The sequence below is a fragment of the Phasianus colchicus genome, chromosome 6, assembly GCF_987193195.1.
Source record: "Phasianus colchicus chromosome 6, bPhaCol1.hap1.1, whole genome shotgun sequence".
Taxonomy (NCBI): domain Eukaryota; kingdom Metazoa; phylum Chordata; class Aves; order Galliformes; family Phasianidae; genus Phasianus; species Phasianus colchicus.
This window is the reverse complement of record NC_143441.1, coordinates 1779091-1850570: the sequence shown is the minus strand read 5'-3', so window position 1 is coordinate 1850570 and position 71480 is coordinate 1779091. Positions and strand designations below refer to the sequence as shown.

Here is a 71480-nt window from a genome sequence, read left to right as displayed (position 1 = left end):
ATAAAAATGGTGTATCTGTGATAAAATGCCACATTTCTGAAAGAAACTGTCCTCTTGCGGAGTGTAATGCTGTATGTTCCGGAGGAAATGGGAAATATTCAGCAGAGTCCTGGTATTTCTGGGAGAAGAGGTCTGATGTGGGGGGGGGGAAGGTGATGTATGTGTGAGAAAGCTGGTGTTTCTGGGAGAAAATGCCAGGTATTGGTGAGGAAACAGATGCTAGAGAGGGAAAAGGCCATCCCTTTGGGAGAGAAGTGGTATTTCTGGGAGAAAATGCCCCAAATCGGGGAGTAAGTGTCATCCTGAGGCGTGTCATGGAGTAGATTTGGGAGGAAATGGAGGTGTTTCACAGAGCAGCGGCACTTCTGGGAGAAAATGTCCTCAGTGGGAAAGACAATGTCCTCTTGAGGGAAGAAAACAGGTCTTTCTTACAGCAAATGTCATCCAATTGGGAGAAAATCTCCTCTCTTGGGGAGAAAAGTGGTCTTTCTGAGAGAAGGTGTCCTCTTCTTGGCTGCAAGTGTCCCATTTGGCATTGTCATGGAGGCTTTTTGGGGAGAAAGCGTGTGGCAGTTGTAAGAGAAGGGGTATTTCTGGGAGCAAATCTCCTCTTTTTGGAAGAGAAGGTGAAATTTCCAAGGGAAAAGTGGCATTTCTGGGAGGAAATGACATAGCTGGGGGAGAAAAGTGGGAACCGGTGGGAAAGAAGATCTTGTACTGGAGAGCAACGGTGGTCTTTTTGGTGTGCCAAGTGGTCTCTTGGGGAGACAACGTGGTAAATAGGGGAGACAATGTCCTCTGGAGGAGTGTCAAGTAGTATTTGGGAGAGCAAACGTCAGGTATTTCTCGGAAACCGGCTGTTTCTGGGAGATAGTAGCAGACTTGGTTGGAAAATGACAGGTGTTTGTGAGAAAGCTGGTATTTTGGGAAAAAAAAGGCTGTTTTTTAAAGAATAAGCTGGCATTTCTGGGAGAATATGTCCCATCTTTGGGAGAAAACGGGTGTATGTGGGAGAAAATGTCGTGTATTTGGGAGAAAGCTGGTGTATGTGGGAGAAAAGGCCATTGTGATGGGAGTCAGTGTGATCTTGAGGAGTGGAAAGCAGTATTCTTGAGATGAAACGTGAGGTATTTCTAAGAGTCCTGGTATTTCTGGGAGAAAATGTCTTGTTTTGGAGAGCCAAAGTCCCATTTTGGGGGCAGAAGCTGGTATTTCTGTGACACTGCCATCTTGATGGGGGTAAGTGTGATCTTGAGGAGTGTAAAGCAGCATTTTGGTTAGAAAATGGGAGCTCTTCCTAAGAGCAGTGCTATTTCTGGGAGAAAAGGAGCTCTACTGGGCATAAAAATGGTGTATCTGTGATAAAATGCCACATTTCTGAAAGAAACTGTCCTCTTGCGGAGTGTAATGCTGTATGTTCCGGAGGAAATGGGAAATATTCAGCAGAGTCCTGGTATTTCTGGGAGAAGAGGTCTGATGTGGGGGGGGGAAGGTGATGTATGTGTGAGAAAGCTGGTGTTTCTGGGAGAAAATGCCAGGTATTGGTGAGGAAACAGATGCTAGAGAGGGAAAAGGCCATCCCTTTGGGAGAGAAGTGGTATTTCTGGGAGAAAATGCCCCAAATCGGGGAGTAAGTGTCATCCTGAGGCGTGTCATGGAGTAGATTTGGGAGGAAATGGAGGTGTTTCACAGAGCAGCGGCACTTCTGGGAGAAAATGTCCTCAGTGGGAAAGACAATGTCCTCTTGAGGGAAGAAAACAGGTCTTTCTTACAGCAAATGTCATCCAACTGGGAGAAAATCTCCTCTCTTGGGGAGAAAAGTGGTCTTTCTGAGAGAAGGTGTCCTCTTCTTGGCTGCAAGTGTCCCATTTGGCATTGTCATGGAGGCTTTTTGGGGAGAAAGCGTGTGGCAGTTGTAAGAGAAGGGGTATTTCTGGGAGCAAATCTCCTCTTTTTGGAAGAGAAGGTGAAATTTCCAAGGGAAAAGTGGCATTTCTGGGAGGAAATGACATAGCTGGGGGAGAAAAGTGGGAACCGGTGGGAAAGAAGATCTTGTACTGGAGAGCAACGGTGGTCTTTTTGGTGTGCCAAGTGGTCTCTTGGGGAGACAACGTGGTAAATAGGGGAGACAATGTCCTCTGGAGGAGTGTCAAGTAGTATTTGGGAGAGCAAACGTCAGGTATTTCTCGGAAACCGGCTGTTTCTGGGAGATAGTAGCAGACTTGGTTGGAAAATGACAGGTGTTTGTGAGAAAGCTGGTATTTTGGGAAAAAAAAGGCCGTTTTTTAAAGAATAAGCTGGCATTTCTGGGAGAATATGTCCCATCTTTGGGAGAAAACGGGTGTATGTGGGAGAAAATGTCGTGTATTTGGGAGAAAGCTGGTGTATGTGGGAGAAAAGGCCATTGTGATGGGAGTCAGTGTGATCTTGAGGAGTGGAAAGCAGTATTCTTGAGATGAAACGTGAGGTATTTCTAAGAGTCCTGGTATTTCTGGGAGAAAATGTCTTGTTTTGGAGAGCCAAAGTCCCATTTTGGGGGCAGAAGCTGGTATTTCTGTGACACTGCCATCTTGATGGGGGTAAGTGTGATCTTGAGGAGTGTAAAGCAGCATTTTGGTTAGAAAATGGGAGCTCTTCCTAAGAGCAGTGCTATTTCTGGGAGAAAAGGAGCTCTACTGGGCATAAAAATGGTGTATCTGTGATAAAATGCCACATTTCTGAAAGAAACTGTCCTCTTGCGGAGTGTAATGCTGTATGTTCCGGAGGAAATGGGAAATATTCAGCAGAGTCCTGGTATTTCTGGGAGAAGAGGTCTGATGTAGGGGGGGGAAGGTGATGTATGTGTGAGAAAGCTGGTGTTTCTGGGAGAAAATGCCAGGTATTGGTGAGGAAACAGATGCTAGAGAGGGAAAAGGCCATCCCTTTGGGAGAGAAGTGGTATTTCTGGGAGAAAATGCCCCAAATCAGGGAGTAAGTGTCATCCTGAGGCGTGTCATGGAGTAGATTTGGGAGGAAATGGAGGTGTTTCACAGAGCAGCGGCACTTCTGGGAGAAAATGTCCTCAGTGGGAAAGACAATGTCCTCTTGAGGGAAGAAAACAGGTCTTTCTTACAGCAAATGTCATCCAACTGGGAGAAAATCTCCTCTCTTGGGGAGAAAAGTGGTCTTTCTGAGAGAAGGTGTCCTCTTCTTGGCTGCAAGTGTCCCATTTGGCATTGTCATGGAGGCTTTTTGGGGAGAAAGCGTGTGGCAGTTGTAAGAGAAGGGGTATTTCTGGGAGCAAATCTCCTCTTTTTGGAAGAGAAGGTGAAATTTCCAAGGGAAAAGTGGCATTTCTGGGAGGAAATGACATAGCTGGGGGAGAAAAGTGGGAACCGGTGGGAAAGAAGATCTTGTACTGGAGAGCAACGGTGGTCTTTTTGGTGTGCCAAGTGGTCTCTTGGGGAGACAACGTGGTAAATAGGGGAGACAATGTCCTCTGGAGGAGTGTCAAGTAGTATTTGGGAGAGCAAACGTCAGGTATTTCTCGGAAACCGGCTGTTTCTGGGAGATAGTAGCAGACTTGGTTGGAAAATGACAGGTGTTTGTGAGAAAGCTGGTATTTTGGGAAAAAAAAGGCTGTTTTTTAAAGAATAAGCTGGCATTTCTGGGAGAATATGTCCCATCTTTGGGAGAAAACGGGTGTATGTGGGAGAAAATGTCGTGTATTTGGGAGAAAGCTGGTGTATGTGGGAGAAAAGGCCATTGTGATGGGAGTCAGTGTGATCTTGAGGAGTGGAAAGCAGTATTCTTGAGATGAAACGTGAGGTATTTCTAAGAGTCCTGGTATTTCTGGGAGAAAATGTCTTGTTTTGGAGAGCCAAAGTCCCATTTTGGGGGCAGAAGCTGGTATTTCTGTGGCACTGCCATCTTGATGGGGGTAAGTGTGATCTTGAGGAGTGTAAAGCAGCATTTTGGTTAGAAAATGGGAGCTCTTCCTAAGAGCAGTGCTATTTCTGGGAGAAAAGGAGCTCTACTGGGCATAAAAATGGTGTATCTGTGATAAAATGCCACATTTCTGAAAGAAACTGTCCTCTTGCGGAGTGTAATGCTGTATGTTCCGGAGGAAATGGGAAATATTCAGCAGAGTCCTGGTATTTCTGGGAGAAGAGGTCTGATGTGGGGGGGGGAAGGTGATGTATGTGTGAGAAAGCTGGTGTTTCTGGGAGAAAATGCCAGGTATTGGTGAGGAAACAGATGCTAGAGAGGGAAAAGGCCATCCCTTTGGGAGAGAAGTGGTATTTCTGGGAGAAAATGCCCCAAATCGGGGAGTAAGTGTCATCCTGAGGCGTGTCATGGAGTAGATTTGGGAGGAAATGGAGGTGTTTCACAGAGCAGCGGCACTTCTGGGAGAAAATGTCCTCAGTGGGAAAGACAATGTCCTCTTGAGGGAAGAAAACAGGTCTTTCTTACAGCAAATGTCATCCAACTGGGAGAAAATCTCCTCTCTTGGGGAGAAAAGTGGTCTTTCTGAGAGAAGGTGTCCTCTTCTTGGCTGCAAGTGTCCCATTTGGCATTGTCATGGAGGCTTTTTGGGGAGAAAGCGTGTGGCAGTTGTAAGAGAAGGGGTATTTCTGGGAGCAAATCTCCTCTTTTTGGAAGAGAAGGTGAAATTTCCAAGGGAAAAGTGGCATTTCTGGGAGGAAATGACATAGCTGGGGGAGAAAAGTGGGAACCGGTGGGAAAGAAGATCTTGTACTGGAGAGCAACGGTGGTCTTTTTGGTGTGCCAAGTGGTCTCTTGGGGAGACAACGTGGTAAATAGGGGAGACAATGTCCTCTGGAGGAGTGTCAAGTAGTATTTGGGAGAGCAAACGTCAGGTATTTCTCGGAAACCGGCTGTTTCTGGGAGATAGTAGCAGACTTGGTTGGAAAATGACAGGTGTTTGTGAGAAAGCTGGTATTTTGGGAAAAAAAAGGCTGTTTTTTAAAGAATAAGCTGGCATTTCTGGGAGAATATGTCCCATCTTTGGGAGAAAACGGGTGTATGTGGGAGAAAATGTCGTGTATTTGGGAGAAAGCTGGTGTATGTGGGAGAAAAGGCCATTGTGATGGGAGTCAGTGTGATCTTGAGGAGTGGAAAGCAGTATTCTTGAGATGAAACGTGAGGTATTTCTAAGAGTCCTGGTATCTCTGAGAGAAAATGTCTTGTTTTGGAGAGCCAAAGTCCCATTTTGGGGGCAGAAGCTGGTATTTCTGTGACACTGCCATCTTGATGGGGGTAAGTGTGATCTTGAGGAGTGTAAAGCAGCATTTTGGTTAGAAAATGGGAGCTCTTCCTAAGAGCAGTGCTATTTCTGGGAGAAAAGGAGCTCTACTGGGCATAAAAATGGTGTATCTGTGATAAAATGCCACATTTCTGAAAGAAACTGTCCTCTTGCGGAGTGTAATGCTGTATGTTCCGGAGGAAATGGGAAATATTCAGCAGAGTCCTGGTATTTCTGGGAGAAGAGGTCTGATGTGGGGGGGGGAAGGTGATGTATCTGTGAGAAAGCTGGTGTTTCTGGGAGAAAATGCCAGGTATTGGTGAGGAAACAGATGCTAGAGAGGGAAAAGGCCATCCCTTTGGGAGAGAAGTGGTATTTCTGGGAGAAAATGCCCCAAATCGGGGAGTAAGTGTCATCCTGAGGCGTGTCATGGAGTAGATTTGGGAGGAAATGGAGGTGTTTCACAGAGTAGCGGCACTTCTGGGAGAAAATGTCCTCAGTGGGAAAGACAATGTCCTCTTGAGGGAAGAAAACAGGTCTTTCTTACAGCAAATGTCATCCAACTGGGAGAAAATCTCCTCTCTTGGGGAGAAAAGTGGTCTTTCTGAGAGAAGGTGTCCTCTTCTTGGCTGCAAGTGTCCCATTTGGCATTGTCATGGAGGCTTTTTGGGGAGAAAGCGTGTGGCAGTTGTAAGAGAAGGGGTATTTCTGGGAGCAAATCTCCTCTTTTTGGAAGAGAAGGTGAAATTTCCAAGGGAAAAGTGGCATTTCTGGGAGGAAATGACATAGCTGGGGGAGAAAAGTGGGAACCGGTGGGAAAGAAGATCTTGTACTGGAGAGCAACGGTGGTCTTTTTGGTGTGCCAAGTGGTCTCTTGGGGAGACAACGTGGTAAATAGGGGAGACAATGTCCTCTGGAGGAGTGTCAAGTAGTATTTGGGAGAGCAAACGTCAGGTATTTCTCGGAAACCGGCTGTTTCTGGGAGATAGTAGCAGACTTGGTTGGAAAATGACAGGTGTTTGTGAGAAAGCTGGTATTTTGGGAAAAAAAAGGCTGTTTTTTAAAGAATAAGCTGGCATTTCTGGGAGAATATGTCCCATCTTTGGGAGAAAACGGGTGTATGTGGGAGAAAATGTCGTGTATTTGGGAGAAAGCTGGTGTATGTGGGAGAAAAGGCCATTGTGATGGGAGTCAGTGTGATCTTGAGGAGTGGAAAGCAGTATTCTTGAGATGAAACGTGAGGTATTTCTAAGAGTCCTGGTATCTCTGAGAGAAAATGTCTTGTTTTGGAGAGCCAAAGTCCCATTTTGGGGGCAGAAGCTGGTATTTCTGTGACACTGCCATCTTGATGGGGGTAAGTGTGATCTTGAGGAGTGTAAAGCAGCATTTTGGTTAGAAAATGGGAGCTCTTCCTAAGAGCAGTGCTATTTCTGGGAGAAAAGGAGCTCTACTGGGCATAAAAATGGTGTATCTGTGATAAAATGCCACATTTCTGAAAGAAACTGTCCTCTTGCGGAGTGTAATGCTGTATGTTCCGGAGGAAATGGGAAATATTCAGCAGAGTCCTGGTATTTCTGGGAGAAGAGGTCTGATGTGGGGGGGGGGAAGGTGATGTATGTGTGAGAAAGCTGGTGTTTCTGGGAGAAAATGCCAGGTATTGGTGAGGAAACAGATGCTAGAGAGGGAAAAGGCCATCCCTTTGGGAGAGAAGTGGTATTTCTGGGAGAAAATGCCCCAAATCGGGGAGTAAGTGTCATCCTGAGGCGTGTCATGGAGTAGATTTGGGAGGAAATGGAGGTGTTTCACAGAGTAGCGGCACTTCTGGGAGAAAATGTCCTCAGTGGGAAAGACAATGTCCTCTTGAGGGAAGAAAACAGGTCTTTCTTACAGCAAATGTCATCCAACTGGGAGAAAATCTCCTCTCTTGGGGAGAAAAGTGGTCTTTCTGAGAGAAGGTGTCCTCTTCTTGGCTGCAAGTGTCCCATTTGGCATTGTCATGGAGGCTTTTTGGGGAGAAAGCGTGTGGCAGTTGTAAGAGAAGGGGTATTTCTGGGAGCAAATCTCCTCTTTTTGGAAGAGAAGGTGAAATTTCCAAGGGAAAAGTGGCATTTCTGGGAGGAAATGACATAGCTGGGGGAGAAAAGTGGGAACCGGTGGGAAAGAAGATCTTGTACTGGAGAGCAACGGTGGTCTTTTTGGTGTGCCAAGTGGTCTCTTGGGGAGACAACGTGGTAAATAGGGGAGACAATGTCCTCTGGAGGAGTGTCAAGTAGTATTTGGGAGAGCAAACGTCAGGTATTTCTCGGAAACCGGCTGTTTCTGGGAGATAGTAGCAGACTTGGTTGGAAAAAGACAGGTGTTTGTGAGAAAGCTGGTATTTTGGGAAAAAAAGGCCTTTTTTTAAAGAATAAGCTGGCATTTCTGGGAGAATATGTCCCATCTTTGGGAGAAAACGGGTGTATGTGGGAGAAAATGTCGTGTATTTGGGAGAAAGCTGGTGTATGTGGGAGAAAAGGCCATTGTGATGGGAGTCAGTGTGATCTTGAGGAGTGGAAAGCAGTATTCTTGAGATGAAACGTGAGGTATTTCTAAGAGTCCTGGTATTTCTGGGAGAAAATGTCTTGTTTTGGAGAGCCAAAGTCCCATTTTGGGGGCAGAAGCTGGTATTTCTGTGACACTGCCATCTTGATGGGGGTAAGTGTGATCTTGAGGAGTGTAAAGCAGCATTTTGGTTAGAAAATGGGAGCTCTTCCTAAGAGCAGTGCTATTTCTGGGAGAAAAGGAGCTCTACTGGGCATAAAAATGGTGTATCTGTGATAAAATGCCACATTTCTGAAAGAAACTGTCCTCTTGCGGAGTGTAATGCTGTATGTTCCGGAGGAAATGGGAAATATTCAGCAGAGTCCTGGTATTTCTGGGAGAAGAGGTCTGATGTGGGGGGGGGAAGGTGATGTATGTGTGAGAAAGCTGGTGTTTCTGGGAGAAAATGCCAGGTATTGGTGAGGAAACAGATGCTAGAGAGGGAAAAGGCCATCCCTTTGGGAGAGAAGTGGTATTTCTGGGAGAAAATGCCCCAAATCGGGGAGTAAGTGTCATCCTGAGGCGTGTCATGGAGTAGATTTGGGAGGAAATGGAGGTGTTTCACAGAGTAGCGGCACTTCTGGGAGAAAATGTCCTCAGTGGGAAAGACAATGTCCTCTTGAGGGAAGAAAACAGGTCTTTCTTACAGCAAATGTCATCCAATTGGGAGAAAATCTCCTCTCTTGGGGAGAAAAGTGGTCTTTCTGAGAGTAGGTGTCCTCTTCTTGGCTGCAAGTGTCCCATTTGGCATTGTCATGGAGGCTTTTTGGGGAGAAAGCGTGTGGCAGTTGTAAGAGAAGGGGTATTTCTGGGAGCAAATCTCCTCTTTTTGGAAGAGAAGGTGAAATTTCCAAGGGAAAAGTGGCATTTCTGGGAGGAAATGACATAGCTGGGGGAGAAAAGTGGGAACCGGTGGGAAAGAAGATCTTGTACTGGAGAGCAACGGTGGTCTTTTTGGTGTGCCAAGTGGTCTCTTGGGGAGACAACGTGGTAAATAGGGGAGACAATGTCCTCTGGAGGAGTGTCAAGTAGTATTTGGGAGAGCAAACGTCAGGTATTTCTCGGAAACCGGCTGTTTCTGGGAGATAGTAGCAGACTTGGTTGGAAAATGACAGGTGTTTGTGAGAAAGCTGGTATTTTGGGAAAAAAAAGGCTGTTTTTTAAAGAATAAGCTGGCATTTCTGGGAGAATATGTCCCATCTTTGGGAGAAAACGGGTGTATGTGGGAGAAAATGTCGTGTATTTGGGAGAAAGCTGGTGTATGTGGGAGAAAAGGCCATTGTGATGGGAGTCAGTGTGATCTTGAGGAGTGGAAAGCAGTATTCTTGAGATGAAACGTGAGGTATTTCTAAGAGTCCTGGTATTTCTGGGAGAAAATGTCTTGTTTTGGAGAGCCAAAGTCCCATTTTGGGGGCAGAAGCTGGTATTTCTGTGACACTGCCATCTTGATGGGGGTAAGTGTGATCTTGAGGAGTGTAAAGCAGCATTTTGGTTAGAAAATGGGAGCTCTTCCTAAGAGCAGTGCTATTTCTGGGAGAAAAGGAGCTCTACTGGGCATAAAAATGGTGTATCTGTGATAAAATGCCACATTTCTGAAAGAAACTGTCCTCTTGCGGAGTGTAATGCTGTATGTTCCGGAGGAAATGGGAAATATTCAGCAGAGTCCTGGTATTTCTGGGAGAAGAGGTCTGATGTGGGGGGGGGAAGGTGATGTATGTGTGAGAAAGCTGGTGTTTCTGGGAGAAAATGCCAGGTATTGGTGAGGAAACAGATGCTAGAGAGGGAAAAGGCCATCCCTTTGGGAGAGAAGTGGTATTTCTGGGAGAAAATGCCCCAAATCGGGGAGTAAGTGTCATCCTGAGGCGTGTCATGGAGTAGATTTGGGAGGAAATGGAGGTGTTTCACAGAGTAGCGGCACTTCTGGGAGAAAATGTCCTCAGTGGGAAAGACAATGTCCTCTTGAGGGAAGAAAACAGGTCTTTCTTACAGCAAATGTCATCCAACTGGGAGAAAATCTCCTCTCTTGGGGAGAAAAGTGGTCTTTCTGAGAGAAGGTGTCCTCTTCTTGGCTGCAAGTGTCCCATTTGGCATTGTCATGGAGGCTTTTTGGGGAGAAAGCGTGTGGCAGTTGTAAGAGAAGGGGTATTTCTGGGAGCAAATCTCCTCTTTTTGGAAGAGAAGGTGAAATTTCCAAGGGAAAAGTGGCATTTCTGGGAGGAAATGACATAGCTGGGGGAGAAAAGTGGGAACCGGTGGGAAAGAAGATCTTGTACTGGAGAGCAACGGTGGTCTTTTTGGTGTGCCAAGTGGTCTCTTGGGGAGACAACGTGGTAAATAGGGGAGACAATGTCCTCTGGAGGAGTGTCAAGTAGTATTTGGGAGAGCAAACGTCAGGTATTTCTCGGAAACCGGCTGTTTCTGGGAGATAGTAGCAGACTTGGTTGGAAAATGACAGGTGTTTGTGAGAAAGCTGGTATTTTGGGGAAAAAAGGCCGTTTTTTAAAGAATAAGCTGGCATTTCTGGGAGAATATGTCCCATCTTTGGGAGAAAACGGGTGTATGTGGGAGAAAATGTCGTGTATTTGGGAGAAAGCTGGTGTATGTGGGAGAAAAGGCCATTGTGATGGGAGTCAGTGTGATCTTGAGGAGTGGAAAGCAGTATTCTTGAGATGAAACGTGAGGTATTTCTAAGAGTCCTGGTATTTCTGGGAGAAAATGTCTTGTTTTGGAGAGCCAAAGTCCCATTTTGGGGGCAGAAGCTGGTATTTCTGTGACACTGCCATCTTGATGGGGGTAAGTGTGATCTTGAGGAGTGTAAAGCAGCATTTTGGTTAGAAAATGGGAGCTCTTCCTAAGAGCAGTGCTATTTCTGGGAGAAAAGGAGCTCTACTGGGCATAAAAATGGTGTATCTGTGATAAAATGCCACATTTCTGAAAGAAACTGTCCTCTTGCGGAGTGTAATGCTGTATGTTCCGGAGGAAATGGGAAATATTCAGCAGAGTCCTGGTATTTCTGGGAGAAGAGGTCTGATGTGGGGGGGGGAAGGTGATGTATGTGTGAGAAAGCTGGTGTTTCTGGGAGAAAATGCCAGGTATTGGTGAGGAAACAGATGCTAGAGAGGGAAAAGGCCATCCCTTTGGGAGAGAAGTGGTATTTCTGGGAGAAAATGCCCCAAATCGGGGAGTAAGTGTCATCCTGAGGCGTGTCATGGAGTAGATTTGGGAGGAAATGGAGGTGTTTCACAGAGTAGCGGCACTTCTGGGAGAAAATGTCCTCAGTGGGAAAGACAATGTCCTCTTGAGGGAAGAAAACAGGTCTTTCTTACAGCAAATGTCATCCAACTGGGAGAAAATCTCCTCTCTTGGGGAGAAAAGTGGTCTTTCTGAGAGAAGGTGTCCTCTTCTTGGCTGCAAGTGTCCCATTTGGCACTGTCATGGAGGCTTTTTGGGGAGAAAGCGTGTGGCAGTTGTAAGAGAAGGGGTATTTCTGGGAGCAAATCTCCTCTTTTTGGAAGAGAAGGTGAAATTTCCAAGGGAAAAGTGGCATTTCTGGGAGGAAATGACATAGCTGGGGGAGAAAAGTGGGAACCGGTGGGAAAGAAGATCTTGTACTGGAGAGCAACGGTGGTCTTTTTGGTGTGCCAAGTGGTCTCTTGGGGAGACAACGTGGTAAATAGGGGAGACAATGTCCTCTGGAGGAGTGTCAAGTAGTATTTGGGAGAGCAAACGTCAGGTATTTCTCGGAAACCGGCTGTTTCTGGGAGATAGTAGCAGACTTGGTTGGAAAATGACAGGTGTTTGTGAGAAAGCTGGTATTTTGGGAAAAAAAAGGCTGTTTTTTAAAGAATAAGCTGGCATTTCTGGGAGAATATGTCCCATCTTTGGGAGAAAACGGGTGTATGTGGGAGAAAATGTCGTGTATTTGGGAGAAAGCTGGTGTATGTGGGAGAAAAGGCCATTGTGATGGGAGTCAGTGTGATCTTGAGGAGTGGAAAGCAGTATTCTTGAGATGAAACGTGAGGTATTTCTAAGAGTCCTGGTATTTCTGGGAGAAAATGTCTTGTTTTGGAGAGCCAAAGTCCCATTTTGGGGGCAGAAGCTGGTATTTCTGTGACACTGCCATCTTGATGGGGGTAAGTGTGATCTTGAGGAGTGTAAAGCAGCATTTTGGTTAGAAAATGGGAGCTCTTCCTAAGAGCAGTGCTATTTCTGGGAGAAAAGGAGCTCTACTGGGCATAAAAATGGTGTATCTGTGATAAAATGCCACATTTCTGAAAGAAACTGTCCTCTTGCGGAGTGTAATGCTGTATGTTCCGGAGGAAATGGGAAATATTCAGCAGAGTCCTGGTATTTCTGGGAGAAGAGGTCTGAGTTGGGGGGGGGATGGTGATGTATCTGTGAGAAAGCTGGTGTTTCTGGGAGAAAATGCCAGGTATTGGTGAGGAAACAGATGCTAGAGAGGGAAAAGGCCATCCCTTTGGGAGAGAAGTGGTATTTCTGGGAGAAAATGCCCCAAATCGGGGAGTAAGTGTCATCCTGAGGCGTGTCATGGAGTAGATTTGGGAGGAAATGGAGGTGTTTCACAGAGTAGCGGCACTTCTGGGAGAAAATGTCCTCAGTGGGAAAGACAATGTCCTCTTGAGGGAAGAAAACAGGTCTTTCTTACAGCAAATGTCATCCAACTGGGAGAAAATCTCCTCTCTTGGGGAGAAAAGTGGTCTTTCTGAGAGAAGGTGTCCTCTTCTTGGCTGCAAGTGTCCCATTTGGCATTGTCATGGAGGCTTTTTGGGGAGAAAGCGTGTGGCAGTTGTAAGAGAAGGGGTATTTCTGGGAGCAAATCTCCTCTTTTTGGAAGAGAAGGTGAAATTTCCAAGGGAAAAGTGGCATTTCTGGGAGGAAATGACATAGCTGGGGGAGAAAAGTGGGAACCGGTGGGAAAGAAGATCTTGTACTGGAGAGCAACGGTGGTCTTTTTGGTGTGCCAAGTGGTCTCTTGGGGAGACAACGTGGTAAATAGGGGAGACAATGTCCTCTGGAGGAGTGTCAAGTAGTATTTGGGAGAGCAAACGTCAGGTATTTCTCGGAAACCGGCTGTTTCTGGGAGATAGTAGCAGACTTGGTTGGAAAATGACAGGTGTTTGTGAGAAAGCTGGTATTTTGGGGAAAAAAGGCCGTTTTTTAAAGAATAAGCTGGCATTTCTGGGAGAATATGTCCCATCTTTGGGAGAAAACGGGTGTATGTGGGAGAAAATGTCGTGTATTTGGGAGAAAGCTGGTGTATGTGGGAGAAAAGGCCATTGTGATGGGAGTCAGTGTGATCTTGAGGAGTGGAAAGCAGTATTCTTGAGATGAAACGTGAGGTATTTCTAAGAGTCCTGGTATTTCTGGGAGAAAATGTCTTGTTTTGGAGAGCCAAAGTCCCATTTTGGGGGCAGAAGCTGGTATTTCTGTGGCACTGCCATCTTGATGGGGGTAAGTGTGATCTTGAGGAGTGTAAAGCAGCATTTTGGTTAGAAAATGGGAGCTCTTCCTAAGAGCAGTGCTATTTCTGGGAGAAAAGGAGCTCTACTGGGCATAAAAATGGTGTATCTGTGATAAAATGCCACATTTCTGAAAGAAACTGTCCTCTTGCGGAGTGTAATGCTGTATGTTCCGGAGGAAATGGGAAATATTCAGCAGAGTCCTGGTATTTCTGGGAGAAGAGGTCTGATGTGGGGGGGGGAAGGTGATGTATCTGTGAGAAAGCTGGTGTTTCTGGGAGAAAATGCCAGGTATTGGTGAGGAAACAGATGCTAGAGAGGGAAAAGGCCATCCCTTTGGGAGAGAAGTGGTATTTCTGGGAGAAAATGCCCCAAATCGGGGAGTAAGTGTCATCCTGAGGCGTGTCATGGAGTAGATTTGGGAGGAAATGGAGGTGTTTCACAGAGTAGCGGCACTTCTGGGAGAAAATGTCCTCAGTGGGAAAGACAATGTCCTCTTGAGGGAAGAAAACAGGTCTTTCTTACAGCAAATGTCATCCAATTGGGAGAAAATCTCCTCTCTTGGGGAGAAAAGTGGCCTTTCTGAGAGAAGGTGTCCTCTTCTTGGCTGCAAGTGTCCCATTTGGCATTGTCATGGAGGCTTTTTGGGGAGAAAGCGTGTGGCAGTTGTAAGAGAAGGGGTATTTCTGGGAGCAAATCTCCTCTTTTTGGAAGAGAAGGTGAAATTTCCAAGGGAAAAGTGGCATTTCTGGGAGGAAATGACATAGCTGGGGGAGAAAAGTGGGAACCGGTGGGAAAGAAGATCTTGTACTGGAGAGCAACGGTGGTCTTTTTGGTGTGCCAAGTGGTCTCTTGGGGAGACAACGTGGTAAACAGGGGAGACAATGTCCTCTGGAGGAGTGTCAAGTAGTATTTGGGAGAGCAAACGTCAGGTATTTCTCGGAAACCGGCTGTTTCTGGGAGATAGTAGCAGACTTGGTTGGAAAATGACAGGTGTTTGTGAGAAAGCTGGTATTTTGGGGAAAAAAGGCCGTTTTTTAAAGAATAAGCTGGCATTTCTGGGAGAATATGTCCCATCTTTGGGAGAAAACGGGTGTATGTGGGAGAAAATGTCGTGTATTTGGGAGAAAGCTGGTGTATGTGGGAGAAAAGGCCATTGTGATGGGAGTCAGTGTGATCTTGAGGAGTGGAAAGCAGTATTCTTGAGATGAAACGTGAGGTATTTCTAAGAGTCCTGGTATTTCTGGGAGAAAATGTCTTGTTTTGGAGAGCCAAAGTCCCATTTTGGGGGCAGAAGCTGGTATTTCTGTGACACTGCCATCTTGATGGGGGTAAGTGTGATCTTGAGGAGTGTAAAGCAGCATTTTGGTTAGAAAATGGGAGCTCTTCCTAAGAGCAGTGCTATTTCTGGGAGAAAAGGAGCTCTACTGGGCATAAAAATGGTGTATCTGTGATAAAATGCCACATTTCTGAAAGAAACTGTCCTCTTGCGGAGTGTAATGCTGTATGTTCCGGAGGAAATGGGAAATATTCAGCAGAGTCCTGGTATTTCTGGGAGAAGAGGTCTGATGTGGGGGGGGGAAGGTGATGTATGTGTGAGAAAGCTGGTGTTTCTGGGAGAAAATGCCAGGTATTGGTGAGGAAACAGATGCTAGAGAGGGAAAAGGCCATCCCTTTGGGAGAGAAGTGGTATTTCTGGGAGAAAATGCCCCAAATCGGGGAGTAAGTGTCATCCTGAGGTGTGTCATGGAGTAGATTTGGGAGGAAATGGAGGTGTTTCACAGAGTAGCGGCACTTCTGGGAGAAAATGTCCTCAGTGGGAAAGACAATGTCCTCTTGAGGGAAGAAAACAGGTCTTTCTTACAGCAAATGTCATCCAATTGGGAGAAAATCTCCTCTCTTGGGGAGAAAAGTGGTCTTTCTGAGAGAAGGTGTCCTCTTCTTGGCTGCAAGTGTCCCATTTGGCATTGTCATGGAGGCTTTTTGGGGAGAAAGCGTGTGGCAGTTGTAAGAGAAGGGGTATTTCTGGGAGCAAATCTCCTCTTTTTGGAAGAGAAGGTGAAATTTCCAAGGGAAAAGTGGCATTTCTGGGAGGAAATGACATAGCTGGGGGAGAAAAGTGGGAACCGGTGGGAAAGAAGATCTTGTACTGGAGAGCAACGGTGGTCTTTTTGGTGTGCCAAGTGGTCTCTTGGGGAGACAACGTGGTAAACAGGGGAGACAATGTCCTCTGGAGGAGTGTCAAGTAGTATTTGGGAGAGCAAACGTCAGGTATTTCTCGGAAACCGGCTGTTTCTGGGAGATAGTAGCAGACTTGGTTGGAAAATGACAGGTGTTTGTGAGAAAGCTGGTATTTTGGGGAAAAAAGGCCGTTTTTTAAAGAATAAGCTGGCATTTCTGGGAGAATATGTCCCATCTTTGGGAGAAAACGGGTGTATGTGGGAGAAAATGTCGTGTATTTGGGAGAAAGCTGGTGTATGTGGGAGAAAAGGCCATTGTGATGGGAGTCAGTGTGATCTTGAGGAGTGGAAAGCAGTATTCTTGAGATGAAACGTGAGGTATTTCTAAGAGTCCTGGTATCTCTGAGAGAAAATGTCTTGTTTTGGAGAGCCAAAGTCCCATTTTGGGGGCAGAAGCTGGTATTTCTGTGACACTGCCATCTTGATGGGGGTAAGTGTGTTCTTGAGGAGTGTAAAGCAGCATTTTGGTTAGAAAATGGGAGCTCTTCCTAAGAGCAGTGCTATTTCTGGGAGAAAAGGAGCTCTACTGGGCATAAAAATGGTGTATCTGTGATAAAATGCCACATTTCTGAAAGAAACTGTCCTCTTGCGGAGTGTAATGCTGTATGTTCCGGAGGAAATGGGAAATATTCAGCAGAGTCCTGGTATTTCTGGGAGAAGAGGTCTGATGTGGGGGGGGGAAGGTGATGTATGTGTGAGAAAGCTGGTGTTTCTGGGAGAAAATGCCAGGTATTGGTGAGGAAACAGATGCTAGAGAGGGAAAAGGCCATCCCTTTGGGAGAGAAGTGGTATTTCTGGGAGAAAATGCCCCAAATCGGGGAGTAAGTGTCATCCTGAGGCGTGTCATGGAGTAGATTTGGGAGGAAATGGAGGTGTTTCACAGAGTAGCGGCACTTCTGGGAGAAAATGTCCTCAGTGGGAAAGACAATGTCCTCTTGAGGGAAGAAAACAGGTCTTTCTTACAGCAAATGTCATCCAACTGGGAGAAAATCTCCTCTCTTGGGGAGAAAAGTGGTCTTTCTGAGAGAAGGTGTCCTCTTCTTGGCTGCAAGTGTCCCATTTGGCATTGTCATGGAGGCTTTTTGGGGAGAAAGCGTGTGGCAGTTGTAAGAGAAGGGGTATTTCTGGGAGCAAATCTCCTCTTTTTGGAAGAGAAGGTGAAATTTCCAAGGGAAAAGTGGCATTTCTGGGAGGAAATGACATAGCTGGGGGAGAAAAGTGGGAACCGGTGGGAAAGAAGATCTTGTACTGGAGAGCAACGGCGGTCTTTTTGGTGTGCCAAGTGGTCTCTTGGGGAGACAACGTGGTAAACAGGGGAGACAATGTCCTCTGGAGGAGTGTCAAGTAGTATTTGGGAGAGCAAACGTCAGGTATTTCTCGGAAACCGGCTGTTTCTGGGAGATAGTAGCAGACTTGGTTGGAAAATGACAGGTGTTTGTGAGAAAGCTGGTATTTTGGGGAAAAAAGGCCGTTTTTTAAAGAATAAGCTGGCATTTCTGGGAGAATATGTCCCATCTTTGGGAGAAAACGGGTGTATGTGGGAGAAAATGTCGTGTATTTGGGAGAAAGCTGGTGTATGTGGGAGAAAAGGCCATTGTGATGGGAGTCAGTGTGATCTTGAGGAGTGGAAAGCAGTATTCTTGAGATGAAACGTGAGGTATTTCTAAGAGTCCTGGTATTTCTGGGAGAAAATGTCTTGTTTTGGAGAGCCAAAGTCCCATTTTGGGGGCAGAAGCTGGTATTTCTGTGACACTGCCATCTTGATGGGGGTAAGTGTGATCTTGAGGAGTGTAAAGCAGCATTTTGGTTAGAAAATGGGAGCTCTTCCTAAGAGCAGTGCTATTTCTGGGAGAAAAGGAGCTCTACTGGGCATAAAAATGGTGTATCTGTGATAAAATGCCACATTTCTGAAAGAAACTGTCCTCTTGCGGAGTGTAATGCTGTATGTTCCGGAGGAAATGGGAAATATTCAGCAGAGTCCTGGTATTTCTGGGAGAAGAGGTCTGATGTGGGGGGGGGAAGGTGATGTATCTGTGAGAAAGCTGGTGTTTCTGGGAGAAAATGCCAGGTATTGGTGAGGAAACAGATGCTAGAGAGGGAAAAGGCCATCCCTTTGGGAGAGAAGTGGTATTTCTGGGAGAAAATGCCCCAAATCGGGGAGTAAGTGTCATCCTGAGGCGTGTCATGGAGTAGATTTGGGAGGAAATGGAGGTGTTTCACAGAGTAGCGGCACTTCTGGGAGAAAATGTCCTCAGTGGGAAAGACAATGTCCTCTTGAGGGAAGAAAACAGGTCTTTCTTACAGCAAATGTCATCCAATTGGGAGAAAATCTCCTCTCTTGGGGAGAAAAGTGGCCTTTCTGAGAGAAGGTGTCCTCTTCTTGGCTGCAAGTGTCCCATTTGGCATTGTCATGGAGGCTTTTTGGGGAGAAAGCGTGTGGCAGTTGTAAGAGAAGGGGTATTTCTGGGAGCAAATCTCCTCTTTTTGGAAGAGAAGGTGAAATTTCCAAGGGAAAAGTGGCATTTCTGGGAGGAAATGACATAGCTGGGGGAGAAAAGTGGGAACCGGTGGGAAAGAAGATCTTGTACTGGAGAGCAACGGTGGTCTTTTTGGTGTGCCAAGTGGTCTCTTGGGGAGACAACGTGGTAAACAGGGGAGACAATGTCCTCTGGAGGAGTGTCAAGTAGTATTTGGGAGAGCAAACGTCAGGTATTTCTCGGAAACCGGCTGTTTCTGGGAGATAGTAGCAGACTTGGTTGGAAAATGACAGGTGTTTGTGAGAAAGCTGGTATTTTGGGGAAAAAAGGCCGTTTTTTAAAGAATAAGCTGGCATTTCTGGGAGAATATGTCCCATCTTTGGGAGAAAACGGGTGTATGTGGGAGAAAATGTCGTGTATTTGGGAGAAAGCTGGTGTATGTGGGAGAAAAGGCCATTGTGATGGGAGTCAGTGTGATCTTGAGGAGTGGAAAGCAGTATTCTTGAGATGAAACGTGAGGTATTTCTAAGAGTCCTGGTATTTCTGGGAGAAAATGTCTTGTTTTGGAGAGCCAAAGTCCCATTTTGGGGGCAGAAGCTGGTATTTCTGTGACACTGCCATCTTGATGGGGGTAAGTGTGATCTTGAGGAGTGTAAAGCAGCATTTTGGTTAGAAAATGGGAGCTCTTCCTAAGAGCAGTGCTATTTCTGGGAGAAAAGGAGCTCTACTGGGCATAAAAATGGTGTATCTGTGATAAAATGCCACATTTCTGAAAGAAACTGTCCTCTTGCGGAGTGTAATGCTGTATGTTCCGGAGGAAATGGGAAATATTCAGCAGAGTCCTGGTATTTCTGGGAGAAGAGGTCTGATGTGGGGGGGGGAAGGTGATGTATGTGTGAGAAAGCTGGTGTTTCTGGGAGAAAATGCCAGGTATTGGTGAGGAAACAGATGCTAGAGAGGGAAAAGGCCATCCCTTTGGGAGAGAAGTGGTATTTCTGGGAGAAAATGCCCCAAATCGGGGAGTAAGTGTCATCCTGAGGTGTGTCATGGAGTAGATTTGGGAGGAAATGGAGGTGTTTCACAGAGTAGCGGCACTTCTGGGAGAAAATGTCCTCAGTGGGAAAGACAATGTCCTCTTGAGGGAAGAAAACAGGTCTTTCTTACAGCAAATGTCATCCAATTGGGAGAAAATCTCCTCTCTTGGGGAGAAAAGTGGTCTTTCTGAGAGAAGGTGTCCTCTTCTTGGCTGCAAGTGTCCCATTTGGCATTGTCATGGAGGCTTTTTGGGGAGAAAGCGTGTGGCAGTTGTAAGAGAAGGGGTATTTCTGGGAGCAAATCTCCTCTTTTTGGAAGAGAAGGTGAAATTTCCAAGGGAAAAGTGGCATTTCTGGGAGGAAATGACATAGCTGGGGGAGAAAAGTGGGAACCGGTGGGAAAGAAGATCTTGTACTGGAGAGCAACGGTGGTCTTTTTGGTGTGCCAAGTGGTCTCTTGGGGAGACAACGTGGTAAACAGGGGAGACAATGTCCTCTGGAGGAGTGTCAAGTAGTATTTGGGAGAGCAAACGTCAGGTATTTCTCGGAAACCGGCTGTTTCTGGGAGATAGTAGCAGACTTGGTTGGAAAATGACAGGTGTTTGTGAGAAAGCTGGTATTTTGGGGAAAAAAGGCCGTTTTTTAAAGAATAAGCTGGCATTTCTGGGAGAATATGTCCCATCTTTGGGAGAAAACGGGTGTATGTGGGAGAAAATGTCGTGTATTTGGGAGAAAGCTGGTGTATGTGGGAGAAAAGGCCATTGTGATGGGAGTCAGTGTGATCTTGAGGAGTGGAAAGCAGTATTCTTGAGATGAAACGTGAGGTATTTCTAAGAGTCCTGGTATCTCTGAGAGAAAATGTCTTGTTTTGGAGAGCCAAAGTCCCATTTTGGGGGCAGAAGCTGGTATTTCTGTGACACTGCCATCTTGATGGGGGTAAGTGTGTTCTTGAGGAGTGTAAAGCAGCATTTTGGTTAGAAAATGGGAGCTCTTCCTAAGAGCAGTGCTATTTCTGGGAGAAAAGGAGCTCTACTGGGCATAAAAATGGTGTATCTGTGATAAAATGCCACATTTCTGAAAGAAACTGTCCTCTTGCGGAGTGTAATGCTGTATGTTCCGGAGGAAATGGGAAATATTCAGCAGAGTCCTGGTATTTCTGGGAGAAGAGGTCTGATGTGGGGGGGGGAAGGTGATGTATGTGTGAGAAAGCTGGTGTTTCTGGGAGAAAATGCCAGGTATTGGTGAGGAAACAGATGCTAGAGAGGGAAAAGGCCATCCCTTTGGGAGAGAAGTGGTATTTCTGGGAGAAAATGCCCCAAATCGGGGAGTAAGTGTCATCCTGAGGCGTGTCATGGAGTAGATTTGGGAGGAAATGGAGGTGTTTCACAGAGTAGCGGCACTTCTGGGAGAAAATGTCCTCAGTGGGAAAGACAATGTCCTCTTGAGGGAAGAAAACAGGTCTTTCTTACAGCAAATGTCATCCAACTGGGAGAAAATCTCCTCTCTTGGGGAGAAAAGTGGTCTTTCTGAGAGAAGGTGTCCTCTTCTTGGCTGCAAGTGTCCCATTTGGCATTGTCATGGAGGCTTTTTGGGGAGAAAGCGTGTGGCAGTTGTAAGAGAAGGGGTATTTCTGGGAGCAAATCTCCTCTTTTTGGAAGAGAAGGTGAAATTTCCAAGGGAAAAGTGGCATTTCTGGGAGGAAATGACATAGCTGGGGGAGAAAAGTGGGAACCGGTGGGAAAGAAGATCTTGTACTGGAGAGCAACGGCGGTCTTTTTGGTGTGCCAAGTGGTCTCTTGGGGAGACAACGTGGTAAACAGGGGAGACAATGTCCTCTGGAGGAGTGTCAAGTAGTATTTGGGAGAGCAAACGTCAGGTATTTCTCGGAAACCGGCTGTTTCTGGGAGATAGTAGCAGACTTGGTTGGAAAATGACAGGTGTTTGTGAGAAAGCTGGTATTTTGGGGAAAAAAGGCCGTTTTTTAAAGAATAAGCTGGCATTTCTGGGAGAATATGTCCCATCTTTGGGAGAAAACGGGTGTATGTGGGAGAAAATGTCGTGTATTTGGGAGAAAGCTGGTGTATGTGGGAGAAAAGGCCATTGTGATGGGAGTCAGTGTGATCTTGAGGAGTGGAAAGCAGTATTCTTGAGATGAAACGTGAGGTATTTCTAAGAGTCCTGGTATTTCTGGGAGAAAATGTCTTGTTTTGGAGAGCCAAAGTCCCATTTTGGGGGCAGAAGCTGGTATTTCTGTGACACTGCCATCTTGATGGGGGTAAGTGTGATCTTGAGGAGTGTAAAGCAGCATTTTGGTTAGAAAATGGGAGCTCTTCCTAAGAGCAGTGCTATTTCTGGGAGAAAAGGAGCTCTACTGGGCATAAAAATGGTGTATCTGTGATAAAATGCCACATTTCTGAAAGAAACTGTCCTCTTGCGGAGTGTAATGCTGTATGTTCCGGAGGAAATGGGAAATATTCAGCAGAGTCCTGGTATTTCTGGGAGAAGAGGTCTGATGTGGGGGGGGGAAGGTGATGTATGTGTGAGAAAGCTGGTGTTTCTGGGAGAAAATGCCAGGTATTGGTGAGGAAACAGATGCTAGAGAGGGAAAAGGCCATCCCTTTGGGAGAGAAGTGGTATTTCTGGGAGAAAATGCCCCAAATCGGGGAGTAAGTGTCATCCTGAGGTGTGTCATGGAGTAGATTTGGGAGGAAATGGAGGTGTTTCACAGAGTAGCGGCACTTCTGGGAGAAAATGTCCTCAGTGGGAAAGACAATGTCCTCTTGAGGGAAGAAAACAGGTCTTTCTTACAGCAAATGTCATCCAATTGGGAGAAAATCTCCTCTCTTGGGGAGAAAAGTGGTCTTTCTGAGAGAAGGTGTCCTCTTCTTGGCTGCAAGTGTCCCATTTGGCACTGTCATGGAGGCTTTTTGGGGAGAAAGCGTGTGGCAGTTGTAAGAGAAGGGGTATTTCTGGGAGCAAATCTCCTCTTTTTGGAAGAGAAGGTGAAATTTCCAAGGGAAAAGTGGCATTTCTGGGAGGAAATGACATAGCTGGGGGAGAAAAGTGGGAACCGGTGGGAAAGAAGATCTTGTACTGGAGAGCAACGGTGGTCTTTTTGGTGTGCCAAGTGGTCTCTTGGGGAGACAACGTGGTAAATAGGGGAGACAATGTCCTCTGGAGGAGTGTCAAGTAGTATTTGGGAGAGCAAACGTCAGGTATTTCTCGGAAACCGGCTGTTTCTGGGAGATAGTAGCAGACTTGGTTGGAAAATGACAGGTGTTTGTGAGAAAGCTGGTATTTTGGGAAAAAAAAGGCCGTTTTTTAAAGAATAAGCTGGCATTTCTGGGAGAATATGTCCCATCTTTGGGAGAAAACGGGTGTATGTGGGAGAAAATGTCGTGTATTTGGGAGAAAGCTGGTGTATGTGGGAGAAAAGGCCATTGTGATGGGAGTCAGTGTGATCTTGAGGAGTGGAAAGCAGTATTCTTGAGATGAAACGTGAGGTATTTCTAAGAGTCCTGGTATTTCTGGGAGAAAATGTCTTGTTTTGGAGAGCCAAAGTCCCATTTTGGGGGCAGAAGCTGGTATTTCTGTGACACTGCCATCTTGATGGGGGTAAGTGTGTTCTTGAGGAGTGTAAAGCAGCATTTTGGTTAGAAAATGGGAGCTCTTCCTAAGAGCAGTGCTATTTCTGGGAGAAAAGGAGCTCTACTGGGCATAAAAATGGTGTATCTGTGATAAAATGCCACATTTCTGAAAGAAACTGTCCTCTTGCGGAGTGTAATGCTGTATGTTCCGGAGGAAATGGGAAATATTCAGCAGAGTCCTGGTATTTCTGGGAGAAGAGGTCTGATGTGGGGGGGGGAAGGTGATGTATGTGTGAGAAAGCTGGTGTTTCTGGGAGAAAATGCCAGGTATTGGTGAGGAAACAGATGCTAGAGAGGGAAAAGGCCATCCCTTTGGGAGAGAAGTGGTATTTCTGGGAGAAAATGCCCCAAATCGGGGAGTAAGTGTCATCCTGAGGCGTGTCATGGAGTAGATTTGGGAGGAAATGGAGGTGTTTCACAGAGTAGCGGCACTTCTGGGAGAAAATGTCCTCAGTGGGAAAGACAATGTCCTCTTGAGGGAAGAAAACAGGTCTTTCTTACAGCAAGTGTCATCCTGAGGCATGTCATGGAGTAGATTTGGGAGGAAATGGAGGTGTTTCACAGAGTAGCGGCACTTCTGGGAGAAAATGTCCTCAGTGGGAAAGACAATGTCCTCTTGAGGGAAGAAAACAGGTCTTTCTTACAGCAAATGTCATCCAACTGGGAGAAAATCTCCTCTCTTGGGGAGAAAAGTGGTCTTTCTGAGAGAAGGTGTCCTCTTCTTGGCTGCAAGTGTCCCATTTGGCATTGTCATGGAGGCTTTTTGGGGAGAAAGCGTGTGGCAGTTGTAAGAGAAGGGGTATTTCTGGGAGCAAATCTCCTCTTTTTGGAAGAGAAGGTGAAATTTCCAAGGGAAAAGTGGCATTTCTGGGAGGAAATGACATAGCTGGGGGAGAAAAGTGGGAACCGGTGGGAAAGAAGATCTTGTACTGGAGAGCAACGGCGGTCTTTTTGGTGTGCCAAGTGGTCTCTTGGGGAGACAACGTGGTAAACAGGGGAGACAATGTCCTCTGGAGGAGTGTCAAGTAGTATTTGGGAGAGCAAACGTCAGGTATTTCTCGGAAACCGGCTGTTTCTGGGAGATAGTAGCAGACTTGGTTGGAAAATGACAGGTGTTTGTGAGAAAGCTGGTATTTTGGGGAAAAAAGGCCGTTTTTTAAAGAATAAGCTGGCATTTCTGGGAGAATATGTCCCATCTTTGGGAGAAAACGGGTGTATGTGGGAGAAAATGTCGTGTATTTGGGAGAAAGCTGGTGTATGTGGGAGAAAAGGCCATTGTGATGGGAGTCAGTGTGATCTTGAGGAGTGGAAAGCAGTATTCTTGAGATGAAACGTGAGGTATTTCTAAGAGTCCTGGTATTTCTGGGAGAAAATGTCTTGTTTTGTTTTATTGTTTTTAATATTTATATATTTTTTATGTTGCAATTTCAAGGAAACACTTCGATAGAAATTGCTTTTAATTCTTTTGGCATACATAGAAGATGCGAAAATGCACATCATATTTTCACATGAATGTAGTAACAGAAAAAAAGTTCAAAGCAGTAACTGATACACTCAATTATAAAAGCTGCCCTTCCTGTGCAAGAAATGTAACTCAGCCCTTGGGCTAGATGCCATTCTGTGTCATTGATGTAAACCTGGCGGACGGTACAAATACTCTGCATTTAAAATGGCATGACTAAAAATGGAGTCTTTCCTCTAGCTTTTAAGTTTTAAGAAACATAAAATATGTACGTATGCTTGGCAACTTTTCCTTTCATTATATACAAAAGTGACTCTCTCTAAAATAACTGTCAAACTAAGAGGGACTGTCAGAAACCTATCACAGGAGGTAATCTATTTGCTCAGGTTGCTGAAGAGCAATGAAAAAGTAGATATTGAGTTTCAGTTTTCAGCACATACATTAAAGTCCCATGCCTGTAATTAGGTCTCCTACCTTCCAAATAGAATTTTAAAAAAGTTTGATACATGATTATTTTAAATTATTTTTCTATAATTGGTTAGTGGTATTGTGGAACACATATTTAAGGATTAATGATGAGAAAGATTAGAAATCCAAAAAGTGTAAAATTCCATGCAAACTCAATTAAGTTTCAAGGACATTTCCATCAGAAAGAATGGAAATGAAGAAAGAACGGAGCCCCCAGGCTGGTTGTTGAGTGAGAATTACTGCTTACCCAGCATCCGTTTGCTTCATCAAATGTCCCCCATCTGCTCACAGAAACCTCTCTAAGATGCTTTTCTGAAGAATATTTGGCAGCATGTTTCCCAGGGCTGATGCCTAGAGGAGAGGGTTACATGGAGACTTGCTGTCTATCTTGATGGCAAACCCCTCCTAAGTAGGAATCCAGAGCTGGTGACTCACTTTGTAGTCTTGTATAGGTCTGGGGCAAGACAACATTATGGCAGTGGGGAGATATTCATGGTCAGGCTGGACAGGCCTCTGAGGTCTCTGACCTCTGTGGGTGTCCCTGTTCATTACTGGGGAACTGGACTCAATGGTCTGTAAGAGTCCCTTCCAACTCAAAAAAAAATTCTATGATTCTATGATTCTATGAATATTCCTGGTTTTATTACAAGTACAAATACTGATAAAGCCTACATTCAAATTGTTTATTCCTTGCTTTTGGAGAAGCTAAAACACTAGCACTAAGAGTTTTAATCAACGTAGATAATAGCTTGTCAGTTGTTATGCACAGTGGTACGTGCACCCAGTTTGAAATTTCAGTGCCATTAATGTTTTTAATTTTTTAAGTGATATGACACAGTACATGCAATCAACAATAATGAACATACCATGGTTCAGGACCCCTGATCTCTCAGCTAGTAATTTAAAATATTTTCATGTGTAGAGACAAGACAAGTATTATGTCCTAAATGGAGTCTAGGTCCCCAGCACTATTTCTCTCTCTATTTGATCCCTAAAAACAACTGTTTTCTTGCCAAAGATTTTGCATCGTTAAGTCTCCTTTCTGAAACAATGAATATTGTGTAGTTGCAGGCCACTTTTTCAAACCTGTGGACATTCCCTTTGCTTCTACTTCTTTAAGCAACCTGCAGTTGCAATACACTTTTGCAGTACAGTCTTGAACCTCTTTATTCCTTGTTTTTCAGTCACCATGGGCTGTGTCTGTGCTGTCTTTGTAACCAGGACCAGGGAATGACCTCTTTTCTCCCAGTCAGTTTTCTCAACACATCTACTGGTGTGGATGAAGCAAGCAAAGGCAACAAGAAAAGCAAATACGATTATACTAGCAAGCAGGAGTATCATTTATTATAGATGATAATCACATGTTGGTTTGTCACTAGGTGTGTTTAATCAACAACTTTCTTTTTGAAATAAGAGTGAAGATAAAAGAAAAGTTCAAATAGGATTCCTACATGTCTCGTTTTCATTAAAGATTAGATCTGCTACAACACGATGAACTGAGGATAATATAATGTAACGTCCAAACACTTTTTTTCAAGTAATGTTAACACTGAATGAAAGGTATACAGGCTTCAATGAAATTAGGAAGTTGAGGCCTAGTTGAATGCTATTTGTTGTTGAATGGTATTTGTGACAGTGTTGAAAGAAATGGCTGATGTTATTGTAAAGTTACTGTCTGTCACCTATGAAAAACGGTGTTCTGCACAGGTCTGTGAGTGTTAGAAATGGGCTTTCTTGAAGAGCTGTCTTTATGGAAAAGGAGGCATTGCTTGCAAACTGGTAAATTGGGAAAAAAAAAAAAAAAAAGTAACATTTCTGATCTCCAATTTAGTTATTAGAAAATCCCCATCATCTCTCTTTATATTATATGAATACTCCATGGTGTCCTTGGGATGACAAGATGCCTGTACTGCTATTTAGATATGCACAAATACAACAAATCCATGGGCAGATCTTTCCCCTACTGCATTTTTTTAATGTATTTCCTTATTGCTAAACTAAAAGGAAAATAATAGTAGAAAAAATTCAATCACCTTAATCAGCACATGCAAGTCTTAAAAATCTTTCTCTTGCTCTGTAATACTGAAAAGACCTGATGGGAAATGTTACCTTCCAAATTTTGCTCTGTGTATATGCATTTCCTATTTAAACCCTCACTCAGCAAGAGAAGGAAAAACACTTCTCAGTTTCAGTGTAAGTGCCCCATGGAATTTTCTACAGGAAAAATATCACTTTAGATCTGTCAGACAATAACATTTTATTACCTCAAGGATGTTATCTGAACCTGAGGTCTAATATCTAAATGAACTGCAGTTCAGATTATTTGAGATTTAGCAGAAAGACAGAGGGATGGAAAGTTTCATAGAAAGATTCTATGGGGAGAAGTCTCATTCATTTATTGTGGATAAATATGATGAAAAGGTATTCATATACCAAGTTTTAATAACTGTATGGTTAACAGGAGGAACAGTAGACAGCTTTGAGCAGTAGCTGACATACAGAACAGGAGAGTTGGAAGAGTAATATTTCCAAGAAGATTAATTTAATTTAAAGGCAGAATGTTTTTTGGCTATTGGAAAGTTCTCTGTTGTGTTGAGCAAAAGGATAGATATACTGGCTGAAAATAAACCTGTAAAAGTGAGGTAATGCATTTACTAAAACAACAATAATTGCTATATCAGGATGGATCATATATTAAAGGCAATAAAACTCTGATTAATAGCTGTCAGGTTATTTCTTTATTTTCTCAAATATTTATTTGAGCGCAACATACTATAAATACTTTAAAGAAAATGTTTATCTTATATTTGTACATGATTGCACTCAGTAATACATGGAAGAGCAGCCACTGAAGTGGGAGGATCATAAGCCCAATGTATGTGAAGAGAGAGAGCAATAAATTTGATTCTTCTCAGCATTTTTCTGTTACAGGTTTTGAGAAACTTGTTAGATTTTAGTACCTGCAAATGTAAATGAAACCAACATAAAATACCATACATAACCTTATTACTTTAAATAACATAGAAAATATGGATTGGAAGACTCGTGTGCATGTTCTTTTTTTCTGTCTTAGACCTGAATAAAGCTGTAAAGAAGAAATTAATGCTCTAGTAAGTCACTGTCAACTCTTGCAAGTCCATTTGGGAGAAAATTTGACACTCCATTTTTTTTTTCTTGTTGTCCTTCTATCTCCTACTCTCCTTTCTGTGTATGTTTATTATTTGCCTCATTTCTGTGAAAACAAATCAGGCTCCATTAATAAAAGCAAAAACTGTTTAAGGCCATCCATCTTACTCTTTCTCCTCAAAGGTTTGCTGCCACTTGTTCTATCACAGAGGACTGCAAAACTTTTTTGCTCCACATTGTTACCCTCTAAAGATAAAATGAATAAATTGCTTAAGAAGATGTTGAAAGACTCTTAATGGTGCATTTATGATCATAACATACGTATTTGTGAGACCTAAGGATTTTTATTCATTCTATTTTTGTTCAATGTAAAATCAAGATTAACTTCTTAGATTTTCTGGACATCCTCGTTGTATAAATTTAATTTTTTACTCCTTTTCCTTGTACAACTTCTGAAATCTGACAGTAAGAACATTTTTATTTTTGTCTCAAACCTCTTTTTTATTCTTTGTCCATCTATTTTTTTTTCCCCCTATGATGCTTCTTATAACTTTACCAATTACTTTGTGTTCCATTTCATTACGTTATTTATTTTTGCTTTTTCTTTAGGGCAGGATATGTCTACTGCTATGCATCTGCACAGTTCCTACAATGGAGCTTTGATCCTGGTTGGATTGCTTAAGTGCCATTAACATAAACGTGGTTAACAAAAATAGTAGTTTCAGCTTAGTATTTTTCATGCTAAATCAGGTTCAAAACTAGAAGAATAAAAGTTTTTTTGTAAGAAACATAAACATCCATGTTGATTTCATAAGTGAAACTGATTCTGTTTTTGAAGAGCGGAAGAAATTTAAATAATTCATCTGAAAGCAAAGTTCACTTCTGTTTTTATATTCTCAGAAGTGAATCATCAGATTAAACTAGCATGCCACAGTTTAGTGGTAAACCTCTAACACTACCAAATCTACATATGTAGATTTTGCTTTAATGTCACAGGCAACAGAATGTAATCAACTAACAAACAAAACAAGCAAACAGAAAATTCACATCCAAATAAACCAGAAAGAGGAGTTTATAGACACTCTACAGAACTGTTAGCTGTGCTATGCTTTTCAAAAGCTGGAATTTGTCCTACAGACATCTCAGAAGTTGCACATCTGTCCAAGAAGAATCATTGCACTTTATTTCTACTGTACATGTTTATCTTATATCTTATTCTTCATTACTGTTATGTACTATGCAAAATACATAAAGAAAAAAAGCAGTAATCAAACTATACATACTGTGAGCAGGGCTTTGTGAAGGCTGCAGTACTGTACAGAAGAAAGCCTTGAACAGATCTATCTCAAATTCAGGGTAATAATACATTTATTTCCTACCCACATTGCTCATGTAATCCACCAACTATTTTAGGAACGCCTAGATTCTTAAAAATACAGAAATTAAAGTGATTTCCTGATCAACCCTTACAGAAAGACACAAGTTTAAACATGAAAGCAACTATGAATGCTTTGGAGAGAAAAAAATAGAATGTAATGTTAATAATCCCTGTAATGTTAATAAGCTAAATAACAGTTTCAAAGTTTAGTATCTTGATGCTTTACGGAGCTCCCATAAAATGGCTCTGAGCCTTCCCTTTCTAATGATTTTGCACACCCACGCAACTTGCTCTGTGGGGATGGAAGATAACAGGATTTAGATCCTTGACACACTGCAATTGATTTAACAATAAATATTGTCCATCCTAGTTTTGGGTTACTATAAGATGAAAGCAAAAATGTATATACTGATCTACTGGTTTTCTTTTAAAAAACATTCATCTGATGCTGAAGGCTAATTCTGTAAAGCTGAAACTTAAATCCCAGCAGAAACAGGTCCCCAGATATTAAAAACAAACAAACAAACAAACAAAAAAAAATCATAAAAGTATGTATAATGAAATCTTTAGGCATGTGACAAACTTTGTTTTATATATTATATGATTTCAGAACATCTGTCACACACACTCACAAACTTTCCTTAGAAGGAGAAGCAGAAGTTTAGATGATGATAAAGTTATGTTCTTACCACATTAGACGGTTCCAATTTCTTCCTTCTAGCAAGGTCAGTGATATTATTGCCATTGTAGTTGATGCTCTCCATACAGCCTTTGAAATTTTTTTCTGCTGTTAGAACTTGGCTTCCCAGAAAAAGGCATGCCTCCAAAGGTTATCTTTGAATGTATCAGAAAATGGAAGACAGTTACTGGAGGACAAGGGCTTAGAATTTTTGCTTACTAGAAAAAGAAAGTATCAAACAAGTACTGGAAAAGTAGGAAAAAGTTAAGTTTCAAGGACATTTCCATCAGAAAGAATGGAAATGAAGAAAGAACGGAGCCCCCAGGCTGGTTGTTGAGTGAGAATTACTGCTTACCCAGCATCCGTTTGCTTCATCAAATGTCCCCCATCTGCTCACAGAAACCTCTCTAAGATGCTTTTCTGAAGAATATTTGGCAGCATGTTTCCCAGGGCTGATGCCTAGAGGAGAGGGTTACATGGAGACTTGCTGTCTATCTTGATGGCAAACCCCTCCTAAGTAGGAATCCAGAGCTGGTGACTCACTTTGTAGTCTTGTATAGGTCTGGGGCAAGACAACATTATGGCAGTGGGGAGATATTCATGGTCAGGCTGGACAGGCCTCTGAGGTCTCTGACCTCTGTGGGTGTCCCTGTTCATTACTGGGGAACTGGACTCAATGGTCTGTAAGAGTCCCTTCCAACTCAAAAAAAAATTCTATGATTCTATGATTCTATGAATATTCCTGGTTTTATTACAAGTACAAATACTGATAAAGCCTACATTCAAATTGTTTATTCCTTGCTTTTGGAGAAGCTAAAACACTAGCACTAAGAGTTTTAATCAACGTAGATAATAGCTTGTCAGTTGTTATGCACAGTGGTACGTGCACCCAGTTTGAAATTTCAGTGCCATTAATGTTTTTAATTTTTTAAGTGATATGACACAGTACATGCAATCAACAATAATGAACATACCATGGTTCAGGACCCCTGATCTCTCAGCTAGTAATTTAAAATATTTTCATGTGCAGAGACAAGACAAGTATTATGTCCTAAATGGAGTATTTGGGGAGAAAGCGTGTGGCAGTTGTAAGAGAAGGGGTATTTCTGGGAGCAAATCTCCTCTTTTTGGAAGAGAAGGTGAAATTTCCAAGGGAAAAGTGGCATTTCTGGGAGGAAATGACATAGCTGGGGGAGAAAAGTGGGAACCGGTGGGAAAGAAGATCTTGTACTGGAGAGCAACGGTGGTCTTTTTGGTGTGCCAAGTGGTCTCTTGGGGAGACAACGTGGTAAATAGGGGAGACAATGTCCTCTGGAGGAGTGTCAAGTAGTATTTGGGAGAGCAAACGTCAGGTATTTCTCGGAAACCGGCTGTTTCTGGGAGATAGTAGCAGACTTGGTTGGAAAAAGACAGGTGTTTGTGAGAAAGCTGGTATTTTGGGAAAAAAAGGCCTTTTTTTAAAGAATAAGCTGGCATTTCTGGGAGAATATGTCCCATCTTTGGGAGAAAACGGGTGTATGTGGGAGAAAATGTCGTGTATTTGGGAGAAAGCTGGTGTATGTGGGAGAAAAGGCCATTGTGATGGGAGTCAGTGTGATCTTGAGGAGTGGAAAGCAGTATTCTTGAGATGAAACGTGAGGTATTTCTAAGAGTCCTGGTATCTCTGAGAGAAAATGTCTTGTTTTGGAGAGCCAAAGTCCCATTTTGGGGGCAGAAGCTGGTATTTCTGTGACACTGCCATCTTGATGGGGGTAAGTGTGTTCTTGAGGAGTGTAAAGCAGCATTTTGGTTAGAAAATGGGAGCTCTTCCTAAGAGCAGTGCTATTTCTGGGAGAAAAGGAGCTCTACTGGGCATAAAAATGGTGTATCTGTGATAAAATGCCACATTTCTGAAAGAAACTGTCCTCTTGCGGAGTGTAATGCTGTATGTTCCGGAGGAAATGGGAAATATTCAGCAGAGTCCTGGTATTTCTGGGAGAAGAGGTCTGATGTGGGGGGGGGAAGGTGATGTATGTGTGAGAAAGCTGGTGTTTCTGGGAGAAAATGCCAGGTATTGGTGAGGAAACAGATGCTAGAGAGGGAAAAGGCCATCCCTTTGGGAGAGAAGTGGTATTTCTGGGAGAAAATGCCCCAAATCGGGGAGTAAGTGTCATCCTGAGGCGTGTCATGGAGTAGATTTGGGAGGAAATGGAGGTGTTTCACAGAGTAGCGGCACTTCTGGGAGAAAATGTCCTCAGTGGGAAAGACAATGTCCTCTTGAGGGAAGAAAACAGGTCTTTCTTACAGCAAATGTCATCCAATTGGGAGAAAATCTCCTCTCTTGGGGAGAAAAGTGGTCTTTCTGAGAGAAGGTGTCCTCTTCTTGGCTGCAAGTGTCCCATTTGGCATTGTCATGGAGGCTTTTTGGGGAGAAAGCGTGTGGCAGTTGTAAGAGAAGGGGTATTTCTGGGAGCAAATCTCCTCTTTTTGGAAGAGAAGGTGAAATTTCCAAGGGAAAAGTGGCATTTCTGGGAGGAAATGACATAGCTGGGGGAGAAAAGTGGGAACCGGTGGGAAAGAAGATCTTGTACTGGAGAGCAACGGTGGTCTTTTTGGTGTGCCAAGTGGTCTCTTGGGGAGACAACGTGGTAAACAGGGGAGACAATGTCCTCTGGAGGAGTGTCAAGTAGTATTTGGGAGAGCAAACGTCAGGTATTTCTCGGAAACCGGCTGTTTCTGGGAGATAGTAGCAGACTTGGTTGGAAAATGACAGGTGTTTGTGAGAAAGCTGGTATTTTGGGGAAAAAAGGCCGTTTTTTAAAGAATAAGCTGGCATTTCTGGGAGAATATGTCCCATCTTTGGGAGAAAACGGGTGTATGTGGGAGAAAATGTCGTGTATTTGGGAGAAAGCTGGTGTATGTGGGAGAAAAGGCCATTGTGATGGGAGTCAGTGTGATCTTGAGGAGTGGAAAGCAGTATTCTTGAGATGAAACGTGAGGTATTTCTAAGAGTCCTGGTATCTCTGAGAGAAAATGTCTTGTTTTGGAGAGCCAAAGTCCCATTTTGGGGGCAGAAGCTGGTATTTCTGTGACACTGCCATCTTGATGGGGGTAAGTGTGTTCTTGAGGAGTGTAAAGCAGCATTTTGGTTAGAAAATGGGAGCTCTTCCTAAGAGCAGTGCTATTTCTGGGAGAAAAGGAGCTCTACTGGGCATAAAAATGGTGTATCTGTGATAAAATGCCACATTTCTGAAAGAAACTGTCCTCTTGCGGAGTGTAATGCTGTATGTTCCGGAGGAAATGGGAAATATTCAGCAGAGTCCTGGTATTTCTGGGAGAAGAGGTCTGATGTGGGGGGGGGAAGGTGATGTATGTGTGAGAAAGCTGGTGTTTCTGGGAGAAAATGCCAGGTATTGGTGAGGAAACAGATGCTAGAGAGGGAAAAGGCCATCCCTTTGGGAGAGAAGTGGTATTTCTGGGAGAAAATGCCCCAAATCGGGGAGTAAGTGTCATCCTGAGGCGTGTCATGGAGTAGATTTGGGAGGAAATGGAGGTGTTTCACAGAGTAGCGGCACTTCTGGGAGAAAATGTCCTCAGTGGGAAAGACAATGTCCTCTTGAGGGAAGAAAACAGGTCTTTCTTACAGCAAATGTCATCCAACTGGGAGAAAATCTCCTCTCTTGGGGAGAAAAGTGGTCTTTCTGAGAGAAGGTGTCCTCTTCTTGGCTGCAAGTGTCCCATTTGGCATTGTCATGGAGGCTTTTTGGGGAGAAAGCGTGTGGCAGTTGTAAGAGAAGGGGTATTTCTGGGAGCAAATCTCCTCTTTTTGGAAGAGAAGGTGAAATTTCCAAGGGAAAAGTGGCATTTCTGGGAGGAAATGACATAGCTGGGGGAGAAAAGTGGGAACCGGTGGGAAAGAAGATCTTGTACTGGAGAGCAACGGTGGTCTTTTTGGTGTGCCAAGTGGTCTCTTGGGGAGACAACGTGGTAAACAGGGGAGACAATGTCCTCTGGAGGAGTGTCAAGTAGTATTTGGGAGAGCAAACGTCAGGTATTTCTCGGAAACCGGCTGTTTCTGGGAGATAGTAGCAGACTTGGTTGGAAAATGACAGGTGTTTGTGAGAAAGCTGGTATTTTGGGGAAAAAAGGCCGTTTTTTAAAGAATAAGCTGGCATTTCTGGGAGAATATGTCCCATCTTTGGGAGAAAACGGGTGTATGTGGGAGAAAATGTCGTGTATTTGGGAGAAAGCTGGTGTATGTGGGAGAAAAGGCCATTGTGATGGGAGTCAGTGTGATCTTGAGGAGTGGAAAGCAGTATTCTTGAGATGAAACGTGAGGTATTTCTAAGAGTCCTGGTATTTCTGGGAGAAAATGTCTTGTTTTGTTTTATTGTTTTTAATATTTATATATTTTTTATGTTGCAATTTCAAGGAAACACTTCGATAGAAATTGCTTTTAATTCTTTTGGCATACATAGAAGATGCGAAAATGCACATCATATTTTCACATGAATGTAGTAACAGAAAAAAAGTTCAAAGCAGTAACTGATACACTCAATTATAAAAGCTGCCCTTCCTGTGCAAGAAATGTAACTCAGCCCTTGGGCTAGATGCCATTCTGTGTCATTGATGTAAACCTGGCGGACAGTACAAATACTCTGCATTTAAAATGGCATGACTAAAAATGGAGTCTTTCCTCTAGCTTTTAAGTTTTAAGAAACATAAAATATGTACGTATGCTTGGCAACTTTTCCTTTCATTATATACAAAAGTGACTCTCTCTAAAATAACTGTCAAACTAAGAGGGACTGTCAGAAACCTATCACAGGAGGTAATCTATTTGCTCAGGTTGCTGAAGAGCAATGAAAAAGTAGATATTGAGTTTCAGTTTTCAGCACATACATTAAAGTCCCATGCCTGTAATTAGGTCTCCTACCTTCCAAATAGAATTTTAAAAAAGTTTGATACATGATTATTTTAAATTATTTTTCTATAATTGGTTAGTGGTATTGTGGAACACATATTTAAGGATTAATGATGAGAAAGATTAGAAATCCAAAAAGTGTAAAATTCCATGCAAACTCAATTAAGTTTCAAGGACATTTCCATCAGAAAGAATGGAAATGAAGAAAGAACGGAGCCCCCAGGCTGGTTGTTGAGTGAGAATTACTGCTTACCCAGCATCCGTTTGCTTCATCAAATGTCCCCCATCTGCTCACAGAAACCTCTCTAAGATGCTTTTCTGAAGAATATTTGGCAGCATGTTTCCCAGGGCTGATGCCTAGAGGAGAGGGTTACATGGAGACTTGCTGTCTATCTTGATGGCAAACCCCTCCTAAGTAGGAATCCAGAGCTGGTGACTCACTTTGTAGTCTTGTATAGGTCTGGGGCAAGACAACATTATGGCAGTGGGGAGATATTCATGGTCAGGCTGGACAGGCCTCTGAGGTCTCTGACCTCTGTGGGTGTCCCTGTTCATTACTGGGGAACTGGACTCAATGGTCTGTAAGAGTCCCTTCCAACTCAAAAAAAAATTCTATGATTCTATGATTCTATGAATATTCCTGGTTTTATTACAAGTACAAATACTGATAAAGCCTACATTCAAATTGTTTATTCCTTGCTTTTGGAGAAGCTAAAACACTAGCACTAAGAGTTTTAATCAACGTAGATAATAGCTTGTCAGTTGTTATGCACAGTGGTACGTGCACCCAGTTTGAAATTTCAGTGCCATTAATGTTTTTAATTTTTTAAGTGATATGACACAGTACATGCAATCAACAATAATGAACATACCATGGTTCAGGACCCCTGATCTCTCAGCTAGTAATTTAAAATATTTTCATGTGTAGAGACAAGACAAGTATTATGTCCTAAATGGAGTCTAGGTCCCCAGCACTATTTCTCTCTCTATTTGATCCCTAAAAACAACTGTTTTCTTGCCAAAGATTTTGCATCGTTAAGTCTCCTTTCTGAAACAATGAATATTGTGTAGTTGCAGGCCACTTTTTCAAACCTGTGGACATTCCCTTTGCTTCTACTTCTTTAAGCAACCTGCAGTTGCAATACACTTTTGCAGTACAGTCTTGAACCTCTTTATTCCTTGTTTTTCAGTCACCATGGGCTGTGTCTGTGCTGTCTTTGTAACCAGGACCAGGGAATGACCTCTTTTCTCCCAGTCAGTTTTCTCAACACATCTACTGGTGTGGATGAAGCAAGCAAAGGCAACAAGAAAAGCAAATACAATTATACTAGCAAGCAGGAGTATCATTTATTATAGATGATAATCACATGTTGGTTTGTCACTAGGTGTGTTTAATCAACAACTTTCTTTTTGAAATAAGAGTGAAGATAAAAGAAAAGTTCAAATAGGATTCCTACATGTCTCGTTTTCATTAAAGATTAGATCTGCTACAACACGATGAACTGAGGATAATATAATGTAACGTCCAAACACTTTTTTTCAAGTAATGTTAACACTGAATGAAAGGTATACAGGCTTCAATGAAATTAGGAAGTTGAGGCCTAGTTGAATGCTATTTGTTGTTGAATGGTATTTGTGACAGTGTTGAAAGAAATGGCTGATGTTATTGTAAAGTTACTGTCTGTCATCTATGAAAAACGGTGTTCTGCACAGGTCTGTGAGTGTTAGAAATGGGCTTTCTTGAAGAGCTGTCTTTATGGAAAAGGAGGCATTGCTTGCAAACTGGTAAATTGGGAAAAAAAAAAAAAAAAAAAGTAACATTTCTGATCTCCAATTTAGTTATTAGAAAATCCCCATCATCTCTCTTTATATTATATGAATACTCCATGGTGTCCTTGGGATGACAAGATGCCTGTACTGCTATTTAGATATGCACAAATACAACAAATCCATGGGCAGATCTTTCCCCTACTGCATTTTTTTAATGTATTTCCTTATTGCTAAACTAAAAGGAAAATAATAGTAGAAAAAATTCAATCACCTTAATCAGCACATGCAAGTCTTAAAAATCTTTTTCTTGCTCTGTAATACTGAAAAGACCTGATGGGAAATGTTACCTTCCAAATTTTGCTCTGTGTATATGCATTTCCTATTTAAACCCTCACTCAGCAAGAGAAGGAAAAACACTTCTCAGTTTCAGTGCAAGTGCCCCATGGAATTTTCTACAGGAAAAATATCACTTTAGATCTGTCAGACAATAACATTTTATTACCTCAAGGATGTTATCTGAACCTGAGGTCTAATATCTAAATGAACTGCAGTTCAGATTATTTGAGATTTAGCAGAAAGACAGAGGGATGGAAAGTTTCATAGAAAGATTCTATGGGGAGAAGTCTCATTCATTTATTGTGGATAAATATGATGAAAAGGTATTCATATACCAAGTTTTAATAACTGTATGGTTAACAGGAGGAACAGTAGACAGCTTTGAGCAGTAGCTGACATACAGAACAGGAGAGTTGGAAGAGTAATATTTCCAAGAAGATTAATTTAATTTAAAGGCAGAATGTTTTTTGGCTATTGGAAAGTTCTCTGTTGTGTTGAGCAAAAGGATAGATATACTGGCTGAAAATAAACCTGTAAAAGTGAGGTAATGCATTTACTAAAACAACAATAATTGCTATATCAGGATGGATCATATATTAAAGGCAATAAAACTCTGATTAATAGCTGTCAGGTTATTTCTTTATTTTCTCAAATATTTATTTGAGCGCAACATACTATAAATACTTTAAAGAAAATGTTTATCTTATATTTGTACATGATTGCACTCAGTAATACATGGAAGAGCAGCCACTGAAGTGGGAGGATCATAAGCCCAATGTATGTGAAGAGAGAGAGCAATAAATTTGATTCTTCTCAGCATTTTTCTGTTACAGGTTTTGAGAAACTTGTTAGATTTTAGTACCTGCAAATGTAAATGAAACCAACATAAAATACCATACATAACCTTATTACTTTAAATAACATAGAAAATATGGATTGGAAGACTCGTGTGCATGTTCTTTTTTTCTGTCTTAGACCTGAATAAAGCTGTAAAGAAGAAATTAATGCTCTAGTAAGTCACTGTCAACTCTTGCAAGTCCATTTGGGAGAAAATTTGACACTCCATTTTTTTTTTCTTGTTGTCCTTCTATCTCCTACTCTCCTTTCTGTGTATGTTTATTATTTGCCTCATTTCTGTGAAAACAAATCAGGCTCCATTAATAAAAGCAAAAACTGTTTAAGGCCATCCATCTTACTCTTTCTCCTCAAAGGTTTGCTGCCACTTGTTCTACCACAGAGGACTGCAAAACTTTTTTGCTCCACATTGTTACCCTCTAAAGATAAAATGAATAAATTGCTTAAGAAGATGTTGAAAGACTCTTAATGGTGCATTTATGATCATAACATACGTATTTGTGAGACCTAAGGATTTTTATTCATTCTATTTTTGTTCAATGTAAAATCAAGATTAACTTCTTAGATTTTCTGGACATCCTCGTTGTATAAATTTAATTTTTTACTCCTTTTCCTTGTACAACTTCTGAAATCTGACAGTAAGAACATTTTTATTTTTGTCTCAAACCTCTTTTTTATTCTTTGTCCATCTATTTTTTTTTCCCCCTATGATGCTTCTTATAACTTTACCAATTACTTTGTGTTCCATTTCATTACGTTATTTATTTTTGCTTTTTCTTTAGGGCAGGATATGTCTACTGCTATGCATCTGCACAGTTCCTACAATGGAGCTTTGATCCTGGTTGGATTGCTTAAGTGCCATTAACATAAACGTGGTTAACAAAAATAGTAGTTTCAGCTTAGTATTTTTCATGCTAAATCAGGTTCAAAACTAGAAGAATAAAAGTTTTTTTGTAAGAAACATAAACATCCATGTTGATTTCATAAGTGAAACTGATTCTGTTTTTGAAGAGCGGAAGAAATTTAAATAATTCATCTGAAAGCAAAGTTCACTTCTGTTTTTATATTCTCAGAAGTGAATCATCAGATTAAACTAGCATGCCACAGTTTAGTGGTAAACCTCTAACACTACCAAATCTACATATGTAGATTTTGCTTTAATGTCACAGGCAACAGAATGTAATCAACTAACAAACAAAACAAGCAAACAGAAAATTCACATCCAAATAAACCAGAAAGAGGAGTTTATAGACACTCTACAGAACTGTTAGCTGTGCTATGCTTTTCAAAAGCTGGAATTTGTCCTACAGACATCTCAGAAGTTGCACATCTGTCCAAGAAGAATCATTGCACTTTATTTCTACTGTACATGTTTATCTTATATCTTATTCTTCATTACTGTTATGTACTATGCAAAATACATAAAGAAAAAAAGCAGTAATCAAACTATACATACTGTGAGCAGGGCTTTGTGAAGGCTGCAGTACTGTACAGAAGAAAGCCTTGAACAGATCTATCTCAAATTCAGGGTAATAATACATTTATTTCCTACCCACATTGCTCATGTAATCCACCAACTATTTTAGGAACGCCTAGATTCTTAAAAATACAGAAATTAAAGTGATTTCCTGATCAACCCTTACAGAAAGACACAAGTTTAAACATGAAAGCAACTATGAATGCTTTGGAGAGAAAAAAATAGAATGTAATGTTAATAATCCCTGTAATGTTAATAAGCTAAATAACAGTTTCAAAGTTTAGTATCTTGATGCTTTACGGAGCTCCCATAAAATGGCTCTGAGCCTTCCCTTTCTAATGATTTTGCACACCCACGCAACTTGCTCTGTGGGGATGGAAGATAACAGGATTTAGATCCTTGACACACTGCAATTGATTTAACAATAAATATTGTCCATCCTAGTTTTGGGTTACTATAAGATGAAAGCAAAAATGTATATACTGATCTACTGGTTTTCTTTTAAAAAACATTCATCTGATGCTGAAGGCTAATTCTGTAAAGCTGAAACTTAAATCCCAGCAGAAACAGGTCCCCAGATATTAAAAACAAACAAACAAACAAACAAAAAAAAATCATAAAAGTATGTATAATGAAATCTTTAGGCATGTGACAAACTTTGTTTTATATATTATATGATTTCAGAACATCTGTCACACACACTCACAAACTTTCCTTAGAAGGAGAAGCAGAAGTTTAGATGATGATAAAGTTATGTTCTTACCACATTAGACGGTTCCAATTTCTTCCTTCTAGCAAGGTCAGTGATATTATTGCCATTGTAGTTGATGCTCTCCATACAGCCTTTGAAATTTTTTTCTGCTGTTAGAACTTGGCTTCCCAGAAAAAGGCATGCCTCCAAAGGTTATCTTTGAATGTATCAGAAAATGGAAGACAGTTACTGGAGGACAAGGGCTTAGAATTTTTGCTTACTAGAAAAAGAAAGTATCAAACAAGTACTGGAAAAGTAGGAAAAAGTTAAGTTTCAAGGACATTTCCATCAGAAAGAATGGAAATGAAGAAAGAACGGAGCCCCCAGGCTGGTTGTTGAGTGAGAATTACTGCTTACCCAGCATCCGTTTGCTTCATCAAATGTCCCCCATCTGCTCACAGAAACCTCTCTAAGATGCTTTTCTGAAGAATATTTGGCAGCATGTTTCCCAGGGCTGATGCCTAGAGGAGAGGGTTACATGGAGACTTGCTGTCTATCTTGATGGCAAACCCCTCCTAAGTAGGAATCCAGAGCTGGTGACTCACTTTGTAGTCTTGTATAGGTCTGGGGCAAGACAACATTATGGCAGTGGGGAGATATTCATGGTCAGGCTGGACAGGCCTCTGAGGTCTCTGACCTCTGTGGGTGTCCCTGTTCATTACTGGGGAACTGGACTCAATGGTCTGTAAGAGTCCCTTCCAACTCAAAAAAAAATTCTATGATTCTATGATTCTATGAATATTCCTGGTTTTATTACAAGTACAAATACTGATAAAGCCTACATTCAAATTGTTTATTCCTTGCTTTTGGAGAAGCTAAAACACTAGCACTAAGAGTTTTAATCAACGTAGATAATAGCTTGTCAGTTGTTATGCACAGTGGTACGTGCACCCAGTTTGAAATTTCAGTGCCATTAATGTTTTTAATTTTTTAAGTGATATGACACAGTACATGCAATCAACAATAATGAACATACCATGGTTCAGGACCCCTGATCTCTCAGCTAGTAATTTAAAATATTTTCATGTGCAGAGACAAGACAAGTATTATGTCCTAAATGGAGTATTTGGGGAGAAAGCGTGTGGCAGTTGTAAGAGAAGGGGTATTTCTGGGAGCAAATCTCCTCTTTTTGGAAGAGAAGGTGAAATTTCCAAGGGAAAAGTGGCATTTCTGGGAGGAAATGACATAGCTGGGGGAGAAAAGTGGGAACCGGTGGGAAAGAAGATCTTGTACTGGAGAGCAACGGCGGTCTTTTTGGTGTGCCAAGTGGTCTCTTGGGGAGACAACGTGGTAAACAGGGGAGACAATGTCCTCTGGAGGAGTGTCAAGTAGTATTTGGGAGAGCAAACGTCAGGTATTTCTCGGAAACCGGCTGTTTCTGGGAGATAGTAGCAGACTTGGTTGGAAAATGACAGGTGTTTGTGAGAAAGCTGGTATTTTGGGGAAAAAAGGCCGTTTTTTAAAGAATAAGCTGGCATTTCTGGGAGAATATGTCCCATCTTTGGGAGAAAACGGGTGTATGTGGGAGAAAATGTCGTGTATTTGGGAGAAAGCTGGTGTATGTGGGAGAAAAGGCCATTGTGATGGGAGTCAGTGTGATCTTGAGGAGTGGAAAGCAGTATTCTTGAGATGAAACGTGAGGTATTTCTAAGAGTCCTGGTATTTCTGGGAGAAAATGTCTTGTTTTGTTTTATTGTTTTTAATATTTATATATTTTTTATGTTGCAATTTCAAGGAAACACTTCGATAGAAATTGCTTTTAATTCTTTTGGCATACATAGAAGATGCGAAAATGCACATCATATTTTCACATGAATGTAGTAACAGAAAAAAAGTTCAAAGCAGTAACTGATACACTCAATTATAAAAGCTGCCCTTCCTGTGCAAGAAATGTAACTCAGCCCTTGGGCTAGATGCCATTCTGTGTCATTGATGTAAACCTGGCGGACGGTACAAATACTCTGCATTTAAAATGGCATGACTAAAAATGGAGTCTTTCCTCTAGCTTTTAAGTTTTAAGAAACATAAAATATGTACGTATGCTTGGCAACTTTTCCTTTCATTATATACAAAAGTGACTCTCTCTAAAATAACTGTCAAACTAAGAGGGACTGTCAGAAACCTATCACAGGAGGTAATCTATTTGCTCAGGTTGCTGAAGAGCAATGAAAAAGTAGATATTGAGTTTCAGTTTTCAGCACATACATTAAAGTCCCATGCCTGTAATTAGGTCTCCTACCTTCCAAATAGAATTTTAAAAAAGTTTGATACATGATTATTTTAAATTATTTTTCTATAATTGGTTAGTGGTATTGTGGAACACATATTTAAGGATTAATGATGAGAAAGATTAGAAATCCAAAAAGTGTAAAATTCCATGCAAACTCAATTAAGTTTCAAGGACATTTCCATCAGAAAGAATGGAAATGAAGAAAGAACGGAGCCCCCAGGCTGGTTGTTGAGTGAGAATTACTGCTTACCCAGCATCCGTTTGCTTCATCAAATGTCCCCCATCTGCTCACAGAAACCTCTCTAAGATGCTTTTCTGAAGAATATTTGGCAGCATGTTTCCCAGGGCTGATGCCTAGAGGAGAGGGTTACATGGAGACTTGCTGTCTATCTTGATGGCAAACCCCTCCTAAGTAGGAATCCAGAGCTGGTGACTCACTTTGTAGTCTTGTATAGGTCTGGGGCAAGACAACATTATGGCAGTGGGGAGATATTCATGGTCAGGCTGGACAGGCCTCTGAGGTCTCTGACCTCTGTGGGTGTCCCTGTTCATTACTGGGGAACTGGACTCAATGGTCTGTAAGAGTCCCTTCCAACTCAAAAAAAAATTCTATGATTCTATGATTCTATGAATATTCCTGGTTTTATTACAAGTACAAATACTGATAAAGCCTACATTCAAATTGTTTATTCCTTGCTTTTGGAGAAGCTAAAACACTAGCACTAAGAGTTTTAATCAACGTAGATAATAGCTTGTCAGTTGTTATGCACAGTGGTACGTGCACCCAGTTTGAAATTTCAGTGCCATTAATGTTTTTAATTTTTTAAGTGATATGACACAGTACATGCAATCAACAATAATGAACATACCATGGTTCAGGACCCCTGATCTCTCAGCTAGTAATTTAAAATATTTTCATGTGCAGAGACAAGACAAGTATTATGTCCTAAATGGAGTATTTGGGGAGAAAGCGTGTGGCAGTTGTAAGAGAAGGGGTATTTCTGGGAGCAAATCTCCTCTTTTTGGAAGAGAAGGTGAAATTTCCAAGGGAAAAGTGGCATTTCTGGGAGGAAATGACATAGCTGGGGGAGAAAAGTGGGAACCGGTGGGAAAGAAGATCTTGTACTGGAGAGCAACGGCGGTCTTTTTGGTGTGCCAAGTGGTCTCTTGGGGAGACAACGTGGTAAACAGGGGAGACAATGTCCTCTGGAGGAGTGTCAAGTAGTATTTGGGAGAGCAAACGTCAGGTATTTCTCGGAAACCGGCTGTTTCTGGGAGATAGTAGCAGACTTGGTTGGAAAATGACAGGTGTTTGTGAGAAAGCTGGTATTTTGGGGAAAAAAGGCCGTTTTTTAAAGAATAAGCTGGCATTTCTGGGAGAATATGTCCCATCTTTGGGAGAAAACGGGTGTATGTGGGAGAAAATGTCGTGTATTTGGGAGAAAGCTGGTGTATGTGGGAGAAAAGGCCATTGTGATGGGAGTCAGTGTGATCTTGAGGAGTGGAAAGCAGTATTCTTGAGATGAAACGTGAGGTATTTCTAAGAGTCCTGGTATTTCTGGGAGAAAATGTCTTGTTTTGTTTTATTGTTTTTAATATTTATATATTTTTTATGTTGCAATTTCAAGGAAACACTTCGATAGAAATTGCTTTTAATTCTTTTGGCATACATAGAAGATGCGAAAATGCACATCATATTTTCACATGAATGTAGTAACAGAAAAAAAGTTCAAAGCAGTAACTGATACACTCAATTATAAAAGCTGCCCTTCCTGTGCAAGAAATGTAACTCAGCCCTTGGGCTAGATGCCATTCTGTGTCATTGATGTAAACCTGGCGGACGGTACAAATACTCTGCATTTAAAATGGCATGACTAAAAATGGAGTCTTTCCTCTAGCTTTTAAGTTTTAAGAAACATAAAATATGTACGTATGCTTGGCAACTTTTCCTTTCATTATATACAAAAGTGACTCTCTCTAAAATAACTGTCAAACTAAGAGGGACTGTCAGAAACCTATCACAGGAGGTAATCTATTTGCTCAGGTTGCTGAAGAGCAATGAAAAAGTAGATATTGAGTTTCAGTTTTCAGCACATACATTAAAGTCCCATGCCTGTAATTAGGTCTCCTACCTTCCAAATAGAATTTTAAAAAAGTTTGATACATGATTATTTTAAATTATTTTTCTATAATTGGTTAGTGGTATTGTGGAACACATATTTAAGGATTAATGATGAGAAAGATTAGAAATCCAAAAAGTGTAAAATTCCATGCAAACTCAATTAAGTTTCAAGGACATTTCCATCAGAAAGAATGGAAATGAAGAAAGAACGGAGCCCCCAGGCTGGTTGTTGAGTGAGAATTACTGCTTACCCAGCATCCGTTTGCTTCATCAAATGTCCCCCATCTGCTCACAGAAACCTCTCTAAGATGCTTTTCTGAAGAATATTTGGCAGCATGTTTCCCAGGGCTGATGCCTAGAGGAGAGGGTTACATGGAGACTTGCTGTCTATCTTGATGGCAAACCCCTCCTAAGTAGGAATCCAGAGCTGGTGACTCACTTTGTAGTCTTGTATAGGTCTGGGGCAAGACAACATTATGGCAGTGGGGAGATATTCATGGTCAGGCTGGACAGGCCTCTGAGGTCTCTGACCTCTGTGGGTGTCCCTGTTCATTACTGGGGAACTGGACTCAATGGTCTGTAAGAGTCCCTTCCAACTCAAAAAAAAATTCTATGATTCTATGATTCTATGAATATTCCTGGTTTTATTACAAGTACAAATACTGATAAAGCCTACATTCAAATTGTTTATTCCTTGCTTTTGGAGAAGCTAAAACACTAGCACTAAGAGTTTTAATCAACGTAGATAATAGCTTGTCAGTTGTTATGCACAGTGGTACGTGCACCCAGTTTGAAATTTCAGTGCCATTAATGTTTTTAATTTTTTAAGTGATATGACACAGTACATGCAATCAACAATAATGAACATACCATGGTTCAGGACCCCTGATCTCTCAGCTAGTAATTTAAAATATTTTCATGTGTAGAGACAAGACAAGTATTATGTCCTAAATGGAGTCTAGGTCCCCAGCACTATTTCTCTCTCTATTTGATCCCTAAAAACAACTGTTTTCTTGCCAAAGATTTTGCATCGTTAAGTCTCCTTTCTGAAACAATGAATATTGTGTAGTTGCAGGCCACTTTTTCAAACCTGTGGACATTCCCTTTGCTTCTACTTCTTTAAGCAACCTGCAGTTGCAATACACTTTTGCAGTACAGTCTTGTACCTCTTTATTCCTTGTTTTTCAGTCACCATGGGCTGTGTCTGTGCTGTCTTTGTAACCAGGACCAGGGAATGACCTCTTTTCTCCCAGTCAGTTTTCTCAACACATCTACTGGTGTGGATGAAGCAAGCAAAGGCAACAAGAAAAGCAAATACGATTATACTAGCAAGCAGGAGTATCATTTATTATAGATGATAATCACATGTTGGTTTGTCACTAGGTGTGTTTAATCAACAACTTTCTTTTTGAAATAAGAGTGAAGATAAAAGAAAAGTTCAAATAGGATTCCTACATGTCTCGTTTTCATTAAAGATTAGATCTGCTACAACACGATGAACTGAGGATAATATAATGTAACGTCCAAACACTTTTTTTCAAGTAATGTTAACACTGAATGAAAGGTATACAGGCTTCAATGAAATTAGGCAGTTGAGGCCTAGTTGAATGCTATTTGTTGTTGAATGGTATTTGTGACAGTGTTGAAAGAAATGGCTGATGTTATTGTAAAGTTACTGTCTGTCATCTATGAAAAACGGTGTTCTGCACAGGTCTGTGAGTGTTAGAAATGGGCTTTCTTGAAGAGCTGTCTTTATGGAAAAGGAGGCATTGCTTGCAAACTGGTAAATTGGGAAAAAAAAAAAAAAAAAAGTAACATTTCTGATCTCCAATTTAGTTATTAGAAAATCCCCATCATCTCTCTTTATATTATATGAATACTCCATGGTGTCCTTGGGATGACAAGATGCCTGTACTGCTATTTAGATATGCACAAATACAACAAATCCATGGGCAGATCTTTCCCCTACTGCATTTTTTTAATGTATTTCTTTATTGCTAAACTAAAAGGAAAATAATAGTAGAAAAAATTCAATCACCTTAATCAGCACATGCAAGTCTTAAAAATCTTTTTCTTGCTCTGTAATACTGAAAAGACCTGATGGGAAATGTTACCTTCCAAATTTTGCTCTGTGTATATGCATTTCCTATTTAAACCCTCACTCAGCAAGAGAAGGAAAAACACTTCTCAGTTTCAGTGCAAGTGCCCCATGGAATTTTCTACAGGAAAAATATCACTTTAGATCTGTCAGACAATAACATTTTATTACCTCAAGGATGTTATCTGAACCTGAGGTCTAATATCTAAATGAACTGCAGTTCAGATTATTTGAGATTTAGCAGAAAGACAGAATCTTTCTATGAAACTTTCCATCCCTCTATGGGGAGAAGTCTCATTCATTTATTGTGGATAAATATGATGAAAAGGTATTCATATACCAAGTTTTAATAACTGTATGGTTAACAGGAGGAACAGTAGACAGCTTTGAGCAGTAGCTGACATACAGAACAGGAGAGTTGGAAGAGTAATATTTCCAAGAAGATTAATTTAATTTAAAGGCAGAATGTTTTTTGGCTATTGGAAAGTTCTCTGTTGTGTTGAGCAAAAGGATAGATATACTGGCTGAAAATAAACCTGTAAAAGTGAGGTAATGCATTTACTAAAACAACAATAATTGCTATATCAGGATGGATCATATATTAAAGGCAATAAAACTCTGATTAATAGCTGTCAGGTTATTTCTTTATTTTCTCAAATATTTATTTGAGTGCAACATACTATAAATACTTTAAAGAAAATGTTTATCTTATATTTGTACATGATTGCACTCAGTAATACATGGAAGAGCAGCCACTGAAGTGGGAGGATCATAAGCCCAATGTATGTGAAGCGAGAGAGCAATAAATTTGATTCTTCTCAGCATTTTTCTGTTACAGGTTTTGAGAAACTTGTTAGATTTCAGTACCTGCAAATGTAAATGAAACCAACATAAAATACCATACATAACCTTGTTACTTTAAATAACATAGAAAATATGGATTGGAAGACTCGTGTGCATGTTCTTTTTTTCTGTCTTAGACCTGAATAAAGCTGTAAAGAAGAAATTAATGCTCTAGTAAGTCACTGTCAACTCTTGCAAGTCCATTTGGGAGAAAATTTGACACTCCATTTTTTTTTTCTTGTTGTCCTTCTATCTCCTACTCTCCTTTCTGTGTATGTTTATTATTTGCCTCATTTCTGTGAAAACAAATCAGGCTCCATTAATGAAAGCAAAAACTGTTTAAGGCCATCCATCTTACTCTTTCTCCTCAAAGGTTTGCTGCCACTTGTTCTATCACAGAGGACTGCAAAACTTTTTTGCTCCACATTGTTACCCTCTAAAGATAAAATGAATAAATTGCTTAAGAAGATGTTGAAAGACTCTTAATGGTGCATTTATGATCATAACATACGTATTTGTGAGACCTAAGGATTTTTATTCATTCTATTTTTGTTCAATGTAAAATCAAGATTAACTTCTTAGATTTTCTGGACATCCTCGTTGTATAAATTTAATTTTTTACTCCTTTTCCTTGTACAACTTCTGAAATCTGACAGTAAGAACATTTTTATTTTTGTCTCAAACCTCTTTTTTATTCTTTGTCCATCTATTTTTTTTTCCCCCTATGATGCTTCTTATAACTTTACCAATTACTTTGTGTTCCATTTCATTACGTTATTTATTTTTGCTTTTTCTTTAGGGCAGGATATGTCTACTGCTATGCATCTGCACAGTTCCTACAATGGAGCTTTGATCCTGGTTGGATTGCTTAAGTGCCATTAACATAAACGTGGTTAACAAAAATAGTAGTTTCAGCTTAGTATTTTTCATGCTAAATCAGGTTCAAAACTAGAAGAATAAAAGTTTTTTTGTAAGAAACATAAACATCCATGTTGATTTCATAAGTGAAACTGATTCTGTTTTTGAAGAGCGGAAGAAATTTAAATAATTCATCTGAAAGCAAAGTTCACTTCTGTTTTTATATTCTCAGAAGTGAATCATCAGATTAAACTAGCATGCCACAGTTTAGTGGTAAACCTCTAACACTACCAAATCTACATATGTAGATTTTGCTTTAATGTCACAGGCAACAGAATGTAATCAACTAACAAACAAAACAAGCAAACAGAAAATTCACATCCAAATAAACCAGAAAGAGGAGTTTATAGACACTCTACAGAACTGTTAGCTGTGCTATGCTTTTCAAAAGCTGGAATTTGTCCTACAGACATCTCAGAAGTTGCACATCTGTCCAAGAAGAATCATTGCACTTTATTTCTACTGTACATGTTTATCTTATATCTTATTCTTCATTACTGTTATGTACTATGCAAAATACATAAAGAAAAAAAGCAGTAATCAAACTATACATACTGTGAGCAGGGCTTTGTGAAGGCTGCAGTACTGTACAGAAGAAAGCCTTGAACAGATCTATCTCAAATTCAGGGTAATAATACATTTATTTCCTACCCACATTGCTCATGTAATCCACCAACTATTTTAGGAACGCCTAGATTCTTAAAAATACAGAAATTAAAGTGATTTCCTGATCAACCCTTACAGAAAGACACAAGTTTAAACATGAAAGCAACTATGAATGCTTTGGAGAGAAAAAAATAGAATGTAATGTTAATAATCCCTGTAATGTTAATAAGCTAAATAACAGTTTCAAAGTTTAGTATCTTGATGCTTTACGGAGCTCCCATAAAATGGCTCTGAGCCTTCCCTTTCTAATGATTTTGCACACCCACGCAACTTGCTCTGTGGGGATGGAAGATAACAGGATTTAGATCCTTGACACACTGCAATTGATTTAACAATAAATATTGTCCATCCTAGTTTTGGGTTACTATAAGATGAAAGCAAAAATGTATATACTGATCTACTGGTTTTCTTTTAAAAAACATTCATCTGATGCTGAAGGCTAATTCTGTAAAGCTGAAACTTAAATCCCAGCAGAAACAGGTCCCCAGATATTAAAAACAAACAAACAAACAAACAAAAAAAAATCATAAAAGTATGTATAATGAAATCTTTAGGCATGTGACAAACTTTGTTTTATATATTATATGATTTCAGAACATCTGTCACACACACTCACAAACTTTCCTTAGAAGGAGAAGCAGAAGTTTAGATGATGATAAAGTTATGTTCTTACCACATTAGACGGTTCCAATTTCTTCCTTCTAGCAAGGTCAGTGATATTATTGCCATTGTAGTTGATGCTCTCCATACAGCCTTTGAAATTTTTTTCTGCTGTTAGAACTTGGCTTCCCAGAAAAAGGCATGCCTCCAAAGGTTATCTTTGAATGTATCAGAAAATGAAAGACAGTTTCTGGAGGACAAGGGCTTAGAATTTTTGCTTACTAGAAAAAGAAAGTATCAAACAAGTACTGGAAAAGTAGGAAAAATTCTATGATGAAGTCATGACTGCAAATATTTTTGGTGGTAAATTGTATCTGTTATTAGGTTTTCCCAAATACAGAGAAAATATGTATCACAGTTACATATAGACTGTAACGAAGAGAAGGTCTCTAAAAGGAATGCACTTTTAAATGCTTGGCAGAGCAAAATGTCAGTATTGTTAAGAAACAAGAATTTGTTGGCCAAAGAATGTGCTGTCTGTCTGATCTTGGAGAAGAAAAGTCTGCCTTTCTTTACAAACCTGAATGCAGAAAGTTTGAGAAGTAAAGGTGCCCAGTAAAACCTATTTCAATATGTAGATTGAAACAAACATTAAAATAAAAAAAAATCTACTAAATCAAAAGGGAAGAAGGAAAGCGTTGCTTTATGTAGAACATCCATCAGTTTGGTAGAGTGTCAGAAGTGAGAAGTGGTTGGTGGCAAGTAAGTATTATTCATTCTTTGTCGTATATTAAAATAAAGGATGTTTTATTTTCTTTCATGTACCAAACCGTAATACCAAACAGTTCCATTTGTCTTAAATACTCTATACAACTGCAGATAATTACAGCAACATAAAAACCAGCATTATGACATACCTAGAGGGATTAGTTTGACTTGTGTTTGGTTACCTGGCATTTTCTCCCAAGATGCCAGTATCTGGGAAAGTGGCAAATGGAAATTCAACTGTGCAGAGGAACAGGAAAAAACCCTATATCTGTATATCAGCAATACAGAAATAATTGATAAAATGCTCAGGAAACAAGCTGTGTTTAACCAGCACTGTCCAATCCAGCCTGTTGCAGGGTCCACGACAGCAGTGAGAGGAAAGAGCAGCAGACAAGACTCCTCTGGCTTGTACCATGGTATTAGTTCTAGCACGTTCTGCTAGAAGTTCTGCATTTGAAGTTACATTAGCAAGCCTGATGTGCTTGGCAACAGCACAACATCTCACTCCATATGTAACGTATTTTCTGTGGCAAAGAACTTCTTTGTTCATAACTCACGGACTTTTGATTTCCATGCATCTCGTGGGCCTGAGATAAAAGACAATTTAAAAGGAAAGAAAGAAAAAAAAAGGGGGGGGGGGGGCGATGCTATGATGGTAATGTTTAATATTCGTGTGGGGGGTGAAAGGTGTACTTGAGTTGCCTAAGCACAAGCTTCTACTGCTATTGGTGATACCTGGGGTAGTGTGCCTTAGTAACCTCTGCTTTCTGCTTGAGGAGGTATGCATCTCTATAAATTCTCTGCCATTTCTGCCAACACCATGGGAGTGCTACAGGTATCTAGGGGATGTATGTATATAAGCTGCTCATTCAGTTTACGTGTTTGTCTTTTTCTTGGATGAGAAATAGTTGCTGTTTATTATTTCCTTAAATGCAACACAAGCATTTACTCATAATATCCAATCTGAGAACACCGTTCTTGTAACTGCTTATGAAAATCATAGATACAGAAATCAAAAGAAACTGTTTCAATCTGCTTGCATTTAAGGAAATAGGAAGTCTCTTTCCACCCTTACGCATATTTAAGACTGTTTTCTGACAAACTGCTAGCTAAAGGCTTCAGTCTTTCTTTTTGTGCTTACTCCCTCAATGGAATAGCTGAGCTTTTGTAACTGTCCCTACTTTGAAGTTTTCTAGTGGATCCAGGTTGGTTTAAGTATCCTCTATTCCTCACTTCTGTCTTTTCTACCATTTTCTTCAAAAAGGAGCATGTTAAGAACATAAATTTCTATTCTGTTAAGAGTCTTCTCCTGCAGTTAGCTGGTTAGTAAATAATACTTTGCTCACTCACCTCACTCAACCTGCTGGCCACATTCTTTTTAATGCATCCCAGGATACCATTGGCCTTCTTGACCACAAGGCCACATTGCTGGTTTGTGGTCACCCTGCTGTCTACAGGGACACCCAGGCCCTGTTTGTAAGAGAATGTGATTGACTTCACTTCTTCCAGCAAAAAAAGAGAAGCAGGTCTAAGACATCTGTTTATCTCCAATTTAAACAACTTAATTTAGGTAGAATTATGTGTTTTACAGCTATTCACGTTGCTGTGAAAAGAAGCGCGGCTATACGAATAAGAAGTCGCGCGGCTCTGCCCTCGCAACTCCCCCCGCCCCGCGCACGGAGGCGGCCCCCAGCCGCAGCCCCCAGCCGCAGCCCCCAGCCGCTCCCCCCCTCGCGCAGCGCCACTCCGAGGTGCCGCCTGCCGCAGCGACGGCGGCGGGGAGCCCTCGCGCCCAGAGGCGGCCTTCCCGGGGTCTGCCCTCTCCGCCCCCCTCCCACCTACCTGAGGGCAGCCGGCATCCGTCCGCGCAGCGGCGCACAGCCGGTGGCACCGCGCGCACAGCCTGCCTGCCTGCCTGCCTGCCGCCCTCCCTCGGACGAGGGTCCCCTTAGACGAAAGCACAGCCCCAGCCCGGCCGCTACCGCGAGGGACCGCGCCCGCGGCCGGAGCCCGGGGGCCGCGAGGAGGGAGGGCTGAGCGCCCGGTGACAGGTGAGGACGGCCCCCGCGCCGCTCCCTACCTCGCGCCGCTCTCCTCGCAGCCGGCGGCTCGCTTACCCTCGACCGCCGCCGCCCCCTCGCTCCGTTCCCCCGCCCTAACGCGGAGTTCAACGCGACCCCGCTAGCCGCGAGGCCCCGCCCCGCACTGACGGCTCTCTCCGCCAATAGCGAAGAAGACGGCCGTCCTCGAGCTCCGCCCTCACCTCCTTCGACCAATAGGAGCTATCCGTGGTGCTGCCCCTCCGCCTTCCCGGCAGGCTCGGTTGGCTCGCAGCTGCCGAGCAACGGGCGCGGGGCTGCGGGTGGGGCCGCTGAGGGCGGTGGCCGGGCCCCCGCTGCGGGCCGGGGTTGGTGCCGCGGGATTGTGCCCGGGGCTTCTCGTTCGGGAGCTTTCGCCTCATAGATGGACGTTTTTTGTTCCCCTCCCCTTTTTCCCTCTTGGCTCAGCCATCAGGAGGATGGAAATATCTCCCGCACTCTCAAAGCTGTAATCTCGGCTTGCAGAAATGATAACTGGTATGTGAAGATGTTTCTAATTTTTTTGTTTCTTCACTTGTTTGTGAACCTAGGGTAGGGAGAAAGAACTGAAGTAACCTGCAGTGAGATTCTATCACTTTTGTAACTCCTTAAGCATAGTCAAGAATGTATGTTTGTGAACTACTTTATTAAGATAGTCCTGGTGGAGTATACTTTATATCACTGGGAGTCCAGGATTTTCTGAACAGTTCTTAAATCAGAGTCTAGCAATAGCAAAGTTGAATTACATGTACACTGTACAGTTAGGTTGTTGGTAATAAGCAGAGCTTGTGCATCTCAACAGCTGCAGCTATACAAGCTATACATTTGTCAAGTAAGCTCAGTATGAGTGGAGTATCAGCTTTATTAATTCAAGTCATTCTCATAATCTTATCCATACATAATGTTTGTGTTCTTAATACCTTAACCAAGTGAGTGAAAAGTTTCCAGCTAATCTGTTTAGCTTCCAGGCAAGTGATTCCACATGTTAAATTTGCTGCTTCCTCCTTTCTCCCATTCCCTGGTCTCTTAGGTCAGTGTTCGTTCTCTTACGTCCTCTATTAAGGAATAGGTTTAGTTCTGCTACATATTAATGCCATGCCTACAGATAAATTATCCTTACATCTCAAACTGAATAGCTGCTGCTTGACGTTTTTTTTTTCCTTCTAGGCTAGGAAGTCTCTGTATGGCATGCCAGCAGCGTTTTGTTGCAACGTTCTTAAAAGAAGAAATCTTTTACAGCGTGCAAGTTCTTTAAGATATGGTGATGCATTGGGGTTTAACCCAGCAGATCACTGAGCGTCACGTGGCTGTTCATTCACTGCCCCCATCTCAGTGAGATGGAGAGGAGAAATGAGGGAAAAAATGAGATAGAGAAAAAGAAAAGCATAATAATTATGGCATGTATATCTACATATACACACAGATACTTGTAATCTAGATTTATAACAACGGATGCGCAAGCAATTGCTCATCTCCTCTTGAGGTCTTGAAACAGTAAACGTTCGGTGCAGAAAGTCTATACCAAATTAACTTGAAAAACGGATGCTTTCCAGCTTCAGGTGAGACAATTATTCATTGATCTTTTGTACATTTCAAGTGTGCAAAAACTCACCTCTGGAAGACTGATATTTGTAGATAAAATTGATATGGCTTACTGGGCTCTGTTAGTGGCTCTTAGATGTAGTAAATTTGATGTTGTTAATGATCTTCTGCATATGGAAGTTCTACTTCTGCTGAATTTACCTGTCATTAACAGCTTGCTGCATTGTGAAATCATTAAATAGCAGCCTTTAACATATTTAACTCTGGTTTTTGAAAAGCTGAACTTCCTAATTGGGACTCATACATGTATGAAGCCTTGGTGTCTGGTGCTGACTTGAGAATAAAACTTCAGTTATTACTTACAGGGCCTGCCTTACAGCATAAGATCACATGGCAGTGCCTTCTGCTTTCAGTATTTTACCAGTGCTGTGGTACAACTGGGTCTGGTTAATACCTGTTCAGATACAAGACAGAGTAAGGAAAATGTGTTTATTATTTCAGATCAGCCCTTTTTTACAAGGCATCGATTGGTTACTTGGTGGTGAATGTTGGGTTCTATTGCAGATGTGATGCCATCCATGCAGTAATGGATGGAAATACATTAAAGGAGCAGCATAACAATTTATTTCACAGGGCAAAGGTCAAGAGAGTGCTGATTCCATATTACAAATCTAACAAAACTGAAGTGGCAGAAGCATTCTTTGAAGGCTTAAGCAGATGAGGGATGTTCAGTTTTCTGTTACAAAACCTAAATCAGAGAGCATTGAAATCTGTTGAATTTTGGAATAGTTGAGAGTAAGAATGTGAATTCTGTTTGTAACAGAAAAAAACTTGTTCTCATTCCATCCCTCTACTACTCGCATCTGCTCCACATGTCGAAGTAGGAAAAGAGTCATTTGTTGCTCCGTTAATTGCAAAACTGTATTTGTCAGACACCAATTCTGAATCAGCTCTCATACCTGTTACCGTGCTTTCAATAACAAGACTGCAGTTGGGGTTGGTTTGTAGGGAGGCTAGATGAATTGAAAGGGAGTGGATTGGGATAGTATAGCTGCTGGACAGAAACACCTATTTTAAAAGATGATCATCCTATGAAGTATGCCAGTTTTCCCACCTTGTGTATGTGACCTGAGGAGCTATGTTAAGATAAGCTTAAGATAATGGCAGGACAAGGGGAAATGGCTTTAAGTTGAGGGAGGGAGGATTTAGGTTGAGTATCAGGGGAAGTTCTTTACAGAGTGAATGGTGAGGTGCTGGAACAGGCTGCCCAGAGAGGCTGTGGACACCCCTCTTCCTGGAGGTGTTCAAGGCCAGTTGGATGAGGTCCTGGGCAGCCTGGTCTAATATTTAATAGGGAGGTTGGTGGCCCTGCATGTGGTGGAGGGGTTGGAGCTTCATGATCTTTGAGGGTCCCTTCCAACCCAAGCCATTCTATGATTTTCTGATTCTAAGCTCAAATGCTAGTGTCTTGGGAATCAAAGCAGAGTTTCTCTTTGCCATCCCTATTTACAGTTGCTTAACTAGGATCTGTAGTATCAGAAAGAAACCTGGGATATAATTGGAGTAAATGCAATTAAATTCTTCTGTAAAATAGTCAATTTAAAACCCTTTATGTCTTGAGCGATCATGGAAAGAGTGACATAAAATGATTATTTAACGGATGTATTTGGGATCTCTGCTTGATTACTATAAAAAGATTCCTTCATAAGACATTGTATGGAGTTGGCTGATATTTGCTGAAATACTCCTGTTGAAACTTTCTGGTGTGGAATATTGCTTCCAGTATTTCATCATACCTTTAAAAACTTACGAAGTTTCAATCTACAAGTTTTGGACTCCTTCATAGTGCTTTTCTGTAGCCATTTGAAGTATTACTTCTGCCTTTCAGTCTTGCACTGAGACTTCATTTGGTGGTCTCATTCTCTACTGATCTAATTTTCTCATTTGTTTCCTTTAATATTATAGTGCTTATCATTGATTGTGTCTGTTAGTACCTCTGAAATTCTATAGAAAGATGGCTATTGCTTTCCTTTTAGCAAGTTGCTGCAGCTACTTCAAGCCGACAAATAAAAGTTTGCTTTCTCCGAAAACCTCAGTAGCCACTGCTTTGCTTTTTTGATACAGATCAAACTAGAAAGTTTATCATTATTGTCTTGAGGATTGTGTACTTGAAAGAGAAGGGCCTGTGGACTTAAAAGCTTCTTTTTGCCACAAGTGTTGTGTTTAATAGAAGATGTTATGGTGGATTGCATGTCTTGCTTTACTGAATTCACTAAGTAGGGAACCGGTTCTCTGGGTGTCTTTGTTCCACTTTGGGATAATGTTGCCTGAAGATCATAACTGTGAAATACACCTCAAGTTCTTCACTAAACTCCAGTTTTATACAGACTTCAGGAGAGAGAACGTAATTGCTAATAGAACAAGTTGTCATATAAGAAGAGTAATAAAGACCATATTCTAGGAACTTGTTTCACAGATTGTACCAGTTACCCCCAAGAATATGCTGCTCCACTAGCATATGTTTTATAACTTTCATAGAGTATATTACAGGAATTCCTTTCAGCCAGTGACTGCTACCTCAAATTCAGCCCCGATCCTGCGCCAGCTGTCATTGAGCTCTGCTGGGAACAGCAGTTACTATGAAGTCAGTAGGAATCGAATACAGAGGAGGATTGAAGGTATGCCTGAACTTTCCAAAGTATGTAACAGCTTTTATGAACATGCAAAGTCCGTGAGTTATGAGTTTTGTTATGCTGAAAGGAATTCCTGTAATATGCTGCACTCCCCGAAGTACGATATTCAGTGGAATTTTGACGGGCTGGGCTTGACAGATTTACTGAATTAAGTGCAGAATCCATAGAGTCCTCAGAAAAGCGATGCTCTTTGGAAGTGCTGTTTTCTTCTATACGTAACGTTTCTGCTACAGAAAACAAAAGCATCAATCTGTTCAAAACGATGTTCAAAACGATGGGCTTTGTAGCTTTGTTATTTAATTCCTTGCTATGTTCTCTTGAAGATAATAACAAGCTCCAAGCCTGTTAACAAGTCTCCTGTGAGACAAGACTTACTGAAGAATAGTCATTCTCAAGTAATCACTGGTCCTTTACTACATTAAAAAATTTCCAGTAAAATGTCTAATAGACAAGTTTGAGACAGTCTTCCATAAATCATCTCAGCTGTATATGTTAAATATTATGAGCAGGATGTGGACATAAGGTTTGATTTTTTTTTTTCATTGTCTGATATTAGCATTAACACATATGCAATCTCAGTCAAGCATTTTCATTATCTTTCTTAATGGTTATCTTCTGAGAATTTGTTTAGGAGTGCATTATGTTTCTATTTTTTATAAATATAAAAAGAATTTTTTAACATAAAAAAACCTCTCATGTTAACTAGCAAATGTTTAATTTGTTCTACACAGTAGAGGGAGTCTCTAACTTCATATGCAAGAGGACAATTATCATCTGTAGATCTCCATATGTTCGGAGACAATAGCCATCACAAAAAACTGAAGAGACTACATGCAGAGCTGCAGAAGGCTGTAAATCCTAGACTCACATGCACACTAACACAATACAGTCTGATCACAATGCTGCAACTACGAGTCGTTAAACATCAGTGGGAACACCACTCCATTCTCTCATCATTGTATGTTCTCAGCTCCACTTGCACTAGGCCAACATCTAGCCTGAGGAAGAAGTTGGAAGCCTGATGCAAAAATCTGCATGAAACAAATGCTGCTTTGGCAAGAGACTTAAGAGCTGGAAAATATAGCTAACAGGTTCACAGAAGTGTAAACTCCACATTACCATCTTGAAAATTACTCTATGAAAGTTATAAAACATATGCTAGTGGAGCAGCATATTCTTGGGGGTAACTGGTACAATCTGTGAAACAAGTTCCTAGAATATGGTCTTTATTACTCTTCTTATATGACAACTTCCAATAATTTCTTGGGAAAATTCCAGAATTAAATAAAGGAAGAGTATTTTCCACAAACAAACAAACAACAGCAACAAAAAACACACAGAGAGCTTTTTAAGCACGTTTAACTTGTTCTATTAGCAATTACGTTCTCTCTCCTGAAGTCTGTATAAAACTGGAGTTTAGTGAAGAACTTGAGGTGTATTTCACAGTTATGATCTTCAGGCAACATTATCCCAAAGTGGAACAAAGACACCCAGAGAACCGGTTCCCTACTTAGTGAATTCAGTAAAGCAAGACATGCAATCCACCATAACATCTTCTATTAAACACAACACTTGTGGCAAAAAGAAGCTTTTAAGTCCACAAGCCCTTCTCTTTCAAGTACACAATCCTCAAGACAATAATGATAAACTTTCTAGTTTGATCTGTATCAAAAAAGCAAAGCAGTGGCTACTGAGGTTTTCGGAGAAAGCAAACTTTTATTTGTCGGCTTGAAGTAGCTGCAGCAACTTGCTAAAAGGAAAGCAATAGCCATCTTTCTATAGAATTTCAGAGGTACTAACAGACACAATCAATGATAAGCACTATAATATTAAAGGAAACAAATGAGAAAATTAGATCAGTAGAGAATGAGACCACCAAATGAAGTCTCAGTGCAAGACTGAAAGGCAGAAGTAATACTTCAAATGGCTACAGAAAAGCACTATGAAGGAGTCCAAAACTTGTAGATTGAAACTTCGTAAGTTTTTAAAGGTATGATGAAATACTGGAAGCAATATTCCACACCAGAAAGTTTCAACAGGAGTATTTCAGCAAATATCAGCCAACTCCATACAATGTCTTATGAAGGAATCTTTTTATAGTAATCAAGCAGAGATCCCAAATACATCCGTTAAATAATCATTTTATGTCACTCTTTCCATGATCGCTCAAGACATAAAGGGTTTTAAATTGACTATTTTACAGAAGAATTTAATTGCATTTACTCCAATTATATCCCAGGTTTCTTTCTGATACTACAGATCCTAGTTAAGCAACTGTAAATAGGGATGGCAAAGAGAAACTCTGCTTTGATTCCCAAGACACTAGCATTTGAGCTTAGAATCAGAAAATCATAGAATGGCTTGGGTTGGAAGGGACCCTCAAAGATCATGAAGCTCCAACCCCTCCACCACATGCAGGGCCACCAACCTCCCTATTAAATATTAGACCAGGCTGCCCAGGACCTCATCCAACTGGCCTTGAACACCTCCAGGAAGAGGGGTGTCCACAGCCTCTCTGGGCAGCCTGTTCCAGCACCTCACCATTCACTCTGTAAAGAACTTCCCCTGATACTCAACCTAAATCCTCCCTCCCTCAACTTAAAGCCATTTCCCCTTGTCCTGCCATTATCTTAAGCTTATCTTAACATAGCTCCTCAGGTCACATACACAAGGTGGGAAAACTGGCATACTTCATAGGATGATCATCTTTTAAAATAGGTGTTTCTGTCCAGCAGCTATACTATCCCAATCCACTCCCTTTCAATTCATCTAGCCTCCCTACAAACCAACCCCAACTGCAGTCTTGTTATTGAAAGCACGGTAACAGGTATGAGAGCTGATTCAGAATTGGTGTCTGACAAATACAGTTTTGCAATTAACGGAGCAACAAATGACTCTTTTCCTACTTCGACATGTGGAGCAGATGCGAGTAGTAGAGGGATGGAATGAGAACAAGTTTTTTTCTGTTACAAACAGAATTCACATTCTTACTCTCAACTATTCCAAAATTCAACAGATTTCAGTGCTCTCTGATTTAGGTTTTGTAACAGAAAACTGAACATCCCTCATCTGCTTAAGCCTTCAAAGAATGCTTCTGCCACTTCAGTTTTGTTAGATTTGTAATATGGAATCAGCACTCTCTTGACCTTTGCCCTGTGAAATAAATTGTTATGCTGCTCCTTTAATGTATTTCCATCCATTACTGCATGGATGGCATCACATCTGCAATAGAACCCAACATTCACCACCAAGTAACCAATCGATGCCTTGTAAAAAAGGGCTGATCTGAAATAATAAACACATTTTCCTTACTCTGTCTTGTATCTGAACAGGTATTAACCAGACCCAGTTGTACCACAGCACTGGTAAAATACTGAAAGCAGAAGGCACTGCCATGTGATCTTATGCTGTAAGGCAGGCCCTGTAAGTAATAACTGAAGTTTTATTCTCAAGTCAGCACCAGACACCAAGGCTTCATACATGTATGAGTCCCAATTAGGAAGTTCAGCTTTTCAAAAACCAGAGTTAAATATGTTAAAGGCTGCTATTTAATGATTTCACAATGCAGCAAGCTGTTAATGACAGGTAAATTCAGCAGAAGTAGAACTTCCATATGCAGAAGATCATTAACAACATCAAATTTACTACATCTAAGAGCCACTAACAGAGCCCAGTAAGCCATATCAATTTTATCTACAAATATCAGTCTTCCAGAGGTGAGTTTTTGCACACTTGAAATGTACAAAAGATCAATGAATAATTGTCTCACCTGAAGCTGGAAAGCATCCGTTTTTCAAGTTAATTTGGTATAGACTTTCTGCACCGAACGTTTACTGTTTCAAGACCTCAAGAGGAGATGAGCAATTGCTTGCGCATCCGTTGTTATAAATCTAGATTACAAGTATCTGTGTGTATATGTAGATATACATGCCATAATTATTATGCTTTTCTTTTTCTCTATCTCATTTTTTCCCTCATTTCTCCTCTCCATCTCACTGAGATGGGGGCAGTGAATGAACAGCCACGTGACGCTCAGTGATCTGCTGGGTTAAACCCCAATGCATCACCATATCTTAAAGAACTTGCACGCTGTAAAAGATTTCTTCTTTTAAGAACGTTGCAACAAAACGCTGCTGGCATGCCATACAGAGACTTCCTAGCCTAGAAGGAAAAAAAAAAACGTCAAGCAGCAGCTATTCAGTTTGAGATGTAAGGATAATTTATCTGTAGGCATGGCATTAATATGTAGCAGAACTAAACCTATTCCTTAATAGAGGACGTAAGAGAACGAACACTGACCTAAGAGACCAGGGAATGGGAGAAAGGAGGAAGCAGCAAATTTAACATGTGGAATCACTTGCCTGGAAGCTAAACAGATTAGCTGGAAACTTTTCACTCACTTGGTTAAGGTATTAAGAACACAAACATTATGTATGGATAAGATTATGAGAATGACTTGAATTAATAAAGCTGATACTCCACTCATACTGAGCTTACTTGACAAATGTATAGCTTGTATAGCTGCAGCTGTTGAGATGCACAAGCTCTGCTTATTACCAACAACCTAACTGTACAGTGTACATGTAATTCAACTTTGCTATTGCTAGACTCTGATTTAAGAACTGTTCAGAAAATCCTGGACTCCCAGTGATATAAAGTATACTCCACCAGGACTATCTTAATAAAGTAGTTCACAAACATACATTCTTGACTATGCTTAAGGAGTTACAAAAGTGATAGAATCTCACTGCAGGTTACTTCAGTTCTTTCTCCCTACCCTAGGTTCACAAACAAGTGAAGAAACAAAAAAATTAGAAACATCTTCACATACCAGTTATCATTTCTGCAAGCCGAGATTACAGCTTTGAGAGTGCGGGAGATATTTCCATCCTCCTGATGGCTGAGCCAAGAGGGAAAAAGGGGAGGGGAACAAAAAACGTCCATCTATGAGGCGAAAGCTCCCGAACGAGAAGCCCCGGGCACAATCCCGCGGCACCAACCCCGGCCCGCAGCGGGGGCCCGGCCACCGCCCTCAGCGGCCCCACCCGCAGCCCCGCGCCCGTTGCTCGGCAGCTGCGAGCCAACCGAGCCTGCCGGGAAGGCGGAGGGGCAGCACCACGGATAGCTCCTATTGGTCGAAGGAGGTGAGGGCGGAGCTCGAGGACGGCCGTCTTCTTCGCTATTGGCGGAGAGAGCCGTCAGTGCGGGGCGGGGCCTCGCGGCTAGCGGGGTCGCGTTGAACTCCGCGTTAGGGCGGGGGAACGGAGCGAGGGGGCGGCGGCGGTCGAGGGTAAGCGAGCCGCCGGCTGCGAGGAGAGCGGCGCGAGGTAGGGAGCGGCGCGGGGGCCGTCCTCACCTGTCACCGGGCGCTCAGCCCTCCCTCCTCGCGGCCCCCGGGCTCCGGCCGCGGGCGCGGTCCCTCGCGGTAGCGGCCGGGCTGGGGCTGTGCTTTCGTCTAAGGGGACCCTCGTCCGAGGGAGGGCGGCAGGCAGGCAGGCAGGCTGTGCGCGCGGTGCCACCGGCTGTGCGCCGCTGCGCGGACGGATGCCGGCTGCCCTCAGGTAGGTGGGAGGGGGGCGGAGAGGGCAGACCCCGGGAAGGCCGCCTCTGGGCGCGAGGGCTCCCCGCCGCCGTCGCTGCGGCAGGCGGCACCTCGGAGTGGCGCTGCGCGAGGGGGGGAGCGGCTGGGGGCTGCGGCTGGGGGCTGCGGCTGGGGGCCGCCTCCGTGCGCGGGGCGGGGGGAGTTGCGAGGGCAGAGCCGCGCGACTTCTTATTCGTATAGCCGCGCTTCTTTTCACAGCAACGTGAATAGCTGTAAAACACATAATTCTACCTAAATTAAGTTGTTTAAATTGGAGATAAACAGATGTCTTAGACCTGCTTCTCTTTTTTTGCTGGAAGAAGTGAAGTCAATCACATTCTCTTACAAACAGGGCCTGGGTGTCCCTGTAGACAGCAGGGTGACCACAAACCAGCAATGTGGCCTTGTGGTCAAGAAGGCCAATGGTATCCTGGGATGCATTAAAAAGAATGTGGCCAGCAGGTTGAGTGAGGTGAGTGAGCAAAGTATTATTTACTAACCAGCTAACTGCAGGAGAAGACTCTTAACAGAATAGAAATTTATGTTCTTAACATGCTCCTTTTTGAAGAAAATGGTAGAAAAGACAGAAGTGAGGAATAGAGGATACTTAAACCAACCTGGATCCACTAGAAAACTTCAAAGTAGGGACAGTTACAAAAGCTCAGCTATTCCATTGAGGGAGTAAGCACAAAAAGAAAGACTGAAGCCTTTAGCTAGCAGTTTGTCAGAAAACAGTCTTAAATATGCGTAAGGGTGGAAAGAGACTTCCTATTTCCTTAAATGCAAGCAGATTGAAACAGTTTCTTTTGATTTCTGTATCTATGATTTTCATAAGCAGTTACAAGAACGGTGTTCTCAGATTGGATATTATGAGTAAATGCTTGTGTTGCATTTAAGGAAATAATAAACAGCAACTATTTCTCATCCAAGAAAAAGACAAACACGTAAACTGAATGAGCAGCTTATATACATACATCCCCTAGATACCTGTAGCACTCCCATGGTGTTGGCAGAAATGGCAGAGAATTTATAGAGATGCATACCTCCTCAAGCAGAAAGCAGAGGTTACTAAGGCACACTACCCCAGGTATCACCAATAGCAGTAGAAGCTTGTGCTTAGGCAACTCAAGTACACCTTTCACCCCCCACACGAATATTAAACATTACCATCATAGCATCGCCCCCCCCCCCCTTTTTTTTTCTTTCTTTCCTTTTAAATTGTCTTTTATCTCAGGCCCACGAGATGCATGGAAATCAAAAGTCCGTGAGTTATGAACAAAGAAGTTCTTTGCCACAGAAAATACGTTACATATGGAGTGAGATGTTGTGCTGTTGCCAAGCACATCAGGCTTGCTAATGTAACTTCAAATGCAGAACTTCTAGCAGAACGTGCTAGAACTAATACCATGGTACAAGCCAGAGGAGTCTTGTCTGCTGCTCTTTCCTCTCACTGCTGTCGTGGACCCTGCAACAGGCTGGATTGGACAGTGCTGGTTAAACACAGCTTGTTTCCTGAGCATTTTATCAATTATTTCTGTATTGCTGATATACAGATATAGGGTTTTTTCCTGTTCCTCTGCACAGTTGAATTTCCATTTGCCACTTTCCCAGATACTGGCATCTTGGGACCTGGGAACCAAACACAAGTCAAACTAATCCCTCTAGGTATGTCATAATGCTGGTTTTTATGTTGCTGTAATTATCTGCAGTTGTATAGAGTATTTAAGACAAATGGAACTGTTTGGTATTACGGTTTGGTACATGAAAGAAAATAAAACATCCTTTATTTTAATATACGACAAAGAATGAATAATACTTACTTGCCACCAACCACTTCTCACTTCTGACACTCTACCAAACTGATGGATGTTCTACATAAAGCAACGCTTTCCTTCTTCCCTTTTGATTTAGTAGATTTTTTTTTATTTTAATGTTTGTTTCAATCTACATATTGAAATAGGTTTTACTGGGCACCTTTACTTCTCAAACTTTCTGCATTCAGGTTTGTAAAGAAAGGCAGACTTTTCTTCTCCAAGATCAGACAGACAGCACATTCTTTGGCCAACAAATTCTTGTTTCTTAACAATACTGACATTTTGCTCTGCCAAGCATTTAAAAGTGCATTCCTTTTAGAGACCTTCTCTTCGTTACAGTCTATATGTAACTGTGATACATATTTTCTCTGTATTTGGGAAAACCTAATAACAGATACAATTTACCACCAAAAATATTTGCAGTCATGACTTCATCATAGAATTTTTCCTACTTTTCCAGTACTTGTTTGATACTTTCTTTTTCTAGTAAGCAAAAATTCTAAGCCCTTGTCCTCCAGAAACTGTCTTTCATTTTCTGATACATTCAAAGATAACCTTTGGAGGCATGCCTTTTTCTGGGAAGCCAAGTTCTAACAGCAGAAAAAAATTTCAAAGGCTGTATGGAGAGCATCAACTACAATGGCAATAATATCACTGACCTTGCTAGAAGGAAGAAATTGGAACCGTCTAATGTGGTAAGAACATAACTTTATCATCATCTAAACTTCTGCTTCTCCTTCTAAGGAAAGTTTGTGAGTGTGTGTGACAGATGTTCTGAAATCATATAATATATAAAACAAAGTTTGTCACATGCCTAAAGATTTCATTATACATACTTTTATGATTTTTTTTTGTTTGTTTGTTTGTTTGTTTTTAATATCTGGGAACCTGTTTCTGCTGGGATTTAAGTTTCAGCTTTACAGAATTAGCCTTCAGCATCAGATGAATGTTTTTTAAAAGAAAACCAGTAGATCAGTATATACATTTTTGCTTTCATCTTATAGTAACCCAAAACTAGGATGGACAATATTTATTGTTAAATCAATTGCAGTGTGTCAAGGATCTAAATCCTGTTATCTTCCATCCCCACAGAGCAAGTTGCGTGGGTGTGCAAAATCATTAGAAAGGGAAGGCTCAGAGCCATTTTATGGGAGCTCCGTAAAGCATCAAGATACTAAACTTTGAAACTGTTATTTAGCTTATTAACATTACAGGGATTATTAACATTACATTCTATTTTTTTCTCTCCAAAGCATTCATAGTTGCTTTCATGTTTAAACTTGTGTCTTTCTGTAAGGGTTGATCAGGAAATCACTTTAATTTCTGTATTTTTAAGAATCTAGGCGTTCCTAAAATAGTTGGTGGATTACATGAGCAATGTGGGTAGGAAATAAATGTATTATTACCCTGAATTTGAGATAGATCTGTTCAAGGCTTTCTTCTGTACAGTACTGCAGCCTTCACAAAGCCCTGCTCACAGTATGTATAGTTTGATTACTGCTTTTTTTCTTTATGTATTTTGCATAGTACATAACAGTAATGAAGAATAAGATATAAGATAAACATGTACAGTAGAAATAAAGTGCAATGATTCTTCTTGGACAGATGTGCAACTTCTGAGATGTCTGTAGGACAAATTCCAGCTTTTGAAAAGCATAGCACAGCTAACAGTTCTGTAGAGTGTCTATAAACTCCTCTTTCTGGTTTATTTGGATGTGAATTTTCTGTTTGCTTGTTTTGTTTGTTAGTTGATTACATTCTGTTGCCTGTGACATTAAAGCAAAATCTACATATGTAGATTTGGTAGTGTTAGAGGTTTACCACTAAACTGTGGCATGCTAGTTTAATCTGATGATTCACTTCTGAGAATATAAAAACAGAAGTGAACTTTGCTTTCAGATGAATTATTTAAATTTCTTCCGCTCTTCAAAAACAGAATCAGTTTCACTTATGAAATCAACATGGATGTTTATGTTTCTTACAAAAAAACTTTTATTCTTCTAGTTTTGAACCTGATTTAGCATGAAAAATACTAAGCTGAAACTACTATTTTTGTTAACCACGTTTATGTTAATGGCACTTAAGCAATCCAACCAGGATCAAAGCTCCATTGTAGGAACTGTGCAGGTGCATAGCAGTAGACATATCCTGCCCTAAAGAAAAAGCAAAAATAAATAACGTAATGAAATGGAACACAAAGTAATTGGTAAAGTTATAAGAAGCATCATAGGGGGAAAAAAAAATAGATGGACAAAGAATAAAAAAGAGGTTTGAGACAAAAATAAAAATGTTCTTACTGTCAGATTTCAGAAGTTGTACAAGGAAAAGGAGTAAAAAATTAAATTTATACAACGAGGATGTCCAGAAAATCTAAGAAGTTAATCTTGATTTTACATTGAACAAAAATAGAATGAATAAAAATCCTTAGGTCTCACAAATACGTATGTTATGATCATAAATGCACCATTAAGAGTCTTTCAACATCTTCTTAAGCAATTTATTCATTTTATATTTAGAGGGTAACAATGTGGAGCAAAAAAGTTTTGCAGTCCTCTGTGATAGAACAAGTGGCAGCAAACCTTTGAGGAGAAAGAGTAAGATGGATGGCCTTAAACAGTTTTTGCTTTCATTAATGGAGCCTGATTTGTTTTCACAGAAATGAGGCAAATAATAAACATACACAGAAAGGAGAGTAGGAGATAGAAGGACAACAAGAAAAAAAAAATGGAGTGTCAAATTTTCTCCCAAATGGACTTGCAAGAGTTGACAGTGACTTACTAGAGCATTAATTTCTTCTTTACAGCTTTATTCAGGTCTAAGACAGAAAAAAAGAACATGCACACGAGTCTTCCAATCCATATTTTCTATGTTATTTAAAGTAACAAGGTTATGTATGGTATTTTATGTTGGTTTCATTTACATTTGCAGGTACTGAAATCTAACAAGTTTCTCAAAACCTGTAACAGAAAAATGCTGAGAAGAATCAAATTTATTGCTCTCTCGCTTCACATACATTGGGCTTATGATCCTCCCACTTCAGTGGCTGCTCTTCCATGTATTACTGAGTGCAATCATGTACAAATATAAGATAAACATTTTCTTTAAAGTATTTATAGTATGTTGCACTCAAATAAATATTTGAGAAAATAAAGAAATAACCTGACAGCTATTAATCAGAGTTTTATTGCCTTTAATATATGATCCATCCTGATATAGCAATTATTGTTGTTTTAGTAAATGCATTACCTCACTTTTACAGGTTTATTTTCAGCCAGTATATCTATCCTTTTGCTCAACACAACAGAGAACTTTCCAATAGCCAAAAAACATTCTGCCTTTAAATTAAATTAATCTTCTTGGAAATATTACTCTTCCAACTCTCCTGTTCTGTATGTCAGCTACTGCTCAAAGCTGTCTACTGTTCCTCCTGTTAACCATACAGTTATTAAAACTTGGTATATGAATACCTTTTCATCATATTTATCCACAATAAATGAATGAGACTTCTCCCCATAGAATCTTTCTATGAAACTTTCCATCCCTCTGTCATTCTGCTAAATCTCAAATAATCTGAACTGCAGTTCATTTAGATATTAGACCTCAGGTTCAGATAACATCCTTGAGGTAATAAAATGTTATTGTCTGACAGATCTAAAGTGATATTTTTCCTGTAGAAAATTCCATGGGGCACTTGCACTGAAACTGAGAAGTGTTTTTCCTTCTCTTGCTGAGTGAGGGTTTAAATAGGAAATGCATATACACAGAGCAAAATTTGGAAGGTAACATTTCCCATCAGGTCTTTTCAGTATTACAGAGCAAGAAAAAGATTTTTAAGACTTGCATGTGCTGATTAAGGTGATTGAATTTTTTCTACTATTATTTTCCTTTTAGTTTAGCAATAAAGAAATACATTAAAAAAATGCAGTAGGGGAAAGATCTGCCCATGGATTTGTTGTATTTGTGCATATCTAAATAGCAGTACAGGCATCTTGTCATCCCAAGGACACCATGGAGTATTCATATAATATAAAGAGAGATGATGGGGATTTTCTAATAACTAAATTGGAGATCAGAAATGTTACTTTTTTTTTTTTTTTTTTTTTTCCCAATTTACCAGTTTGCAAGCAATGCCTCCTTTTCCATAAAGACAGCTCTTCAAGAAAGCCCATTTCTAACACTCACAGACCTGTGCAGAACACCGTTTTTCATAGATGACAGACAGTAACTTTACAATAACATCAGCCATTTCTTTCAACACTGTCACAAATACCATTCAACAACAAATAGCATTCAACTAGGCCTCAACTGCCTAATTTCATTGAAGCCTGTATACCTTTCATTCAGTGTTAACATTACTTGAAAAAAAGTGTTTGGACGTTACATTATATTATCCTCAGTTCATCGTGTTGTAGCAGATCTAATCTTTAATGAAAACGAGACATGTAGGAATCCTATTTGAACTTTTCTTTTATCTTCACTCTTATTTCAAAAAGAAAGTTGTTGATTAAACACACCTAGTGACAAACCAACATGTGATTATCATCTATAATAAATGATACTCCTGCTTGCTAGTATAATCGTATTTGCTTTTCTTGTTGCCTTTGCTTGCTTCATCCACACCAGTAGATGTGTTGAGAAAACTGACTGGGAGAAAAGAGGTCATTCCCTGGTCCTGGTTACAAAGACAGCACAGACACAGCCCATGGTGACTGAAAAACAAGGAATAAAGAGGTTCAAGACTGTACTGCAAAAGTGTATTGCAACTGCAGGTTGCTTAAAGAAGTAGAAGCAAAGGGAATGTCCACAGGTTTGAAAAAGTGGCCTGCAACTACACAATATTCATTGTTTCAGAAAGGAGATTTAACGATGCAAAATCTTTGGCAAGAAAACAGTTGTTTTTAGGGATCAAATAGAGAGAGAAATAGTGCTGGGGACCTAGACTCCATTTAGGACATAATACTTGTCTTGTCTCTACACATGAAAATATTTTAAATTACTAGCTGAGAGATCAGGGGTCCTGAACCATGGTATGTTCATTATTGTTGATTGCATGTACTGTGTCATATCACTTAAAAAATTAAAAACATTAATGGCACTGAAATTTCAAACTGGGTGCACGTACCACTGTGCATAACAACTGACAAGCTATTATCTACGTTGATTAAAACTCTTAGTGCTAGTGTTTTAGCTTCTCCAAAAGCAAGGAATAAACAATTTGAATGTAGGCTTTATCAGTATTTGTACTTGTAATAAAACCAGGAATATTCATAGAATCATAGAATCATAGAATTTTTTTTTGAGTTGGAAGGGACTCTTACAGACCATTGAGTCCAGTTCCCCAGTAATGAACAGGGACACCCACAGAGGTCAGAGACCTCAGAGGCCTGTCCAGCCTGACCATGAATATCTCCCCACTGCCATAATGTTGTCTTGCCCCAGACCTATACAAGACTACAAAGTGAGTCACCAGCTCTGGATTCCTACTTAGGAGGGGTTTGCCATCAAGATAGACAGCAAGTCTCCATGTAACCCTCTCCTCTAGGCATCAGCCCTGGGAAACATGCTGCCAAATATTCTTCAGAAAAGCATCTTAGAGAGGTTTCTGTGAGCAGATGGGGGACATTTGATGAAGCAAACGGATGCTGGGTAAGCAGTAATTCTCACTCAACAACCAGCCTGGGGGCTCCGTTCTTTCTTCATTTCCATTCTTTCTGATGGAAATGTCCTTGAAACTTAATTGAGTTTGCATGGAATTTTACACTTTTTGGATTTCTAATCTTTCTCATCATTAATCCTTAAATATGTGTTCCACAATACCACTAACCAATTATAGAAAAATAATTTAAAATAATCATGTATCAAACTTTTTTAAAATTCTATTTGGAAGGTAGGAGACCTAATTACAGGCATGGGACTTTAATGTATGTGCTGAAAACTGAAACTCAATATCTACTTTTTCATTGCTCTTCAGCAACCTGAGCAAATAGATTACCTCCTGTGATAGGTTTCTGACAGTCCCTCTTAGTTTGACAGTTATTTTAGAGAGAGTCACTTTTGTATATAATGAAAGGAAAAGTTGCCAAGCATACGTACATATTTTATGTTTCTTAAAACTTAAAAGCTAGAGGAAAGACTCCATTTTTAGTCATGCCATTTTAAATGCAGAGTATTTGTACCGTCCGCCAGGTTTACATCAATGACACAGAATGGCATCTAGCCCAAGGGCTGAGTTACATTTCTTGCACAGGAAGGGCAGCTTTTATAATTGAGTGTATCAGTTACTGCTTTGAACTTTTTTTCTGTTACTACATTCATGTGAAAATATGATGTGCATTTTCGCATCTTCTATGTATGCCAAAAGAATTAAAAGCAATTTCTATCGAAGTGTTTCCTTGAAATTGCAACATAAAAAATATATAAATATTAAAAACAATAAAACAAAACAAGACATTTTCTCCCAGAAATACCAGGACTCTTAGAAATACCTCACGTTTCATCTCAAGAATACTGCTTTCCACTCCTCAAGATCACACTGACTCCCATCACAATGGCCTTTTCTCCCACATACACCAGCTTTCTCCCAAATACACGACATTTTCTCCCACATACACCCGTTTTCTCCCAAAGATGGGACATATTCTCCCAGAAATGCCAGCTTATTCTTTAAAAAACGGCCTCTTTTTCCCAAAATACCAGCTTTCTCACAAACACCTGTCATTTTCCAACCAAGTCTGCTACTATCTCCCAGAAACAGCCGGTTTCCGAGAAATACCTGACGTTTGCTCTCCCAAATACTACTTGACACTCCTCCAGAGGACATTGTCTCCCCTGTTTACCACGTTGTCTCCCCAAGAGACCACTTGGCACACCAAAAAGACCGCCGTTGCTCTCCAGTACAAGATCTTCTTTCCCACCGGTTCCCACTTTTCTCCCCCAGCTATGTCATTTCCTCCCAGAAATGCCACTTTTCCCTTGGAAATTTCACCTTCTCTTCCAAAAAGAGGAGATTTGCTCCCAGAAATACCCCTTCTCTTACAACTGCCACACGCTTTCTCCCCAAAAAGCCTCCATGACAATGCCAAATGGGACACTTGCAGCCAAGAAGAGGACACCTTCTCTCAGAAAGACCACTTTTCTCCCCAAGAGAGGAGATTTTCTCCCAGTTGGATGACATTTGCTGTAAGAAAGACCTGTTTTCTTCCCTCAAGAGGACATTGTCTTTCCCACTGAGGACATTTTCTCCCAGAAGTGCCGCTACTCTGTGAAACACCTCCATTTCCTCCCAAATCTACTCCATGACACGCCTCAGGATGACACTTACTCCGCGATTTGGGGCATTTTCTCCCAGAAATACCACTTCTCTCCCAAAGGGATGGCCTTTTCCCTCTCTAGCATCTGTTTCCTCACCAATACCTGGCATTTTCTCCCAGAAACACCAGCTTTCTCACAGATACATCACCTTCCCCCCCCCACATCAGACCTCTTCTCCCAGAAATACCAGGACTCTGCTGAATATTTCCCATTTCCTCCGGAACATACAGCATTACACTCCGCAAGAGGACAGTTTCTTTCAGAAATGTGGCATTTTATCACAGATACACCATTTTTATGCCCAGTAG

General features: G+C 41.1%; 2 long non-coding RNA genes across 6 annotated transcripts; one reads left to right on the top strand and one right to left on the bottom strand.

Annotated features, from left to right (window-relative positions):
• Nucleotides 1–37464: 37464 nt before the first annotated feature.
• On the bottom strand, nt 37465–52425 carry LOC149917350 (uncharacterized). Of its 3 annotated transcripts, XR_016467414.1 has the most exons (4): nt 51996–52425; nt 51504–51623; nt 49459–49603; nt 46898–47225 (listed from the first exon to the last, which is right to left on the bottom strand). It is a non-coding gene; the product is annotated as an uncharacterized LOC149917350 (long non-coding RNA). The 3 variants fall into 3 exon arrangements; XR_016467416.1 differs by lacking the exons at nt 46898–47225; nt 49459–49603 and adding an exon at nt 37465–37687 and having other exon boundaries at nt 51996–52420; XR_016467415.1 differs by lacking the exon at nt 49459–49603 and having other exon boundaries at nt 46901–47225; nt 51996–52417.
• Nucleotides 52426–61596: 9171 nt separating this feature from the next.
• LOC149917349 (uncharacterized) lies at nt 61597–67115 on the top strand. Of its 3 annotated transcripts, XR_016467411.1 has the most exons (5): nt 61598–61793; nt 62400–62519; nt 63659–63712; nt 64412–64556; nt 66790–67114. It is a non-coding gene; the product is annotated as an uncharacterized LOC149917349 (long non-coding RNA). The 3 variants fall into 3 exon arrangements; XR_016467412.1 differs by lacking the exon at nt 63659–63712 and having other exon boundaries at nt 61597–61793; nt 66790–67115; XR_016467413.1 differs by lacking the exons at nt 63659–63712; nt 64412–64556 and having other exon boundaries at nt 61614–61793; nt 66790–67111.
• Nucleotides 67116–71480: the final 4365 nt, after the last annotated feature.